At 27.5% G+C, this 72,089-nt stretch overlaps 2 protein-coding genes and 1 long non-coding RNA gene across 5 annotated transcripts in view; 1 reads left to right on the forward strand and 2 right to left on the reverse strand.

Moving 5' to 3' along the window:
* Window positions 1–513, reverse strand: part of LOC105845021 (RYamide receptor) — a 1,303-nt gene extending 790 nt beyond the window's left edge. Inside the window, exons 1-2 of the mRNA XM_065819064.1 lie at window positions 342–513; window positions 1–163 (exon numbers count right to left, since the gene is read on the reverse strand). The exon at window positions 1–163 is cut by the window's left edge and continues 790 nt beyond it. Of these exons, the coding sequence (XP_065675136.1) occupies window positions 1–163; window positions 342–390 (212 nt within the window). The 5' untranslated portion in view covers window positions 391–513. The remainder of the gene's footprint in view (window positions 164–341) is intronic.
* A 10,429-nt stretch (window positions 514–10,942) lies between these two features.
* Window positions 10,943–48,298, reverse strand: LOC100213007 (putative ammonium transporter 3). Of its 3 annotated transcripts, none has more exons than XM_065818913.1 (6): window positions 48,048–48,298; window positions 46,905–47,027; window positions 27,299–27,641; window positions 18,452–18,687; window positions 12,294–12,526; window positions 10,943–11,454 (listed from the first exon to the last, which is right to left on the reverse strand). In XM_065818913.1, exons 1-6 carry the CDS (start codon window positions 48,145–48,147, stop codon window positions 11,170–11,172), a joined length of 1,320 nt encoding a protein of 439 aa, XP_065674985.1. In that variant the 5' UTR covers window positions 48,148–48,298; the 3' UTR covers window positions 10,943–11,169. The 3 variants fall into 3 exon arrangements, with proteins under 3 accessions (XP_065674985.1, XP_065674983.1, XP_065674984.1); XM_065818911.1 differs by having other exon boundaries at window positions 46,782–47,027; XM_065818912.1 differs by having other exon boundaries at window positions 46,782–47,027; window positions 48,041–48,292.
* On the forward strand, window positions 39,532–41,117 carry LOC136091399 (uncharacterized). Its single transcript, XR_010643967.1, has 2 exons — window positions 39,532–39,658; window positions 41,009–41,117. It is a non-coding gene; the product is annotated as an uncharacterized LOC136091399 (long non-coding RNA).
* Window positions 48,299–72,089: the final 23,791 nt, after the last annotated feature.

Below are 72,089 nucleotides of genomic sequence, written 5' to 3' on the forward strand. Positions count from 1 at the left end.
TTTGAGTGAAGTTTTTTATTGAAGTAAACAGCAAAACAAAAAAAAACATTTTCAATAACTGCTACAACAGATGTTGAGCTTAGAAGAAAAAGTAACGTTACTTTGTATGACTGTTCAAATATACAATTAGTTTCAGTTTGATGCTCTGTTTGATTCATTTCAACTAAAAATCGAGTAATAAAATAGTCTAACTACTTTTTAACAAGTAATTAAACAACATATTTATATTTCGCAACAACATATTTATATTTCGCAATACATTACAATACGTTGTATTTCGCAATATAACTTAAATTCTTGACTATTTATTTTTTAATACGACAAAGTAAAATATTGCTAACCTTTGGTTATGCTGTTTCTTATTGTTCTATAAAAATTGTGAATAATCATTGGTTAAAATTCGAGAAACTGTTTTTAATAGCTTCATTGTTTGACTTGTTATTTTCGAGTTATTTATAATTCAGATTTGAATTAGTGGAAATATGTTAAGTTAAGTTTAACTGCATAATACTAAAGTAGTTTTATTGAAAAAAATATTAAACTTTTTTAGGATTAAACAGTAGTGTTATCTGAATTGTTCTGAATAGTATTTGTTACAACAAATAATATTTAATTATTTGTTGTAACAAATACTATTCTGAACTATTTACGATTTTCATAGACGTTTGTCAATCATTTTTGACATGTTTTGTACTGATAAGCATTCTTCAAATTTTAAGGCTTGAATTCTTTTAATTTGTTTTCTCATACGCAATTGTGACAGCAAATAAAAACATTTTGCAATTAGGTCTTCCAGACCTAATTGCATAGAGCATAAATTTCTGTGCTGAAATCTGTGAAAATCTGTTAATAGGGGCGGTGCTATTGGTAGAGTTTTGGCCATAATTGTTAGATTGGTGGAGTTTTGAACAAACCAAAAGTTTGAATAATGCTAATCATAATCTAACCAAATTGGTTTACTGAGCAAATGTTCAGTAAACCAATCTGATCAAATCTACATAACGTTCAAATATCAAATAATAATTAAGTTACGCAACTACTTTATAACTTTTTCAAACTTTTTTTTTCAAGAAGAATAACCTTAAATTGCTAGACAGTATATAATAAAAATATTACACTAAAGTATACATAAGAGAAAAGACATTTTATTTTTAGTATGCACACTTACACGGCTTTATGTTTTATACTGCACGCGGGCACATAATGTTATGCTCTGCCGCACGAATTTTTTGCTCCAAGTAGACCTAACGGTCATACCATAAAGCACCGGGCAAGAGCAATAAACTCTAAAAGTCAAGTTGCCTTCCTTACGGATGAACATATATGGTCAAAGTAGGTATCAATATAAAGACCTTTTAGTAGTTATATTAACAATTTTGCAGCGATAAGTCGCGTTTATAACGGCACAAATGATTTAAAAGTATGCTTTAAAAGTGAGAGCATTTAAAAGATTAGGATCAGATTTAAGGTCATATTTGGTCCGAATAGGCTCAAGACAATGGTTAGGTTAGTCTATCTTGATAATTAACTCTAACCCTTAACCTTGATACTGACCCTCAAATCAACCCACTCGCAACACTCGCAACGCCTAAATCAAAGTTTATAAGATTAAAAGATTAAAAATAAGATTATAAATTAATTTATCAAAATTATAAAGATTAAAAATAAGGATTAATGTTTTTCTTTTTTAAATCTTTTTCCAGATTGTACAAAGTCTTACCCTTGATTTGATTGAAAAATTCAACATCAAACAGTAAAGTCAGATTTGTATCGTTTGGTAGCAAACCAATGCGTAGTGGATATATCAAAAGTTAGCAAAATGGGAAACATCTAAAAACAGTCATATTATACATCTAGTCATAGGCTATCGAAATTGTGTTTTGACTACTCTGACTGGTGTACAGTGGCGCTAATTGGGTTTTTTGTTGTTTTGGTATGACATATTCAAACATTTTACAAACTCTAAACTAAAGTATGCTTATGCTAATGTCAAAACAAAACAAAAATACTCAAAAAAGTTCGCCCCCGAACACCAAATCTGGGAGTTCGTTAACAAAATACTTCTTTTAACTATCTTATACTTAATTTAAATTCATACAAAGGTTTTAAATTTTATCATTATTCATTTAGAGCTCAAAAGTTATGACTATATATAAAATTGAAAAGTTCCTTATTTTTGTTTTTTGAAAAGAAAATCTTTACATAATTATATAAAATTCAAAAGCATTTTGAAGAGAAAATCTTTACATAATTATATAAAATTCAAAAGCATTTTGAAGAGAAAATCTTTACATAATTATATAAAATTCAAAAGCATTTTGAAGAGAAAATCTTTACATAATTATATAAAATTCAAAAGCATTTTGAAGAGAAAATCTTTACATGACCATATAAAATTGAAAAACTCCTTATTTTGAACAGAAAATCTTTACATGATCATATAAAATTGAAAAGCATTTTGAAGGGAAAATCTTTACATAATCATATAAAATTAAAAAGCATTTTGAAGAGGAAATCTTTACATGATCATGATCTTTGATCTCTAAAAGATTACTTGATGATATTTAAAACCTGTTAATGAATTTAAATTTAGTGTAAGATAATAAAAAAATCTTTTAGTTTATTGCTCACACATTTGGGGTGAAGGGTGATATTTTTCGGGTATTTGTTGGTCCAGGCTTCGGCATAATTGCAATATTTTGCAAAACATATTGATTTGACGTAAGCATGTGTATACTAATACTTTTTTTGATTTTCTCTTTTTTTTTCGGTTTAACATAGTATAAGTATTACTTTTACAATGTACGTATGCATATAGATAATATAAAATATAATATAAAAGTTTATACTAGACTTATAACAAAATTAAGTAAAGCAGATAGGGGCTCAAAGAAGATAATATCAAAATCTTTTCATAGAACCCCTTTGTACAAGTTAATGTAATATATCGTAATGGTAAAAAGCTCGTATAAAAAAAAAAAATAATAATTTACGGGTAAAATAATAATGCTAAATATAAATTAATTAAAAAAAGAAAAAAGAAAAATTTTTCTTATAATTTTAAAAATTTCTTTTCTTTTTGAAACTTATTTCTTTTGACAGTCATTCCATAATTTAGGTCCTCGATAAGATATACAAAATTCTGAGAGCTTATTACATTTCCGAGGCAGTCTTTGTTTTTATTTCTATTTGATCTTAGATTATACTTTTCATTTAGATTTTAGATCTTCTATTTGATCTTTGATCTTCAATTTTTGTTTTGATTTATGTTTGATCCTTAGATTAAACTTTTCATTTAGTTTTTGTTTCTATTTGATTTTAGATTATACTTTTTATTTAGATTTATTTAAAACTTATGATTAAATTTTGCTGGCAGAAGGTTTTTGTAGTATCTATAAATATATTTGCGTAGTTAATGAAACAGTGGATTAGCCCAAAATATATTAATTTGAGACTTAATGTATTGACAAAATAACGGACAATTAACATTAAAAATTTTCCAAAACTATAATATAGTTTTAATAAATCAAATGATATTGTCTGTATTACTTATTCTCACATAAGTCATCAGCACAGCTCAGAAATTATGCTTAGACATTAGAAATATAATGTTTTACAGTGGATTTTGGTGCTATATAATTATTATTAACTTTTGAAACTTCAACTAAACCAGCTTTCTCAGTTTCGTGTAACTTTTAAAACAGGCCATTAGGATGATTTCACTTCACCATCATCTTCAAGTTGTAGAATAAACGTTTTCTCTATTACCAGTTATTTCGCACTGACTTTAATAAATGGAAAAAGTCATAAAGTTAAAAAATATTGTTTACCAGTCTCCGTATTTCTCTACCAATAAACTTTGATTAGAAAGACTGATTGATAAGGTTGTTATTACGATAAAAGCAATTAACTTTCCATTAGATTTTTGAATACAATCGAATAAATGATTTTCTTACTCAAACAAAAATATTAAAATTGATTTCAAATACTGGCAACATGTGACATGAATACTTTGGACCACAACAAATTGACAAACCTACATAAAACTTAAAACAGTTGTTGCTAATGAATCAGGATTATTTACAACTTTTTCAAATAAAGATCTTAAGCAATATGTAAAAGAAAGCTTTACACAGACTATATGTATAAAACACACATCTTTTTTAAATCGATTTTTTGGGTAGAAAAATCAAAGTAATTAGTAATAAACTAGTTTCATACAAGTTTAATTTTTTTCGTAGGAAACTCTTTTATTCTCTTCTGCAGCAAGCCGAAGGTGATGGAAGAGAAATTGAAGCACTTATGCTGACTTCGCAAACGTTTTTTTAAAAAATAAAAATGTGTGATATGTAGAATATGTAATTACAATTATTGTTTTGTAAAACTTTTTTTTTATCACTTTAAGTATAAAGAATTTATAGAATTAATTTAATGTGCGGAAAACAAACTTAAAAAATATGTTTTAAAAATTTAAAAAGTACCAACTAAAAAAGTAAAAATTCTAATTTTTTAAATGATTATTAAAATATAGGTAAATTTCGTAGGTAGAGATTAAATTTATAAGCCACTGCGGTATTGGCAATTTTTTTAGTTAATTCACGTTTTACACATTTTTAACAAATTTTTTTGTTTGACGTATTCTAAAGGGTGTGAAATGGTATGAACTTTTAGCCAACCCACGTGACCCACGGTGCAATGTAAGAATATATATAATAAGTAAATAATGTTGAAAGTAAGTTCTTAATTAGGATGAATCATTTTTAAACTTTTTAAATAAATCTTTTTTTTATTTTCAAGTTGTCATTGAATTTAGTATTTTAGTTAGTTATATTTTAAGCTTGTGTCGTAAAAGAATATTTTATGAATAAATTAAAAATTTTTAGCTTAGTAAAGAGTTAGTTTGTAATTTTACTTAGAATGAGGTAAATGCACGTTTCTTTTTTTCCAATACGGGTTTTTTTTCAATAAGGTTTCTTTTTTGAGTAATACTTCTTCAGTTAAGTGAAAGTGATTTAAAAAAGTTTTCAGCGTGGCACTATCGGCACGTGGCACTATCGGCACAGAGTCTTTAGTTGGTTGTAACTAATTACCAGAGAAATTTTTTTCATAAGTTTGAAATATTTCTTTTAACATTTATGTTATAAATGTATTTATATGAAATCAATATGTATGATTACGGGTAAAGTGACCAACTCCAGCCGCATATTTACAATTTTGTTTCTAAATATATAAAAACAAATAGGCATATATATTTAAATACATATATGCCTATTTGTTAACATGTTATAGATTTCAAGAAAGTTAAATATATATATATATATATATATATATATATATATATATATATATATATATATATATATATATATATATATATATATATACATTTGTTCTTTTGTTTTTGAATTTCTTCTTTTGTTATTGGTCATTGTAAATAGTCATTATATACTGGTATAGTAGATCTTGGATCTGTAAATACACTAAAAGGTGTCAGACTAATCTCAATTTATCCCAGTTGGTAAAATCAATTTTAATTTGTCAGCTGTCTGGTTTATATGCTTGACTGTTGTTGCATCATTGCTTTTATTTTATCAAAGAGGTCTGGATTAGTTACTAACCAATGTATTGACTACATATAGTTAAGCAAGTAAGCTTTAAACTGATTAATTAAAGGATTATACGGAAAGATTCAAAATGTTTTATAAGCCAGATTCAATATTAAGTCTTATTATAACTTTACTCTAGACCTTGCTTAAAAGTCCTGTAAAACTAGCCTTTTTTTGTTTTAACTCCAGGATGATTAGACATATCTTGGGCTGCTTCATTGAAACAACTTTAAATGGTTAAAATACTGTTGGATCACAAGGTTGAAGCCAATTTCTAATATGAACAAGTGATTTAACAGTTTCAATCTGGTGTCATATGACGATATCTATCAATTCTACAAAATTTTTTAGATGAATAAGGACTAGTAAAAATTTAGCTTTAACAAAAATTTTAGGTGAATTCGTACACTGGTTAGTCTTAAGTAACACTTCCCTGACCATTTCATATATATATACCACAAGTTGGTCAATATTGATACTTATAATGCTTACAATAGATAATAGCTCACAATATCTCAAATTTGACGTTAATATGCTCACTAGTATAAAACACTTGTGAGCATATTAACGTCAAACAAGTTGGTCAAAATTTGCTTGATTTATTTAAAATCGTTAAAATGACCCTACACTTTTAACTATGACCTATTAAATATGATAGTTTTTTGGAAAGAAGGTAGAATTACTACCAACCTTTACCTTGATTTCCAGATTAATAAAGTATCTTTTAAAAAACTCAAAGTCTTTTAATAAACTCTACTTAGCTAACCTGCCCTTAAGGTCAACAAGTCTCGGTATAACCTACAAGAATTTATTTTAAAATATAAAAGTTAATTTAAAGACAAATTTTTACCCAAAACGAATAAAAACTTTAACTGTTTTTAGTGAAGTAATCGAGTCTTTTTATAAAGACTTGATTATTTGAATACATTAAATGTCTACCAAATAAAAATCTTCCAAAATATTATATTTATTAAGATTTTTATCATAATATTAACATTTATGTAAAGTTTAAGTCGAACTTGAGTCAAGTTCGACTTAAACTTTACATTGTAACTAATAGTGGCAGAGTATTTTTGGAGGGTAAAAAACCCATACTCTGCCGCTATTGGTTACAATGTAAAGTTCAAGTCGAACTTGACTCAAGTTCGCTTCTTGCATTCCACACTAAATGATGGTATCACTCAAACAGTAATCTGATCATAGCTCTAAATTTTTTAATTTATATTAACACTAAAAGTAGATAAAAAATAACAACAGCAAGAATAATAATAATTTTTTATTAATACTATTCAGTTTCTTCATTAAGCACAAAAACGCCAAAACTTGCAGATAACCGAAATGATCAAGATTGCAATAAAATTCTGGTATTTTTAACTTAAAATATTATAGCTGAAACTATCTTCTATAAATTCAGATGAGAAGTGCTTTAATTTAAACAATGTTCTTTAAAGTTCAGCCACAGTAAAACCACAATTAAATTTTATTTTAAGCTATAATATCGGCTTCATACTCTCCGCAATTTTATCAGCTTCATACTCTCCGCAATTTTAAAAAGAAACTTTTCTTAACAACAAAAAAGTTTTAATTTTTTTTTAATTAGTCGCGTAGTACATAGCAATGATTTTTTTAAATAAAAGCCAAAAGGTATAGGACCAAGGGTTTTTAGACACATTGGAAAAAACTACTCGGTGTTTTTAACATCAATGATTATTTTAGGTCTCTTTCACTTGAGGGGGTAAAATTTTATTTTTGTTAATTATTACATTGCAGTTTTACTAAACTATTGCATTGCATTTTTTTTTCCAATTTTCTACTTTATTTCTGTTATTCATTTTTTAAATATTTTAGATTTTTGATAGAAATTTGTTTCTGATTTTCACAACAGTTTAGTCGGGTTAATCAAAAAAAGCTTATCTTTGCATAACACTTTTTTTAATATGATGTAACTCGATTAAAAACTTAACTTGCGTCACGCGTTTTTTTTTCTTATTTATTTTCATTCACCTTCCCAAGCCCCTTGAAGAAGGGCTAGAAAAACCGGACATTCGTTCAGGTTTTTGTTAAACTCGGATTCAGATTTTAACAAACCGGACCGGAATATCCAGTCTGCTCACCTCTTTCATGAAGGTACCAACAGACGTGATGACTACTTCAGTTGTGGTTAGAACTCTTTCTCAGTTTTATAACTCAGAAACACGAACCTTGACAATCAAAGTCGTTTCGCGGAAAAATAAGTTGAGCGCAGTACTTCCATGGATGTGGTGGGGATCAAACGTGGTAGCCACATTTTATTTATAGGGTGATGGAGATGTGGGCTATATATGGTTATGATACTTATAATAGATATGTGGTGTAACTATTATAGCTGTATGTGGCTGCCAAAAAGCGGTTAAATGCCATGAACACAAATGGCCAATAGTTACGTCATCCCATAAACAGAGTGTGGTTATCATTTAATGATTCATGTGGTCCACATCAAATTTTCTTGCCGGGAAGTTAAGCAAGTAGTTTATCAAATATGTAAACAAGTTTGTGATTGCTAAACTATGTTAAACTCCAAATGTATTAACCAAATTCTGAACAACTATTAGAGAACAGGAATAAGATGATCATATTAAAACACTGATATAAGTCCGCTAGTATCATAAGCGTGCTTTCCCAGTGGGCACGCGTTGTCCGGAGGAAGTGCGCTTTACGTCTCAAAGACGTCCAGGCGTCCGTAAGACGTCCTACGGACGTCCCCCGTGCGACGCATTTCTGCTGGGTTAGAAGCTCTAGAAAGAATACTTAAAGACTTGCAAGAATATTTTCTTATTTGTATATATAAGTTTTTATTCTTCACCTTGTATTTTTCAGAAACAATATTTTATTGTAAATTTACTAAAGGCACGTCGGCTTTAAATGTTATTAAATGTTATTGTAAATTATGTTATTGAGTTTTATTCTTCACGTATTTTTCAGAAAAAATATTTTATTGTAAATTTACTAAAGCCATGTGGGCTTTAAATGCTATTGTAAAGGGGCTCTATAAAAAGATTGTGGTGACACCAGTCATCCGTATCTTCTTTGAGCCCCTGTCTGTTTTATATATATTCTTTGTGTAACGTAAAAGTTTCATTGTAATTTTATTATTTTATTTTTATATAAACAGCGAAGAAAAAAAAAAAAAAAAAAAAAAAAAAACTTAGAATCTCAAGTTACAAGTTTTTTTAACAAGGTGTTGTAAGCGAAGAAAAAGCTCTAACAGATTCTGAAACTGGATTCTGAAACAGATTTTGAAATTGGATATTCTTTTACAACTTTTGCATTATTACACATTATAATTATTAAGTAAAAAAAAATCTTTAAGAAATCCTTCAACTGGAATCAACATATTCTATTTAAATTTTTTCAATGTTATACTGTTCGTGAAAAAACCAAAAGCAAAAGTGTTCCTAAATAATATGTAAATATAAAGAATATTTTTTTGATTTAACTTTTTTGCCATAATCCATAAAAGAAATCAAAAGTGTTGTAAACCAGTGCATCACCTGCTGTAAGCTTAAACCTTGATTTTACAAACCATTAGTACCCACAAATAAAGTATGGGGCAGTACCCACAAATCTAAACTAGAACTACTTTACTTACGTCAAAAACACGCTTCAAGACTAGTATACAACAAAAACAAATTTACTCATGCTCAACCCTTACTGGAAAAAATGAACGTACTAAATATATTTCAAATAAATATTTTTCAAAATATACTTTTCATGTTTAAATATTAACTAAGTCTAGTTCCAGAACATTTTACATTGATATATATTTTTATTTACTTCGTATATTTCGAACTTTATATTTATGATTTATATTTGTATATCTTTACCGCCAATCTGTGATTTGTAGTATATTTGTGAAACTTGTAAATACTATGTAGTTGTAGAATAAAATGTATAAAAAAAATAAAAAATAGAAATAAAAAAGAAGCCGAACTAATAGAAGCTAAATCGCAGTATGCGCACATTAAATTTCCATGCGGAATAGAATCTACTGTATCTATAAAAGATATAGCACCAATAGAAGATAGTAATACCTACCCATTCAGATAATGAAAATACTGATACAAATAATATCAATCACTCAGAGTATACTTCATGACTAGACAAATCTCTAGTTACAGGCAGAGATACCTTACTTGATCCGGAATCGGAAACTTTAACGCAATTGAATATGCAATCTAGCTATCTTCCTAAACGATCGCAATAAACTGGATAGCGCCCTATAGGTACGATTAAAGGAAAAATTTCATAGTTACTTATAATTATACTTTGTATATATATGTCCCTTAGGGAATTACGATTAGTTAATATTAAAATTTTGCTATTGTATAATTTACATATGATACAGAAAACCTTAGATATTAAGATTTATTATTTCAATAAGATTTATTCAATTACATAATTTGGAAAGTTGAGAGTGATGTATATTTGAATTTTACAAATTCAAAACCGAAAAAAATTGTTTTTGACATTTGCCGACTAAAAGTTTCAAATCGCTAACTAAAGGTTCCAATTTGTCAACTAAAGGTCCGAAATTGCCGACCGACTAATATTTTAACAAACTTTTTTTTTCGGGGGTTGATACACTCCCTTTACCAAATAACTTCTTTCGGTCCGGAATTTATACGCTTTATTCAAGTGAGTTAAAATTGCATCATTGCAAAGTAATTTTTTAAAATAAGTTCCGAATCCCGAGAGTTCCAAGTTTTTGTATTTAAGTAGAAAGTTTCATGTTTATACGTTAAATAAATTCTATGCTAGGCCGTCTCTAGGGGAAAAACGTAGCAATGAATAACCCCTTACGAAAAATTATTCAAAAATTATTTTGCCAATTTGGACGTGTCGTCGGCAAGAACCCTTAGTCGGCAGTCAGCAAATGTCATCCTTCAAGGACCTCATTTTGTTGCTAGTTGGTAAAAAAACAGATTCTTTGTCCCCCCTCCTTTAAGATTTCTTTAAGACGGCCCTGAAACTACTTCCACAGTTCAAGCACACATTTGTAAGTTTATATTTTTACATTATTGGGTTAACCTGCAATTATTTGAATAAACAACTTTTATTTTAAAAGTTTATCGTAAAAAGGTTGTTTTTACTTGCTAATAATGAACAAAGAAAATAAAGAAAACAATCAAGAAAACAAAAGAAAACAAACAAAAAAATAAACAAACAAAAAAAAGGAAATCAAGTTTTTTTAGAAAAAAAAAACACAAAATAAAGAAGTCAAATATATAAAAAAAGAAAAAAATTTATTTATTTAATATACAATTTTTATTTAATACAAAACTATTTGTTACCAAGGAAACTTCATTTGATGTTGTGTATGTGTGTGTTTTTAACATTATTACTGTTGTGGGAAGGTGTTGTACCTAAATGTGTGGTATGCTAAATTATATATAATTTAACTTAAAAATATTATTTAAAACTAATATTTTTATAATTATATAATTACAGAAATATGTTTACTATTTGAGATACAATATTATTATTTTACACTATTATTTTGGTTAAATGTTCCACATTTTTCAATTTATAAATAGGTGTCTTTAAGTTGAGAAAAACTTCCAGTTGAAATAATAGGTTCTTTCTTTTTTGATGAAAAGTTTTCTTGAAAGCTTTTTACTTTTTTAGATGAACTTACAGAATGTATTGTTGCTGTAGAAAATATATTTATTTGACCTGATGAGCCAACTTCAATTGCGTTTTTGGAAACATAATCAGGTTCATTGCAATCGTTAAGTTCTATCTTATCAACTCCGATTTTCTCTTCGTCAATAGACATTCTTACACCGATTGTTCTTTTAACTATCCAAAACTAAAAACAAAAACATAGAAATATTTTCTCTAATCAAGATATGCCAATAAGTTGTACCTCGCATTTTTTGTGTTTTTAAAGTTTGTTCTATAAAGTGTTCAAAACAGTGTAATCTTTGATTTGGCAAAAAGATTTTTAGTGATTCAAAAGCATATTGAAAATAAAAAGTATTCAAAAGGATCTTAAAGAAATAATAGTTTTGATGTATAATGCTCAAAGTTTGATCGAAATTTGGCTAAAACATTCTTTTTTCAAACTTTGTATATGTTCTCCTGTAAAAATATGTTTTAGTAAGATACCACCTATTGCGATATGACTACCAAATTACAAAACTTAATATTTTTTTAAAATGCATTAAATAAGTCATTAGCAACAAAAAAAAATTTTTTTTTTGGCTCTAATTTTTTTTTGGGGGGAGGGGGCTCCTTTACTTGTTTGCGCCCGAGGGCAAAAGGCACTTTGGCTCCCGTCTAGTAACGCTACTGTATCTTTAACACGCACAGTAGTGTTGTTCAGGACAAAGTGTCAAACCTTTGTAACTTTTTCCATTATACTATCAATGCTTCGTCTAAAAAGAATTTTTACAAATTTGCGGTTTGTGGTTCCGATGTCCATTAGCCTTTGAACATGTAACTCAATTTTTAAGCAATTTGCATTTACCGTTTTTTTAGAATCACAACAATCAAAAATCATTAAAAAAAAATTTTTTAACATGTTTCAAGAAACTTTAAGTAATATATAAAAATTATACATACAAATTTAAAAGAATCAAAAATTTAAAAAATATGAAAGAATTTTATTTAAAACGCTTCTGCTCTCAAAAATGTTGTTTAACTTACAGATATTGCATTTAATCCACCGGACCATATCGTTATCACAAGTATTGCAACAATGTTATATGCTAAAAGCCTACCACTCCCTTTTCTGAATACTCCGCCATTGATTGAATTGTCGCCTGGTCCCATGTCTGCAAAAAAACCGGTTGCAATCATGGCCCAGAACCCGGCAGCATAATGAACTCCAAATGCTCCAACGGGGTCATCAATTTTCATTAGTTCAACTAATTTAATTGCTATAATAATACAGCCTACTTTAAAAAGAGACTTCTTTACTTCGGGTATAAATTTAAATAATAATAATTTTTTTATGATTACACAGTTATGTACAATAATAAAAAAACTTTAAATATAATAATATAATAAAATGACAATGTTATATTTAAATTTATCGTGTCATGCATGTGTTTTACAAAAAACACGTCTTTCACTGCATTTTTTTTTTCTCCATTTGTTTTACTCAAAACATGTTTTTCACTACATATTTAACGCATATAATTTTTAGCAGTTGGCAGCGCCTGAAAAATAAATTTTTAATTTTTCCAAGCGTTACAATTAGTGATTGGAAACTTAGTTTTTAAAAAAACAAATAACCGGTTTCATAATCTAAAGAACAGGTTTTATTAATTTAAAATAACATTTTATATAATAACTTTTATATCTATTAATATTGGTCAAGAACTTTTGAAATTTATACCCTTAATTTGTTGATTTTATATCATATTTTTCCTTTTGCTTGGCAATTTGGTTTTACGAAGGCGAAAGATTTTTGCATTCCCCATACCTTATACTTTTGATTACTTGTAATATATTGTACTTGCCTGTAAGAAATTTTCTAAAACTCTTGTTACATATAGAAAGATAAAAACATTTTAAATGAAATAATGTGAAAAACCAAATTTAGAATTTATTCCGAATATACAATCACAAGCTCCAAAAAATAGTGAATAAAATGAATAGACTTTGCTACAAACTGTGGATATGCTACTACTATACGTATACTATACAACCACATACATCATGTAGCGTTAATATTGCTAGTTTAATAAATGAAGTATATTCATATCATACAGATAAATACCAAGAAACTTAGCGTTTATAATGTTAGTTTATTAACCCTAACTGATGGGGGGTGACTGAAGGGGACTGACATGTAATGTTTGTTGCCATTTTTATATTCAGAAATAATAGAAAAAGCTGAAAAAAATATATATAATAAGAAAACAAAAGAAATATATAAAATATAAACAAAAATATATATATAACAAGAAAATATGAGCATACGAATGTGTATTTTTGCTGAAGATGCTATAGAAAATATTCTTTATTTCGTTGAGAATTCTGATGATGAATTGTCTTGTTTGCGAAGGAATCTGAATAATATTAACTTTAGTTTTTTGTCATTTTGCAAGTTCTTATATTTGATTGTTATACTTTTATTTTATTTTTTGATGGAATTTTTCAGAATATGTTTTACAACAATCTTAGCAAATTATTTAAAAGTTTTTTGTATTCTTTAGTTTATTTAGCTTATGAGAACAATATTTGCATATAACATAAGCACACGTTTTATTTTTAGCAGTTAGAGCGGTCTAGAAGTTACCTGCTAATTTTCTGTCAAATTGTTCAAAACTTCTAAAGGCTTATCTAGCCATGTGACTTATCTAAATAAATGGCTAAATATGATTTAATTTAGGTTACTTGTTTCCAAGCTTCAAAAACTTTTGAAAATAAGCGGATTTGGTTTAAAATATATAATATCCAAAATCCAATAAAAATATTTTTTCTGAACTGAGCTGAAAAACTGTCAAAGCAGAATTTGTTGATCCTACTAGCTACTTGATATTACAATAAAAAATTTTGAAAATGACATCATGCTGAAAGTATGAGAAACAGTGTTGGTTAACATAAAGATATAAACACAAAGAAAGTAGAAGATCGTTTAAAATAACTTAAAAAAATCAAATTGTAAAGATTGAAAAGAAGCGAGTAAAATTCAAGAATTCAGCAGTTAATTTTAGGTAAAGGTACTATACGTTATAAAATAAAACTTCATACACATTTTTTTTTTTAGTTTTGTTTTATTTTCATTCTATTTTTTATTATTTTTTTACTTCCTTTTTTTAGAAACATATAATAAACTACTTCTGACAACAGGTGAAACAATGATGATGAAAACAGAAAAAAACTCACTCTAACTCTGAATGGAATTGAAATTATGGTTATCGTGATAAAAGATTAAATTTAAAAAAGCGAGGTAAAAATGTTTAAAAACCATAAAGTTCAATTATTAAGAATTCTGATCCATAAAATTAACCACTGCGCCAAGGCTGCACTTCAATGCCCTCGACAGTTTAATATTGACTATATGTAGCTATACCTAATTTTGTTTTTAAAGCTGGAGGTGTACCCTTGAAAATGCTCTACTGTCTAGATTACAGCTTCACCAAAAAAGATTTAAGTAAATTGAACATGAAGGAGGCTTTTAGAAAAATGAAAACATGAATTATCTGAAGGAAAAGTCTTATTATTGATTTTATTTGACAGTAAGCTTGTAGATCTGCCCTGTCAATCTTGTAATCCCGTGAAAGAATTGCCACTACCGTATCAGATAATACAAAAAAAAAAAGGAAAGAAGAAACGAGAGATAAGGAAAAGTACTTGTTAAATATTGCTCTAGAACTGAGAATATTAAACCAACTATTCGAGCGTGACGTTCAAGAAGATTTTTAAAACCAAAGGTTGTCTATACTAAATCTACTGTATACTCATCAGCATTTAATGTTTTCCATTCTGAGGCCTTTCATTGTTGTATGCATACTTTATATTTTGTCACCAATTTTTTGTTTTATAAGTTTTTTGTTTGGTGATACATTTGTTGTATATCTTTTATATTTGGTGATATATTTGTTGTATATCATGTTAGTAATTAAAAAATAATTTTTTTTAAATTATTGTAAGTACCAACTCGAATGGTAAGTATCAAAAATTATATCATATTTAATTATATTATTTATTTATATTAATTTAAACTATATATTTATATTAATAAACTTTCCAGCATTGACCAGCATTGAAAATATAAAATCTTAAAGAAGCTACACATCTCATTCGATCGGACTTCGTGTACGAGCAATTGCATTATGGCAAGATGGCCAAAGCCAAAGATCAACAGCTAAAACGCTATGTAACGAGTAATGCGGAAGTTATCGGACAAAATAAAAACGTCAATAACTTATTTATAAATAAAAAAACAAACTACTATTATATTTTTTTTAAATAAAGCATTTATCTTTTAATAAAAATATATTTTTTTTTATATGAAAAAACACCACCATCTACAATTGATCTCAATTTTGCTCTGACGCCTTTCATATGCGACTGTAAAAAGTTTAAATCAATTTCTTGTAGTTTTAGTTTAATGCGATCAATCAAAACTTGCTCTGTTGAAGCTTGCCAATCTCCCTCGTAAACCTTTTGTGCCAAATGTCCCCAAAAATTTTCAATTGGTTGTGCTTGAGGCACATTTGGGGGATTGGATTCTTTATCAACGTAATAGACATATTGGTCGATCCAATTTAGAGAATCTTTAGAAAAATGAGAACTTGCTAAATCTGGCCAAAATAAATAGTTAAAGTCTCCATGACACTTGTGAATAAATGGAAGAAGTCGTTTTTCTAAACATTCATTAATATAGATTGATGAATTGATCGCTACAGCCTTGGAAGTGCGAAACAATGGCTCGGACATACCACGGTCAGATATGGCTATCCACATTTTTTAATTTTTTTGGAAATTTCTCTTTTCCTATAAAACGGCTAATTAATTAAGTTAATTCGGCTTTCTTTTCTCTAGTCCAGGATGTCGGACGATTAGGGTGCTTTCTATCAGAAAACGATCGAACAGATTCAAGTCTTTTTAGGTTATCATATATTGTACTTCGAGCAAATCCTTCCTTTTCAAAATGACTTACGATTTTTTTTTTATATTAGGTTTATTTACAAAAAACATTTTTAGTCGCTTTCGAAAAGATTCTCGTTCAGCTGCATTTAACCTCATTTTAAATAATTGTGTTTCAAATAATAAAGTTTATATTTCATAGAACGTTTATGCCTACGCATAAAACCACAAAAACTAATTATTATGCTCAAATAATGAAATTAGGATTTGTCCGATAACTTTCGCATCACCCTTTATATTGCCTGCAACCGTTCAATCCATTGAGGAAAAGTTTACAAAAAGTTGGAAACCTTGAAAATCAACCTGTAGGAGAACGCAAACGAAAGACTACGGCGAGTCAAATCGATCTTTGATCAAAAGATTCGAAATCAATCCAAGATCTTTAACAACAGCATCAGCAAAAGAGTTGGAGGAGAGTTTTGGATTGTCTCTCACACCGCAAATAATTAGAAATTGCTTGCATGAAGCGAATTTACATGGACGAACACCACGCAACAGGCCGTATATAAGCCCAATCAATAGAAAGAAGCGGCTCGAATGGGCAAAAAAGTACGTGGATAAGCCAAAAGAGTTCTGGGACTCAGTCATTTGGTCTGTCGAGTCGAAATTCAATTTATTTGGCTTTGATGGAGCTGTAAAGATATGGAGAAAGCCAGGAGAAGAGCTTCAATTGAAGTGTTTGAATCCCACAGTTAAACACGGTGGCGGTAATATTATGGTCTGGGGACGTATGGCAGCGAGCGGAGTCGGGAAATTGGCGTTTATTAATCAGAGAATGGATCAATATTTATATAAATCAGTTCTGCAAGATAATTTAAGTTTATCTGCAGAAATTGTCGGGTTGAAAGATAATTTTATTATTCAACACGACAATGATCCTATGCATACGGCTCGTTCGGTCGTCAAATATTTAAAAGTTTCAGGGTTCAAAATGCTCGAATGGGTTGCTCAATCACCAGACTTAAACCCAATCGAGCATCTTTGGGATCACGTCGAGAAAAAATTAAAAGATCGGCGAATTTCGAAGAAAGCCGATCTGAAAAACTTAATTTCGAGTTTTTGGTCGAAAATCGGGTCAGATATTACCAGAAACTTGGTAATTCATTAAACGTTGTTTAGCCATCATTCAATCAAATGGTGAACCTACGCGTTATTAATTTTATATTAATTTTCTTTATTTTTAATCTAATTTAATTTTTTAAATTGATTAAAAATAAAGATATATATGCATGTTTAATTTTTTTGCCTTGGTTTTTTGATTTTTTATTTCTTTTGTAATTTTTCGTAACTTATATTATTATTTTGTAATTTTTTAGTTCCTTTTTCGATAAATTCATATATAAATTTTAATTATTTAATATAAAAATCATAAATTTTAACTTAATTTAGTTTAAATTCAGTTTTAAAAAGTTTTTACTATGGTGCATGATTAATTTTTTTGCTCACTGTATATATATACATATATATATATATATATACATATATATATATATATATATACATATATATATATATATATATATATATATATATATATATACATATATATATATATACATATATATATATATATATATATATATACATATATATATATATATATACATATATATATATACATATATATATACATATATATATATATACATATATATATATATACATATATATATATATATATATATATATATATATGTATATATATATATATATATATATATATATATATATATATATATATGTATATATATATATATATATATATATATATATATATATATATATATATATATATATATATATATATATATATATATATATATATATATATATATATATATATATATATATATATATGGGGGAAGAGGCTGAAGATATGGGGGAAGAGAGTGATATATATATGGGGGGAAGAGGGATATATATAAATGAGGGAAAGAGGGTGACACCTTTTTTCGTTCATTTAGTCGGCAAATCTGAAGCTTTTCGGCAATCAGTTGGTAAATATAGACCATTTAGACAAGTTAGTCGCTAAATTTAGACAGTCAGTCAACGAATGTCGATAAGGCAGTCAGAAAATATTGTAATGGCACCCCCCCCCCTACATAACACTTACTTGTGCCAGCCCTGTGTGTGTGCATAAGTATGTAGTTTTCTAACCAATATTTGAAAATTAAATATTATTAAAAGGTATTCTAACTCACTTCCGTTTGCAATAAGCCCACCACAAAAACCTATAAATAAACCTTCCCACGGTCTTATAACATCACTGCAAGCTGTGATAGAAACCACTCCAGCTAACAGACCTGATGAGAGTTCTGTAATGTCAATTATGTACTTCCTTTTTTTTCTTAATGATATTGAAAAAACAATTCCAGATATTCCACCAGCTATTGCGCCATTCATGGTTACTACAGCAACCCTGCTAGCCACCTTCCAACTACCTAAAAAACTTTAAAAAGTCAATACGAAATAATTACTTCAAGGTTAAACGTTTTGAAAATATTTAAAACCATGTCATGGTTGTTGTTGATATTTTTGTTGTTGTTGCTCTTGTTTTTGTTTATTTATATGTAGTTGTTGTTGTTACTTATGCTGTTGTTTTGACAGCTCAAAAAAGCCTAATTTTTAAAATAGAAACTAGCTTAAAAGAATTGGGTTTTCCCTGTAAATGACCATGAAGACTTCTTTGAGCACTTTAAAAATTAGGCAGAAAAGAATATTGGAATTTTTAAAATGAGTTCCTAAGTTAAAGCAAGTAAAAGTATTTAGAAATCAATAAATTTTATTTATGTTTTTATATATTTTTTTATTTATCTTTGTTTTATTGTTTTTATGGTATATTTTGTTTTAAAATTGGTATGGCACAACTTTTGTTTTGGATTTCAGCATTTTATATTATAAAAAGTATACATATTATTATTATAAATATAAAAATATATTATTATAAAAATGCCATTTTTGATTGATTTCTCTTTATTAAATATCTAAGTCTTAAAAACATACTTTTTGTTCTATACATTTGTTTCGTATATTCTGAAGTTTATTTGGCTTTTTGAACAAACAAAAAATGAATATTTTTTCAAAAATTATTTAAAGTTGTTTAGATATAAAGTTGCAACAACAAAAAAAAAGGTTCTTTTTGAAAAGAAATTTTTAATAATATAAGCTTAAATATTTAAAAAAATGGTTTTTGACATCATAAAATATTTATCTATTTTTTACTCCATATTTCTTTCTAGAGTGAATAATGGATAAGATACAGCTTAAAATTCAACATACAGCTATTTAAAAATTATTATTCTTAAAAAAACGTCGGAGTTATCCTGGGGATAAACAAGACTTTATAAAGTCTTATGAGAAAGTGAAAAATAAAATCCTAGTATTATCATGATCCAGTAAAATAACCCTTCATTCCTATTTTTTTTTTTGTTTTGTTTTGTTTTTAAATAAAGTGAACAGCTTTTTATCAAAATTTTGTAAACCTCTGACCTTGCCATTAAGGTTTTTTGATGTTTCAAATAAAACTAAACTCAAATTAGATCTATATTTTCTTTTGCAAAGGTTTTTTAATGATTCTTTGGCAAATTGATAAAATGCAAATGCGTCATCTTATTCAGTTAAAAATTTCAAAAAGTGCAGGAATTACGCACAAAATAGGAGATATGCTGAATGAAAATTATTGAAAACAATTTTTTCTTATTCATTTTTATATTAGTTACTGTAACATCGAAAGCTTCAATCTGTTGTAAATAAATAAATCTATAAAAATAAATCTAAAAAATTAAAACAGCCAAGCCGTCTCGTAATAAATGCTTATTAGTTAATTAGTGCCAATCTTCTGCTTATAGGTTTTGAAGAGCTAAATGGTGATGATTTTATTTTATCATTAGTATTTAGTTCTTCAAAACCTATAAGCAGAGGATTGGCACTAATAAACAGGCATTTATTTTGAAACGGCTTGTTTGTTTTTATTTTTTAGATTTATTTTTACACATCTTTTTGCTCGTGATAAAAAACTATATGCTCCAAAATAATATAATAGACCTTTTCCATATTATATCTTATAAATATCTTATATATTATGATTAGTTTAAAAATAAAAATTAATGTATTCTTGTTTAATTAAAATGTAAATCAATAAAAAAATTTAAATGCATTTTATTATTTTTTTCAAACTCTGTCTTGTTTTTAATCTCCTCTCTTCTCTCTGTAATATGTAAATGATATCAACAAAGTTCCATAAAAAAATCTTTCCTATCTTCTCCGGTCACAAAAAAATTGCAAAAAAATCTAATGACACCGATATGAAAACACCATAAAAAATAGTGAAATATTGTCTTATTTCAACTTTTTTTATATAGTTTTTAAGTTATTGTGCCTATTTGCTATAAATTGTTTTGATTTGAACTTTTATTTAAAACAGAGATTGTGTATTACTATTGCAACGAATAATCGGTATCCATAGTAATCAGTGACGGATCCAGGGGGATGGTTGGGGTATCCATCCCTTCCCTCTTCTTAACCACCAGAATTTCTAAAAAATTTAAGTATCAAGGTTCGAAGTTGAGCACCAGTTACGCAATATATACAACCAGGGCCGTCTCGAGGGGGTAAAGGGGTGTTTAGGTATCAACATCCCTTCCCCCCAAAAAATGCCACAATTTTTTAGTGAGGAGGGACCTCACTAAAAAATTTTGGAATCTTCACTGATTGTAATAGAGTAGTTATGATCTGTAGTAACAATTTATGTTTACTACAGATCATAACTACTTTTACAATAAATAAATGGCTTTTAGAGTCTTTTAATTACTAAATGCATTAATGAGTAGAAAACACAATTGTCTAGATATCATCAATGAATAGAAAAAAAAATTCTCTTGTTACCATCAATGATTAGAAAACAAAACTGTCTTGTTAGGATAAGAAGCCATTCCTACAGATCATAACCTGTTAAGCCAAGGTAAAAAAATTTGCTTTTAACGATCGCTTGTATTTTTTTATATGAGTATAATTTGTCAAGTTTTAATTTTGTAACAGTTAAAAAATTTTTTTGCTTGAGAAACACTTATGTAGTACCTACTTTGAATCTAAAACCATTTTTTTTTGTTTTGTTGTTGTTACAAAGTTTTATAATCATGGAAAACAATAATTTTTATGAAAAAGTTTTTTTAAATATATTTACATCGGTTACAAAGTGAACTGACTTGTTTATGTGTGCTACCTGTCTAGTTTAAAGGTACTCGATGAGAAGACTGATTTCCATTCTTCTATGAGAATCCTATGACTACATATAAGTAATCTCATTTTAACTTTTTTTTCTCTTTTTAAAAAAATATTTAAAACAGTTCGATAAATTAATACATATTCAAACATATCACAAGATGCAAAAATATACAAGATATAAAATATTTCATTTGTAATAATATAGAGATATATTTATTGGAGCTTTATGCATTTATGATATGCTATTGTCGTATCATCTTATTGTATATATATAAATATATATATATATATATATATATATATATATATATATATATATATATATATATATATATATATATATATATATATATATATATATATATATATATATCATTTTATATAGAAGTTGTATAGGACTGTTTATTTTAGACTTCATTTTTACGATATTTTTTTTTTTTTTTTTTACACCTATACCATCAGTTTGTTATTTTGGTTACTTGTTACATTGTTACATGTTTGTTACAACTTGTTACATTGTAGTTGTAAAATGTTGTTCTAAAACTAAAAAAATTAAAATTAAAAAAAGGAGTTTTTAAAACGTATCGTTATTTTGGGTATGTTAATACAAACTTAGTAGAATAATTGCATTTCATACGTTTGGGTCTGCAGTGCAATGACAAACGATCTTAGTGGGAGGGTAACACAAAATAACATTAGATGAATGTCTTTCCGATACTCTTCTCTAATTTAAAAATTGATAAGTATATTATCAGTTGTTTGGAGAAATAAACCATCACTAGAAAAATTATAGTTCTAAATGCTACAATGAATGAGCAGAAAGAAAGAAAAAAATTGTTGAAAAATGTTGTTATATTTGGGTTGCCAGAGCCTCAAAAATCGAGTTTAGAAGAAAAATTTACCAAAGCAATAATAGTAAGTATAAGGCTAAAGTAAAGCAAATTTTGGGAAATACTGGCTCTACAATTAAGCCACTTTTCATTGCAAGACTGAAATCAGTTAACTCATTAAAACTAGGTCCATTACTAATTAGTTTACAAGATGCATCAGAACGCAATCTTTTATTGGCTTGTGCTAAATAGTTGAAAAAATACAAAAATGTTTACATTTCACCTAACATAACGGCAGAGGAGAAAATAAGTGAGTTCAATTTAAGAAAAAATCAGGACTAACTCAACAATGACTTGGGCTTTATTTCTCCTTTATGATATGGAGTCAATAAAATAGATAACGTTAAACTTAAATAAACTTTTTTAAAGCTAAATATAGTTGGAATCATGAAAACCTGGTTCATTTACCAGGTTTTCATGATTCCCGGGAGTAGAAGGATTAAAATGAAGAGGAAGTCAAAAATACTTTAGATTAGATTTTTACTATTAACAATGGAAATATATTTAGTTTAGAAACAAGGATTATTCTTCGTAGTTTAGAAAAAGGTCATTTCATGATTTTCAAATATGCTACAAAAGACTCCATTAAAGTGAAACTACAAGTGGATCTTTAATTACATTAATGGAAATTATGATTCAATATCAAAAATTGTTAATGAAAGATGACTGAAAAAACTGCTTTGAATTTTCAGTTCAAAAGAACACAATACCCTTTTGTTAAGTTTATCTGAAGCATGTAATAATTTTACTCTTTATAATATTTATACTATATTATAATATTGAATATTCTTAAAATGTATTTATAAGATATTTATAATATTAAATTCGAGAAAGAAAAAAACTCCTTGGATAATCAGTGGTTTAAAAAATTAAATTAAAAAAAATTAATACAAAAACTGCACTTTAAGTTGAAAATTGAAAAAGTTAAAACTATTGTGAAAAAGAATGCTGCAAACAAGTCAACTATGAAGTTTTAAAAGCACAAAAATAATATGAAAGAAATTCACAAGCCAAAAAAGCTTCTTAACAATAAGCTTTATCAATAATCAAAGTAAAAAATGTATAAAAGTTATTAAAAATATTATTGGTTGCACTTTTAATGATCCAACTTCAATTGCTAATATAGTGAACAACAAATTTCACGATGTTTTCATTAAAGAAGTCAAAAAAATTATTAGTCAGGTAAGGTCATTCTGCTATTGGTAACATGTAACCCAGTATAACCTGTTTCATTTTATGCTGCCTTGTAGTATTTTTAGGCAAAGGTTAGGAGATACAAACTCAGACTTAAAACACCCCCTGCCTTGGGGCCCTTAGTTGAGTAAGGGGTAGAGATGTTGTCTTGATAAAAATACTCATCTTGGTCAGATATTAAATGCATCCGGCTACAGTCTTGTAGAAGGCCACCTAGGGAAAGACTTAAGAGGATAATAGGTTCTATCTGTTGACCAGCTTTCCACCCCTTCTTCATCTATTAGGCTAGGGTAAATGTATTTAAAAAAAAATTGTTTTCAGTTTAGGATGTTTAATGCTGGATCTACTTGACTCATTGTATGGGTTTTGCTTGTCTCTATTTTTATGACTAAGCAACTCATTCTATTATCTCCTAATAATTGTGCAGCTTTAAAATTCAGTTTTATGGTTCTAAGGCCTGGTATTCAGGTTTCCCAGATTCTATACTAGCTCTCAAAAAAGCTTATTATATCAACAGCTGCAAGTTATCAGTGTCATGTTGAGTATGGGTAGTGTTCTGTTTGTTTTTTTGGTGTGCGTTTTTTAAGCCTCATTTAAAGCCCTTTATTACAAATGACTTAAGTATCAAAAGCTATAAAACACAAAAAAATCATTGTCATCACCCAATTCTCTAAAATCATTCACTAATATTCGTTGTTTTTGAAGTAACTTTTCTTCTATTGAGTCTTACCTCTTCCAAAGTTTAGCAGACCTATTTGCTCCTTGCGATGCTAACTTTAGTTCAGCTGTTTCATCTTGTGATCTTAGTATTGATGGTTAACATCCTTTAATTCGTAAAGACCTCCAATAGTCACATGCTTGGCCTGGGCATTAACATTTGTAAGAGTTCACCATTTGCTCATCATACTAAATAGTTTGACTCTAGTTTCAGTTACTCTGCAGTTGTTAAGACCCAAAACTTTTGACTTTCTCCATATCTAACACAAATAGTCAACTTTCTGACTCATTTTTCAGACAATCCGCATTATTTTCTTCTCTACTTAATTTGTTTCTTGTTTCTTCTAACTATTATCATTATCAACCATTATCATATATATATATATATATATATATATATATATATATATATATATATATATATATATATATATATATATATATATATATATATATATATATATATATTATATATATATATATATATATATATATATATATATATATATATATATATATATATATATATATATATATATATATATATATATATATATATATATATATATATATATATATATATATATTTATATATATATTTATATATATATATATATATATATATATATATATATATATATATATATATATATATATATATATATATATATATATATATACATATATAGCATTTGTCACATTACCGTAATGTTGCTTTTATTTATCTTTTTTTATATATTTTATTGAGCGCTGCTCTAAAGACCTAGCATCTCTTGTGCCATTTACTAAAATTCATTCTCATGTTACTTTTCATTTAATTAAGACTCATCCCTTAACTCTGACTGTTCCAAAGTGCTCCAAATATTCTTATTAATTTTTTTATTCAAACATCAGTTTTTTAAAATTTGCTCCCTTCATCTTGTTTTATGTGATATATACAATTTGAAATTGCTTCACTTCACCTTTTCTTTTTCAGTAACTTCTAACTATAATAGTAATAGTAGCCTTGTCAAATAATAAAAGTGAAGATTTTTTAAAAAAGGAAAAAAGAAAAAAAGAAAATGATGAACCGCTACTTGATTTTCAATCTGAGTTAAATTACAGGCCCGTTTCCCTTACCTCGATTGCGAGTAAAATTTTAGAATATTTTGTAAAAAATTATTGTATAGTAATAATTTTGTAACGTCCAATTAACATGGATTTATAAAATCAATTTTTCTCATTTGACACTGTACCTTGCAAATGTATATTTTTAAAATTTGAGGCGCATGGAGTTTGTGGAAAACTTTTTGGATTGATAAAAGGATTTATAAGTAATAGATGTAGAAGAGTCAAACAAGGTGATGTTGTTATGGAAAAACGTTTCGGTTGGTGTACCTCGAAGATCCGTGCTTGGAGCTTTATTATTTTTTAAAGATTTTTCTTCAAAATATAACAAAATTTTTTTGCCAACGATACAAAAATCTTATTAACAGTGGAAAATATAAAAAATTAAAATTTTTTTTGTTGATTTGGATGAAGCTATTGTTTGGTCAAAAAATGGTTACTTTCATTTAATATTGACTTATGTCTTGTGGTGCACCATTGAACAAAAGTTTAGAATCATTCTTACTCATCGACATAAGAGAAATTGAAAGCATTATTGCAGAGACGGATTTGGAAGTAAACTTTATGAATAATCTAAAGTGGAAACAACTGATTATAACATCCTCATCAAAAGCATATTCAATCTTAAGTTATATTAGAAAAACCTTCGCGTATCAAAAAGAAATTGTACTTAAATTACTATACAAAGAATTTGTGCGACCATTGCATATTGAATTTGCTGCTCCGGTTTGGTTTGCAAATATAAAAGGATATTTTAATAATATGGAAAAAGTGCAACAACGAGCAACTAATCTAATCAGTTCCCAATTTTCTAAAAAACCTTTCATACAAAAATTGTCTTTACAAAATTTTAATTTAATAACTCTGGTAAAGATAAGCCTATTACGAGGAGAAATGATATAGATGTTCAAAATATTCAAAAGAAAAAAAAAGTTAAGTTCATCAATCCAACATTATTTAAAAGTCTAAATACGAGAGGTCGCGGGTTTGAATACGACAGGGAAATGCTGCTATAGTAATATTTTTTCCTAGTTAATAAAGTAAGACTCAATTTATAAAAGTTCGATGATTTAATTAAGGTACAATTTGAATTTTGAAATAAACAAATATTCTGTTGAGCTTTCAAACATTCTGTCGAGCTTTTAAAAGTTCTGTTGAGCTTTCAAACATTCTGTTGAGCTTCAAACATTCTGTTGAGCTTTCAAACATTCTGTTGAGCTTTCAAACATTCTGTTGAGCTTTCAAACATTCTGTTGAGCTTTCAAACATTCTGTTGAGCTTTCAAACATTCTGTTGAACATTCTGTCGAACATTCTGTTGAACATTCTGTTGAACATTCTGTTGAACATTCTGTTGAACATTCTGTTGAACATTCTGTTGAACATTCTGTTGAACATTCTGTTGAACATTCTGTTGAACATTCTGTTGAACATTCTGTTGAACATTCTGTTAAACATTATGTTGATCATTCCATTGAGTTTCACTCAATTCTATGTCTTTGTTTATTATTTATTTATAAAGAAAATTCTTTTTGTTGTATAAGACGCATTTGCATTTAGAACACACACACACACACACACACACACACACACACACACACACACACACACACACACACACACACACACACACACACAAACACACACACACACGCACACACACGCACACAAATAACACCTTAAAACTTATCAATTAGTGTAAACAAACTCTGATAATGATGACTTTTTTTTTAAGCTAAGTTTTAAGTTTTTTTTAATTTAAATTAAACATGTGCTATATGTGATATGTTAAAAATTATGATGTTATACTTTTTTCAAAAAAGTTGACTAGCATGATTTTTTATTTTAAAATCATTTTTTTTAAAAGTCTACTCAAAAAATAAAAATGTGTTGGCCAATTGTTTATAATTAAAACGACCTACCATTACTTATTATAAATGTTGATCCACAGTTAAACCCAATCCAACCCCACCATAGAAAAAATGTTCCTAATATAACATTACTTCCACTGGATATTGTATACACTTTTTTTGGTTCATCAAATTTTCCATATCTTGGACCAATAATAAAAGCAGTTGAAAGTGCTGCAGCGCCTCCCGCCATGTGAACCACACCTGATCCTGCAAAATCGTGCGCACCTTTTTTAAATAACCATCCGTTATTATCCCAAAGCCAATGTGCTGGAAACACGTAAATAATACCTGTATTTAGTATTACAACAATCATGTATGCGAAAAGATGGATACGTTCAGCAACAGCACCTGTCCAAATTTATAAAGAAAAATGATAAAAAATTAATATTTTAAGTTTTTTACATTTCATGTTTCATACAATATTAGTTTCATATTTTCATACTTTATACATAAATATTATATAGAAAATATTATAAAGAAAAAGCAACTAAACGTTTGAGAATTTGACTGTGAAATAAAAGAAGACGTTTTTATTATTGGTTTTTATGTTTTCCTGTTTTTAATTGTAAGCAATTTTTATTAAAGTTTCTTGTTTTTTACTTGCTGTGTTTATTTTTGTTTACTATAAATCTTACAAAATACTTTAAAAGTTTTGTAAAATATTTTATAGTTTACATAACAATGTTGTAAAAAATCGAAAAGCGCTTAGTATCATGACTTCAAGTAGCCCTTCGGGACCAATAGCACTATGATTGATGGTCACTTGATAATAAACTCTCAAAATCCGAATAAACATCCGTCCGCGGGATTAAATCTAGTTTTAAATTTTGCATAAACCTGCTTTAAAACTTCAAATATGCACAAAAAAAGTTGTAAACCCTTGTTTGAATGCATAAATTTTTCAACCAATCCCTAAATACTTTCAACTAGAGCCCTACTTTCGCAGGTGCAACAAGTGCAACCGCACTGGGCCCCCAATATTTAAGGGGCCCCAAATATTAAACACGCTTTTCTAATATGAAACTTATTTATAAGAAACTAGCACTAGAAGCCAAATCTTAAGAATTTATAGTACTAAATTATTTTTCGATTAGAAACTTATTTTATAAAGAGTTCGAGGAATATTTCCTAATTTTGCACGCGCAATCAAATGAAACTCTATTCAAATGAAAATCGAATTCCGCTCAAAATTTCTCTTTGAAAAAGTTTTAATCGAAAAATCAATCAAATGGAAGCAAAAAAATTTTAATTTATTGATAACAATTTAATTTGAAAAATAATATATTTCAAGTATACCTATTAGTTCTGTTATTTTATTGTTTCAAATTGCTAGTTTTTATTTATTTTTTAAACAGTTTTGTTAACATTTTAAAACTCCTTTGTCGTTTAATTTAAAGTTACATACAACATTTAATTAACTAATATGTTGAAAAGATGTTATGAAAGCGGCGCAAAAAATAGAGCGAAACAGATACGGAAAGTATCAGAATTAAATAGCTTTGATAGATCATTAGATAAATTTTTTAAACGAGGCGAAAGTTCGTCAGTTTTGAACACTACTTTAATTGAAATATGCAATGGTTAATCTTTATTTGAAAACAATAATGTTCAAGAAATTATGAATGAACTTCAAAACATAGATAACCAGAACAAGAATGTAGATGGAGAATCAGGATCCAATAACGTCAATATTGAGGATATTATATTTACTAAGACTTCAGAAATTAGTAATAATTTACAAACGGAGAGCGGCACTTAACCAAAATGCAATTATGATATATTAGATTCTGAAACAAAGCCTGTTAAAATCGACATCAAACAACGGATGTTTTTGGTAAAGCAGTCACCAAAAAGTGTTAAAAAAATCCATTATAAAAGAAATTCTCAACGAAGATGTTTCAGTGACACTTTTTTTTACTGACAAATAAAAAATGGTGAAAAAGAATTCAGAAATTGGCTTTTGTATTCTAACTCGATAGGAAAAGGTTTCTGCTTCTATTGTCGTTTATTTTCACCGATAAAGATATGCTTAACTTCAAGTGGACTTTCTGATTATGCTCATACAGGAATGCAGTTGTCTGAACATAAATCTTTAAAAAAACATCTTGAATCAGCGTATAAATAGCGAACTCTAGAATTTAACATTAAACACAGAACAGTAATAGATCATCTCAATGAAGATATTATAGAGAATTTGGAATTCATTTACGAAAGGAATTTTGAAGAATTATATCCAAATGTATGTACCGCGTTTATCGAATAATGTTAACAATACCCATTACCGTTACTTATTGTAAACGATAATTTTCAAAACTAATTCAAATTCAATTGTAAATTATCTGCGTTCTACAATGTCACAGGAAAGACTTTCAGGGTTTACAATACTGTCGATAGAAAATGCAACAGCAAAAGAGCTACGAAAATTGATTTATATTTTCTTTGTATAACTTTTTTTTAGAAATTAAACCCAATAAAAATGAATTCAATAAAGTTAAAAAAAAAATTTTCGAGGGCCCCAAAAAGTTACAGCACAGGGCCCCACAAAGTTACAGCACAGGGCCCCAAAAAGTTACAGCACGGCTCTGCTTTCAATCGATGTATAAATATCTCTAAATAGAAGAGAAAATATAATAAGTTTTGTAAAAAATTGAAAATAAATAAGCATATATCAAAGTAATTTGATATTTTAAATATATCTACGCAACCTATTTTTATACTTAAAGTAGTTATTTTGCTTACAGGGCCTTTTTAAATGGATATTTGGATGTTAATAAGATTTCCTTGTCTGTCCAGGATAAATTTTTCCACTTATTGTACTTGAGGATTTAGCTGAATTATCAAGTAAGGTGGATGAAAACATAAATGCTGGGAGTGGTTTTTTGAAATTGTGAATAACTTAACCTGCTCAGTTTTATAAGTATATCCATTTTCAAGAAAATTGATTTATGTGTCAAAAAAAAGTACAGCTGGAAATAAGAAATGCGGCTGAATCAATCAAATGTGAAAGGACACAAAACCAATCAATTCAAAATAAAAACATTCCTCAACGGCTTTTTCCACTCAATTTTAGTCAATTATGTAATGAAATGTCAGCTGCTAAATGCAAAGCTAACCATTCAAGTATAACAAAGTAAAGTAATTCACCACCGTCATATTTGTCGTATATTTAACGAAACTCTTCACATAAACTTATAAACTTATCGGTTAAATTATTTCTATTGTTAAAAAGAACTTCTTGATTGATCAAAATATGGGTAAATTTGTTATACACTATAAAGCCTTGTTTGCGTATGTGGCTGATTGTGACGGTGGTGATATAATAATAGTTTTTTTAGAGCTATTGAAATTTTATTTCCTAATATAATTTTTTTTTGTCAATTTTCTACAATACTTTGACTAACACTATGTGACATTTTTATATTTAAAATCCTAGTTGACTTTAATGCATAAATAAATTTAAAAACATTCAATTTAATGTTTGTATGGGATCAAGTATGCTAAATTTTTAGAACAGGTTTTTGGTATTTTCTTATGTAAATTAGAAAGATTAGTATTTCATAGCGTCTTAATATTGATTCTTTTGTTTATTGTTTGTTTATATTGATTTACTAATGCATAATATTGTAAATTTATGGTGCTGGTGGTACATAAGTTATTTAAACTTTTCTCAACGCTTTTGTCGAGATAAGAAAAAAAAAACCTTTGACAGATTAAAGTTGTTTCACCGTGATGTTCTTGTTATTGAGAATAGAAATAAAATTGCTAAAAATAGTCATTTTTATTTCCATATAAAAAAACACAGAACATCACATAGAACACATTAAATTGCCGGAGTTAGAAAGAATTGATTCGGTTGAATAAAATTCACAAGTTAAAAACATTATTTATGATGAAACACATATTCTGTCTTTAAAAACATAACAGTGAAAGTACCAAATGTTCAAAAACAGAAATCAATCTTTAAAAAACGGACTAAAATCTTTAAAAAACAGACAATTAAAAACAAGTTTTGTGGCTTTCAACCAGCTTTGGTATTGTTTTATTTAGCTATGCAAAATACCAAGGCTGTTAAATAATATATATTATAATTATTAATTGCTGTTAATATAAGATTTATATTAGAAGCGCTGATGTATACAGTGTGGAAAATGGGTACACGAAGTGTGTTTTTATCTAACGTCAATCAATACAGAAGAAATTTTGTACCCTAACTGTGATTAAGCCAAACATCACATATATGTTTTCATTTTTTCATATCAAATATTATATTCAAATTTGGATAACAATATGTGCTAATATGACATTTACAAGATTGTTTCCAAACTTTTTTCAGATTTTAAAAATAAGTTTTCACCACCGTTACAATTTCATGAAAGTGACTAAAATTTTAAATTTTTAAAAAATAGATTCATAAATTTTAATTTACCATTAAAAATTTAATAATTAAAAATATCTTAAGCTTATTGGTTAGCTTAGCATGATGGTCAATTAATTATTGTTTGTTGGTGTTGTACAAGAGTGACCGTGGACCTGATGGTCAATTAATTATTGTTTGTTGGTGTTGTGCAAGAGTGACCGTGGACCTGATGGTCAATTAATTATTGTTTGTTGGAGTTGTGCAAGAGTGACCGTGGACCTGATGGTCAATTAATTATTGTTTGTTGGTGTTGTGCAAGAGTGACCGTGGACCTGATGGTCAATTAATTATTGTTTGTTGGTGTTGTGCAAGAGTGACCGTGGACCTGATGGTCAATTAATTATTGTTTGTTGGTGTTGTGCAAGAGTGACCGTGGACCTGATGGTCAATTAATTATTGTTTGTTGGTGTTGTGCAAGAGTGACCGTGGTCAGAAATCGTATATCATGAAACATTTTTATAAAGTATTTACAAAATACATTTCTTAAAATTAAGCGCTGCTGATTTAATTTTTTAGTTTTATATGGGCATAATAAAATATTGAAAATATAACGCAAATAATTTTAACGGAAAACAACTGATATTGAGAAATTTGCTTTTGTCTTTTAAATTTACTTATAATAAACAGTAATCAGTTTGCTCCATAAAACTGGTTATTAAATTTTTTATTAATAAATCGAAACGGCTGTTGATTCTAAACAAACTGTATTTCCAAATTTAAATAAAATTCAGTTATTTTAATCACTATAATTAAGTAGTGGATATGTCAATTAATACTAATAAAAATACGCTTTCAATTAATCTTATATATATATATATATATATATATATATATATATATATATATATATATATATATATATATATATATATATACATATATATATATATATATATATATATATATATATATATATATATATATATATATATATATGTATATATATATATATATATATATATATATATATACATATATATATATATATATATATATATATATATATATATATATATATATATATATATATATATATATATATATATATATATATATATATATATATATATATATATATATATATATATATATATATGTATGTAATTATCAGCATATGTATATATGTAATTAACAGCATTTTTATCAGGCTTAACTGAAGAATTATTGATTTTAATACTAATAAAAAAAACTCGTCATTTTGATCGATATTATATTAGTTTATAATGTAAACGTACAATTAGGCTTTCCGCTTTTAAAATAAACAAAATTTGAAAATAGATAAAAAATTTTAAAAAGATAAGTTTTAAATCATTTCAATAATTTTATTAAAAAGCCGTGAGTTTTTTTTATTTAACACAAAGTTTAATTTATATTTAATTTATATGATTCAAATATTGTGTAGAGTTCTTTCAGTATGAAATTAACAAGTAATAGTGTCACAGAAACAAGACACTCTTCACAAAAAGCTAGATAACTTTATTAATTTTGAGAACTTTTAAGATTTATTTTCTGGAATATATTTGTTTATTAGAGTTTGTTTATTATATTTGTTTTATTTTATACTGCAATGTAAAAAAAAAATTTTAGTTTTAAGTTTCTAATGAATAGAAGATTTTTATTTTGTAAAAAGTGTCCGTTTTTCGGAAAAATGTCTTCAAAACGGACAATTCCAAATTATATTTTAAAATGTTAAAATATGTACATAATTATAGCACAAACAGAAAAAAATAGATTAAAAAAAAAAACATGAGCAAGCTCGACCTTGAAATAAATAAAGACAAAATGAAATAAAATTTATATAGTAGTTTCTGCAACTTTTCATGCAAAAGAATTTATTGTCTTTCATATATCCTTTTAAGAGACAAGTCTAACAGAGCCACAAACTGCAAATTGATTTTTCTCATGTTTTCCATCTACCGGTTTTCATTTTCAAAAACCTATGCGCACTTTTTGCACTTGTTCTTGGCTTCCTTGGCAGGCTTTTTTCTTCTGCTTGTGCTTTTTCAACATACGTTCGTTTTAATAGTTTTGCATCTTTTTCCTTTCTTAACTGATTTAATCATGCTTCTTTTTTAAAATTCAGTTTAGTTGAAAATATAATAAACAGATTAACCTATGAAATTTTAATTGATATTAGGGAGGAAGGGGGGAACTAATAGTGTCCAAGTTGAGGTAAAGTCTTAAAAAAATCTTGTTTCTGTTATATCTTTTTAGCAGAGTAAAAAATTGAAAATCTAAGACTATTTTTAGAATTAACAGAATGTGTCCAATAAAACAGCCTTTGTTTTTAATAAAACTTTTTCAAATTTTTATTTCACGTTTTTAATAAAACTTCCTTTGTTTTGAAATTGCTTTTTTTAATCTTTCGTGCTAAGAACCTAACTTCTTAAAAAAAGTGTAATTTACTTTACTTGTAGTTTACTCTACTTAATAAAACACATAAGCAATATTCAAAATTATTTTTATAGCAAACTAAAAAGTTATAGTTAAAATATTTCAAATCATATAAACCAGGAATTAGCTACAAAATATTGTTCTCCAAACACACTAAACAACCTTTAATCCAATGCCTTTTCTCAGAAAAATTTTTCGGATTGCTGGAATGGTGATCTATCAAAGCAATTCTAAGCTTAATATGATTTCTTCAAAGTAAAAATTTAAAAAACTTGGATGTACTAAATCACCCTCGTTTTATTTTTTGGGTATTTATAAAGAGAAAAATATTCACACTCTTCAGGTATGACTAAGTTTTGAGACTCAACCATAAGAACAACAGGCTTTATTTAATAAAAAAATGTCTGTTTGAAATCAAAATGCAATTAACAGGTTACTAGATTAAAAAAGTATAGATTATTCCAGAATCTTCGAATTAATTAATTATTATTTAAATTTATTGAAAACTCAATGTAATAATATTTTTAAGGTAAAAAAATAAGGAAGTTTTTTCCAGTGATTTTCACTTAATAATTCTTCTTCAAATATTTGTTTAAAAATGCCTCTTTGCTCTTTTGCATTCCAGAACTCTACTGCAAGTTGTAATTTTTTTTTAATATCTGGAGAAATTTTACTTGCGGAAAGTGCTACTTTTGCCTTCTTTTTGCTTTTATTAATTTATTAAAACTTAATGTCAGACCAATGCATAGCTCTTGGATATTAAAAATAAAAGAGTATCGAAAAAAGCGTAATTCAGTTGTGAAAAAATAATGTCTGCTGTCTGATTTATACTTAAGAAAACAAATGAACAAGTTTAGTTTGTTTTGTTTGATGCAGTTTGAAATTTCCTGGATTTTAAATAGAAAACTCCTACAGTTCTTACAGTGTTTTGAAATAATCCAAAGTCTTTTTTGCGCGCTCCTTCAAACTATATCTAACTTTTTCATCAATGTGTCACTATTCTCACATAGCTCCATACCGTAAAATAAAGCAAGCACTGTCAGCTATTTATATATATATAGGAAGTAGACTGACGAAAGATTTTGTGAAACGGCTCTAAAATTTGTGATCTTTTAATCCACATTTGAATAACTGAGTTATGCAAAGATTGAATGTTTAGCATGTGAACCCAGGTGTTTAAATTTATTAAGAAGATTTTTTTTATATCAGAAATGGTTATCGTATTGCACGGCGTTAATTTTTGGCCAAAAATCTTTCAGCGCGAATTGTTCGCGCGACTATTAAAACAAAATGTCGTGTAGACTGGAATAGTTTTACGTTTGGTTTTGTCTACACTAAAATATGCATATAAGTAACCAAGGATCATGGCTTAATTGGTCAAAAGTTGAATGTTTTAATGTGTTAATATGTTGAAATAGGAGTTATATTTTTTGTTCATGGAAGAATATATGTAATTTTACACATTCTTCGTATTATTTTAATCATAATAAATAAGTCTACAAAAAGATGCTCGATAAACCACTATGTTACCTCTTCTATACACACAGCTTTACTTTTGAAATTGATACTTGCATTAGAATCTTTTTAGCGAGAGATTTTGAAAGTTAATAAATATATCTTGAGATAACTCATTTTTTCTTGTAAAAATTGACATTTTTGATTTTCAAAAAGTCTTAAAACCTAAAATAATGAATTGACTTTAAAATCTCAAACCAAATATGGACCTAACACACTAAGGACCATTTCCGGAATTTTTTTTTAAATGAAGTAAAAGATAAATATGAGTTTATCTCTGATGTTTCTATGTGACTTTTTAACTAATTTTCAGAAAATTGGCAGCCATTTTTAAAAAGTATTTTTTTTATTACTTGATTAAAAAAAAAAAAACTATTTTTAAGACTTTATCTTGAATGTTAAAATGTAAATGTTATGCATTTTTTTATTTATTTGTCACTTAACATTTAAAAATTTTTTTTTAAATTTTTTAGTTGATAAAATATATTTCATAACAATAAAATTTCATAAAATTAGTTGATAAAATATATTTCATAACAATAATATTTATTAGTAGGTATAAATAGTATAAAACAGTAGGATAAAATGCTTACAAATATCTTAACTTGAAACGTGTGACTGGCTACACATCAGTGCACAGTGGGCCAGTAGGTGGACAAAATGGGAAAAATTTTAGTTGTCTAATCTTGAAAACCTATTTAATTTTAGTATCTACATATATTAGGAGAAATCTATTGATAATTTATTTATATTAAATCCCTTAGTTACCAGGACTCTAAGCATTTGAATATTGAGATAAAATAAAAAAATAAAAAATTATAAATAAGTAATTAACGGTGACATCAACGTTGTGTTATATTTCAATTGCATCTACGTTTTTGAAACAAAAAATTAGTACATGTTATTCTAGAGTATTTAGAGATAAGAAAAACCAATGTGTGAAATAAATTTGTCATAGCATGTTATCTCAGTTATACTTTGAAAATCACAGATTAAAAAAAAAAAATTTCTTAAGAAACTTATTTTTTGCCGCACAATAACTAATAATTACCACAATTTGCCATGTGTTGTCTTATATTTATTTGAGCTATATGATGCTTCAATCGAGTTTTAATTGATTGCTCGTCCCCTTAAATCCCCGTTCAGATTTTATGTATGTTTTAACTTGGTTGCTATGGTACTAAATTTTGCATAGCAACAACTCATTTTTACATTAACGTTGTTTAACAGTATTTTACTTGCGCTAAATACACAATATTGGGGGTATGTATTAAAATGAGATTCAGAATTCTTATGAGGTTAACTTTTTTTGGTTACTATGGATACCTTACTTTGCATAACATAGCAAAAACATATTTTCGGTAGTTGTTAGTAATTTAATTACTAACACTGACAGTAATTTAATTACTTTTAATTTTAATTACTAACGCTTATAGTAACTTAATTACTAACAAGTATTAGTAGTCCAGGCGGCATATATATTATAACATTTTACTTTTAAATACAAAATACTTGTTACAATAATTATTTAGATATGGTTTTGTTAAACTTAGACATTCATAATTTTCTCCAAAAAATCTTAGTATTTCAAAACAAAATATTACTGAAGATATATTAAAATTTATTCAGCCAAAATTTGCTGATTTTAAAGACGTTGATTTTAGACATGCTGTTCAACGATTTGTTTACTTGTATAAAAAAAAGTGGAAATCTGCAAACTATACTGTGAAAAATTTTGAAAAGAAGTTTGTGAACTGGCTTAATGAATATTTAATTGTCAGAAAAAAAGACAATGAACCAACTGCAAGTAGACGTGGTCGAAAACCAGTTGCATTTGATAATAGTTCTAATAAAACTAAAAAACGGCGTGTATCATGTTTAATTGAATCTCATTCATCCAATGAATTATTTTTTGCTGCTAATAAAAAATTTAGAGATGAATCTGTTGTTATTGCTGCCAAGAATGTTTTAAATATATCAAATACAGATAAAGCAACTAAATATTCAGCAGACGAAGCACTGGCTTTAATAATTGATGCAAGTCTGACAAAAGCTTCCTATCAATTGATTAGAAGCGGAGCCTTGGAGAAAGAATATAACATCTACCCCGCTTACAATGATGTCAGAGATGCAAAATTGAAATGTTATCCTGCAAAAATAACAGTGGAGGACTATTCAGCTTCAGTTCCTTTAAAAGATTTAATGACTCATACTTTGCAAAGAATCTGTGCAGTTCAGGAACCTGTGCTAAGGCACTTGATATTGAACGACAAAGCAATAAAAACAATGACACTAACGTGTAAGGCTGGTTTTGATGGTGCTACTGGCCAAAGCATTTATAAACAAGTTTTATCAGAACCCGACATTAACAGAGATTTAAAGCGTGAAGAATCATTATTTGTTACTTGTCTTGTCCCATTGGATTTGACTGGATTTAACAACAGCAACGAAAAGGTGCCTATTTGGAGAAATCAAAAGTTGTCCTCCACAGCCTATTGTAGACCCATAAGATTTGCATACAAAATGGAATCCAAGGAATCTGTGATTGAAGAAGATCAGTACATTAAAAGTGAGATAGAAAGCTTGGGTTTGATTTTATTAGAGGTTTGCGGATCTTCTATTGAAGTGAATTGTATTATTGAACTTACAATGATTGATGGGAAGGTTCAAACAATATTATCTGAAAAAAATAACTCATACCAATGCTGTTCAGTGTGTGGTGTCTCTCCAAAAAATATGAATAGTCTTGATATCCTTAATATAGATTATACTAACAGAGAGTTCAAATATGGTCTTTCCAGTCTTCATGCATGGATTCGATTTTTTGAGATGTTATTGCACATTGCATATAAAAAAGAAACAAGAAAGTGGCAAGCAAGATCTAAAGAACACAAAGAAAAGGCATCTGTAGCTAAACAAAAGATTCAGACTGATTTTATGAACAAAATGGGACTTGTTGTTGATTTCCCTAAAAGTGGTGGTTCTGGAACAAGTAATGATGGCAATACCTCAAGGCGTGCTTTTGCAGCATATGAACAAACAGCTGAAATTCTGGGTATTGACCAAAACCTTATATTCAGATTTTACATTATCTTGGTAACGCTCTCTTCAGGATATGAAATAGACTGCTTAAAGTTCAAGGATTATTGTTTTGACACTTTTAGACCATATGTGTCAATTTATCCATGGTATTACATGGCTCAATCAGTTCACAAAGTATTGATACATGGACATGACATAACTAAAAGCCTTACATTACCCATCGGACTTATGTCAGAGGAAGTTCAAGAAGCTAGAAATAAAGACTTTAAATCTTATCGCAAAAATTTCAGCCGAAAAACATCCAGAAAAGCAACAAATACTGATCTTATCAATAGACTCCTAGTTTCCAGTGATCCTGTTATTTCATCATTGCGTAAATCAACATCACACCAAACAAATCATAAAGCATTTCCTTCAGATGTTTTACAATTACTTAAACAATCTTCAAACGATATTATTGTTTTATATTTTTTTGATGTAATTTAAAATTGATAACGTTTTCTTGCACTATTTTTTGCTTTTATTATTCCTAAAACATTATTTACCTAAATACTCAATTTTTATTCAATATAGGTGAGTCAAAAATCCGATAAGATATTCAAATATCAATTTACCACTTTGTAACTAAGGAAAGTATCCGGTAACTAAGCAATATAAGTATCCATAACAACTAAATTTAAAAAATTATCACTTTTGTAAGAAGTGTGATCTCATATTGGTACTCATGCCAAATTTAGTGAATATAGCACTTATAAAATATCTGCAGATAACAAAAGTAGGTTGTTGCTAAGCAAAATAAAGGTATCCATAGCAACGAAATAAAAAAGTATTACCTTCATAAAAAGCGCAGACATCATATTAGTACTCATACTAATTTTAGTGAATATAGCTCTAATATTAAATTAGTTATGAATTTTGTCCAGTAAAAGTGCATTCTGTCCCACTGTGCAGTGTTGTCCGTGTTTAACCAAGAAATGCAATCAGATCATTTTATGAAGTAAGTTTATTTTATTCTACATTGTTGCGTTATTAGGATATTTAAACGCACTAAATATTATTTTTTCTTTTATTTGGCTGAGGTAGGCTTTGTGAGAAAAAAAAATTCTTGAAAGTTTTTGAAGTTCCAAGAATTATCTTTTTATTATTAGATCTTCGTAATTGTTTATAATTATTATTATTTTTACTTTTATATTTTTGTTTTGTTTTCTGTTTTATTTCGTATTCATGAATTTCAAAGTTATGTTCATTAAATTTTAAAATTGTCTGGATTTTATTCTGCATTTTTTTTTGTAACATTTTTTGTATTGTAACTTCATGAAATATTTTTATGAAGGATAAATTTTTTACTTGGTAACATATTATTAGCTTATTATTAAGTTATTATTAAATGATAAACATATTTATTATTAAAGTTTATTATTGATTACAACAGTTTTATTATTAAAAAACCTCCGGGAATGTAAAGATTGGTATTACTGGGAATAAGAAGTATAAACAGCTTCAAAAAAGTATTTTAGGATTTATGATTAGTATATTCAAACAACTATTTGAATATGTTACATTATATTTTTTCTATTTTTACAGATTTAAATGTTTTATATTAATTATTTTTCATACAAATGTTGGTGTATATCTTTAAAAACTGTGTTTCTCTTATTTATATTCATTAATATCCATTTATATGTTGCATGTTCAAACAAAAACATTTTGTAGTTTGTTTTTCAAAGTTGATAAACATCTTCAAGTATTGTAAATTTCAAAATAGGTATCACAGATGTAATGACTTGCAAGGCTGCTCAGTTTTATGGCTTTTTATTAAAAAAATTTGTGCTGGCAAACATTAAAAAGAATGTACTAGCTACAAATTTTATGGTTTCAATTAATTTCTGAAAATCTTTTTGCATTTTGATTATATCGCGAGTTCAGAAATTATATTTGTTCAAACTAATTAATTTTTCTATTATTTATTTATTTTATTTATATCATTTCAAGATATTTTTTATCTTCATTTAAAGATAAGATACTCAAAATATGAAAATATTTTATTTCTATTAGTTTTTATAAATATTACCTGTTATAAAAATATCAATAAGATGACACCTTTCTTAATGTTATGCTTTTTATTTCTTAATAAACTAAGGTGTAAAAGTATATAGAAGTTCTATTGGTTTAAGATTAAGTTAAGGTTAGCTATTTAATCCACAACATATCTAAAGCTAGGCTGTTCAACAAGCTATGCAAATTACACGATGTGAAGATTTATGAAATAGAATTGACAAATTGAATGAAAATAGAACATGTATGATAAATTATAGGACAGTAGTAATTTTTTATTTTTGTTTTTTAGGTATTGGCAGGCTGTACTTGACGACTTACTTTCCTGTAACGAAATCAAAAGAATCTTCAACTACAAACCAATTTAAAATAATTTTCATAGCAGCATTTTCTAAGAAAAATTTTCCCTTTATTTTATTTACTAATTAGATTCCTTATAATTCATAATTTCTTTAAATAATTTTTGGAGATTGTTTAATTTTGGCGATTTACAAAATTTTAAGTTTAAAAAATTGTTTTACATATAGATTTTTAGTTTTTTTATAATTAATTTTTATTCAGAAATACAATTATAATTGTAGCGTCCAACTTTTGTAATTATTTTTCTGCAAATATCAATTTGGTATTATGTTATCAATGTGAAAGTATAATCTCAAGACATAATTAAAACAATGGTAGGATGAGGTATATAAACATACACTTTGTTTTCTTATAAAGACACTTTGTTTTCTTATAAATAAAATTGAAAGATATGAAAGCAGAAGTTGATCTTCAAATTTTTTCAGAAATGTAGGGGAACCTGTTGTACCTTTGACCACGTTGTACCTTTGGTCACTCTACTCTGTTGGCTTACTATTATTATTTAAAAAAAAACGGGAAGTGTCATTTGAAATAGTAGTCCATGACGACTCTTCTTATCGTAAAACATTATACTTGGGATAGATGGTATTGATCCACAAGCAATTATAAGTTTTGACTCTTAAAAAGTAAATATTTGTGTTAATCTTATTCTGATTTTAAAACTGTGATAAATTGTTGTTTGATTCATCTACGACATTATAAACATTACCCAACATCTTTTTTTTGTTATGGAAAATTTTGGATGATTATGTCTGACCGTAAATGGGGATTAAGACAATAACTGTTAAAGAAACCCATCTCGTGTACCTTTAACCAGTCAAGGACGTTGTACCTTTGACCAATAAAAACTGCTTCCTCGGTAATTTGCGGACTTTAAGAGGGCAAGATTATAAAATTTATAATCTACCTTATTAGGCGTCGTCTGTGCTTTATTGCTTTTTAATGCAAAATTGTTTCTAGTATTATGATGATGAAATAATTGAATTTTAATGCAATTCACTATTTATTCTTGAACCACTACTACACTTAGAATAATCAATTTTGTTAATTTAGTTAGTTGGACAGCTGAAGCAGTATTATTGTCAAGTTCATTTTATTACCTAGTTTCTGCTCAGCTATAGGGAATTAAATGTATCGAAATAGTTAATTAATTTTGTTAATATATTTTAGTTTTAAAATGCCAAGGAGCAAGATTGGTGTTTTTCGCAAAAAGATTTCCGAAATGGATATGCTAAATGCAGTGAATTTTGTGCTTCAACAAAAAATGAGTTTAAGTGAAGCTGCAAGACATTGCAACATTAAAAAGTCAACTTTAATATATCAGTTGAAGCAGTTTAAAAAATCTGGTAGTTGCGAATATTTATATTCACATACCAAACCAAAAAAAGTATTCTCAACTGAAGAAGAATTAATTTTGGTAAACTACTTGGCAGATGCTGCAAATATGCATTATGGACTTACATTAAAGCAGATAAGATCCTTTGCATATGAGTATGCTTTAGCAAATCATAAAAAAATTGAAACTTCATGGATGAAAAATAAATGTGCAGGTGAACAATGGCTGCGAGATTTTCGCAAAAGATATAATAACAAGCTATCTCTACGTAAACCACAACCTACAAGTCTTGGTAGATCTTCTGCATTCAATAGAGAAACTGTAAGAATTGTATATAAAAATTACAAAAATGTTTTAGAACGTTATCATTTTGGCCCATCAAATATTTGGAACTGTGATGAAACAGGAATTACCACAGTCCACGTACCACCAAAAATTCTAGCTCCAAAAGGTAAAAACAAATAGGGAGCATAACTAGTGCTGAACGAGGCAACAATGTAACAATGATTGCAGCCATTAATGCTACTGGAAATAGCATCCCACCATTACTTGTATTTCCACGTGCTAAATTCAAAGACTACATGTTAAATAATTGTCCTCCTGGAAGTGTAGGAGCAGCTAATAAGTCTGGATGGTCAAATGAAGTCATTTTTGTGCAATTTCTTGAACATTTTATTAGTAATGTGCGACCGTCAATTAAAAAACCTGTTCTTTTATTAATGGATAATCATGAGAGTCATGTAAACATTTCTGTTATTGAGTTAGCAAAAAAATCAGGCATAGTTTTAATGACATTTCATCCTCACACAACCCATAAAATGCAACCTCTTGATCGTGGTGTTTTTGGACCATTTAAAACTTTTTATAACAATGCCATGAATAACTGGATGATATCACCAGGCAATGCTGGTAAACCAGTCACAATTTATGATATATCTTACCTTGTTGGTCAAGCTTATCCTCATGCTTTTGTACCAAATAATATTATAAACAGTTTTAAATGTACTGGATTTTATCCATTTAATGAAAATATTTTTACTGATATTGACTTTTTAGCTGCAAATGTTACTGATAGGCCAATAGTGAATACTGAAGCTTGCCTTTCTAATGAGATTATTGATGTTAAAACTGCTCCATCCAGTGTACCATCAACGTCATCTATTGTTTTAGGGGAAATCCCTACTGTGAGTTTACCATCAAGATCAATTGTTTCACCTGAGATAATGCGACCTCATCCTAAAGCCAAATTAAGAAAAACAAATACTTCAAAAAGACGTAATAGAAAATCATGTATTTTAACTGATACCCCTGAAATTAAAGTTATTCTAGATTCAAAATCTAATAACCAACAATTTAAAAAGACCTCTTCAAGCAAAAGAAAAAAAATGGCAAAGCAGATTATTTTTAGTCAGTCTGACATATGTTTAAATGATGAAAGCTCTAATGAAATTGATTTTGGAGTAAATGTACTTGATAATGAAAGTGAAATTGTTTCTGGAGATTTTTTAATTGTCAAGTTGGCTGGAAAGAAATGCTCTAGATTTTATGTAGCAGAAGTTTTAGAAGTTGTTGGTATAGTTTACAAAATTAAGTATCTTAAGAAATCAGGAGACTTTTGTAACAAGTTTATAAGAGAAGATGACAATCTTTATGATTTGGAACTTAAGGATATTATTATGAAACTTCCACCACCAAGTATTGGTCATGGTTCATCTAAGCGTCAGTATCTTATGTTTGATGTTGATCTGACTATTTGCAATAGTTAATATATTTTACTTTTTTATCATTGTATTTTTTGTTTCATCATTAAGATATTTTTTATAAAAAGCATTATGATCATATGTAAATGAATATAGACCGCCAGCTAACATAAGTTATAAAAATATATTTTTGTTCTTTTCTTATCTAAAATAATAAAAATAACTGTATATATTAGAAAATATGTTTTGTACAATTAAATCGCGTTTAAAGTTTTGGACCTTAATCCTAATTATTTCATGTAAGTAGCATCTAACTAAAGAAAATATGTGACTTTATCTAAATAGTTATAATAACTGATTTTATTGAAAAAAATTAGTAATACTGAGTATCGTAACTTTAATACACAAGTCTTTGCAAGATTGTAAGGATTGATTTTTCTAGTTTTTTTTTAGACAATTAGTCTTGATTACAAAATAATTAGTTTTTTTTATTGATATAAGATGGACCAAAAGTTTCTATATAATATATATCAAGCTAAAATATTAAAAAGGGTTCAAACATTGCATGATTTTTTAATAATAACATTTTGGTCAAAGGAACAACGCGCATCGGTCAAAGGTACAACGTACGTGTTGTACCTTTGACCAATAGACTTCTTTTTTTAAAACGCGGGAAAAAGATACTTCTTGGTCAAATGAAAAAAAAGTTCTAAGTATAATTTTTGGGCAAAATATAAGAGAATATTATAAAGTTTGAATGGTTTGGATTTACTCAATAGGCTACGCAAAAAACGCCTTAAAGCAAAAAGTGGTCAAAGGTACAACAGGTTCCCCTATAGCATATAGCAAAATAAATAAAAAATAATTGCAGTTAATTTCGAAATTTGTCTAACAGTTGCTGAAGTCTCAAGTATTTTCTTAATGTTATTTATGTTAATCTGTGCTAGTAGTTTTTTTGAAATCTCAAACTTTTTTTTTTGATTTGGCTCATTTAAAATGGAAAACCTTTCAAGCAGGTTTTTAATGTCCTGATACAAACGTAAAAATCCAATGAACTTTTTGAAAGAAAATATGGTCGGGTTTTGTTCTGATAGAGCAAGTGAAAAAAGTCAAGTGTAGCTTTAAGTTTAACGCAAAGCTTTCTTTTCATTATAATCCGGCATTGCTTAAACCATCGTCTTCAGCTTGTTTTGGATGACGCAGTAACCAAAATAAAAGATTTGTTTCAAATTGTTCATGGATAAATTCATTTAATTTTTCTTCGATCTAATAAAAATCAATTTGTAAGATGGGGAGCTTGAGATCTATTTTGGATGTTTGACGGGCTAACTTTTTGTTTATTTAAATTCCTTTACATGACGTTATGTTATGACATAACGTCATGTAAAGTGACGTATGTTAAGTTTCTACAATTAGTTGGAAAAAAATAAACTTCTCTACCAATGAATATTGCAAAATATTATCTATAAAAAGCTTCGGCTAAAGACATAAACTCGTGACTGAGGAATGTTATGATTTTTTTACTCTTGTTTCGGTTCTATAAACTAAAGAGAATTCTAAACAAAAAATATTTGCAAACTTTAAAAATTATTTTATAAATTAAGTTATTTTAAAAATAAATATCAATTTAAAATATTTCTGTGCAAAGTATTAGGGTATATTATTTTTTTATAACTAAAAATCTTCTCTTTTTTTTTAATTTCCAAAAACTTCCCAATTTTTGTGGACAAAAGCAAGTGTTTTCGATAATTTGTAGTTAGTATAGACCGTGTCGAATCATAGATACTTCAAGGACTTTTACATTTTTAAAAACATTATTGAAAAGCTTAACTTTATCACGATTTATGAAAAATTCATTTTGAGATAATAACAATTGTTTTTTTCTGTAGGATTTTTAACTTCAAAAGATTAAAAAAAAAAAAAAATTTTCTACTATTCTTTCTAGGTGATTGTGGGTAATACAACTTAAAAAATTATTTTCTATATTAGCTTTTGAATCTTTGGTTATATTTTTATTTACAAGCCCATTTTCTATACCTATTAAACATGTTCTCAAGCAAAGATTGATGTTTTTGTCTAAAATAACGGTACTAATACTAGACAAATACTATTTGTCTAAAAAACGGTAAAAATACTATTGCTTCAACATTCTCAATTATTCAAACTCTTTAAAAATACTATTGCTTCAACATTCTCAATTATTCAAACTCTTTGGTGATTAAAAAAGATCCAATAAAATAGATCATTAAATTTTTTTAGAATTCAAAAATATCTCAAGAGCTATTGAAAAATTAAAACTTTGTTAATACTTACTGCTTTTAGTCATCAATAGGGTTTTTTAGCTGATTGGTTTTTTAACTTTTCTTAGTGAAAAAATGATCCAGCCAATGTTAAGTCTTTATGCTTCTTTAACTACTTTGAGTGTAAATTTTATTGTAAACTTTATTTATTTATTTTTTTTATAAGATAATATATATCTTAATTGAGTTGTAATGAAAAACACTGAGCTGATATTGTTTTGATAGAATTTAAGTTGATAAAAAAAATGATTGGCTGCTTTTGAGTTATCAAAAAAAGCATGCAAAAGTTAAAGTGCAAAAAATAATTTTCAAAAATATAGGAAATATAAAAATATAATACTTTTTACCTAAATTAAACAATTTTTAAACCTGAAATTATCGTTGTAGATGCTGAAGCAAATGATAACTGAAAAAAATACTTGATATAGACTTTAGCGTCTGTGGAAACATCAACATCCGTCATAAACTGACCGTTACCAGAAAACGAGTTACCTGTAGACGCATCTGAACCAAAACTTATACCATATCCAATAAACCAGTATGCTACACTGCCAAAGCATACGTCTAGAACACTTTTTACCATTATATTTGTTTTACTTTTCATTGACACCAAACCTAAAATGAGTTAAAAGAAATAAAAACTCATTTAAACGAAATCTTAAAAAACTAAATTTTTCAACTGATAATATATTAATATTCTTTTGATGATTTTTAGTTATTCTCTTTTACCCTTCACAATGATAAACATATTCTCCACATTAATTTACATAACCTCCACATAAATTTACATTCCCTCCACATTAATTTACATAACCTCCACATAAATTTACATTCCCTCCAAATAAATTTACATACTCTCTACATAAATTTACACAACCTCCACATAAATTTACATAGTTTATATTTTCTAGAGATAGCTATATCGATGTTATTTTTTTTTTGGTTGAGCATTTTATATTATTATATCAAAAACGGATTCAGCTTTATTAGGTATTTTAGATAGCAAACCTCCAGACATGAATCTGATTCCAAACATTTTGTATGTTTATACTTTTGTCAAATAAGGATGCTTTTCAAAAAATACGATGATTGGAGCCTAACTTAAAAGTCTAAACTTTTTGTCATCCTGTCCCAAACGTAAGAGAAACAAGTTGATAAATTTTTTTTCACTATTTTTAACTAAATTTATAATTATCAATAACTTTTAAACTTTATAGAATCTCTTTTTGAAAAACTCGAAGCTTCATAGCATACTCCGCGTTCGAACCATATAAAGCGTTTATAAATTATGACCATATAATTATTGTAACCCCCTCTGACCAAGGGAATTCAAGCTTTATATGGTCATAATTTGAGTCCGTGTAAAATAAACAAGATAAAAGATATTTTCAAACTTGATAAGAATTAGAAGGGCCGTAGAACTTCATCTTGAATAATACTTCAAGTAATTTCGCAAAAGTTGTATTTCAGTTTAGATAAATCCTAATTAATTTTGTAAAACTATTTACAAATCTTGTTAACCTATAGGTCCATGATATCAATAGTCTATTTAAGCTCATTTAAACAAAATAATAACCATAAAATTAAAACAAACATATTTGTAAAAATCTTACAAAATAAAAGCTTACATGTTACCTGATTCCAATAAAGCAAACCCAGTTTGCATTGTAAAGACTATAAACGCGCTTAATATAATCCATACGGCGTCTACCGCCTCCATTTTATTTGCAGCCATAGTGTTTGATTCTCTCAAGACAACCACAAAACATTTGATGAATTAAATAAATTTCAATATAAATTTGATATTGTTTTAATTGTTAAAGCCTTTAGAAAAACTTATTTACCTTTGTTTCTTAAAATGAATAATTGCAAATAAAATGTTAAGTTTTATAGGAAAAATGTTTCAATAAAAAAAAATATTTTAAAAATTACATAACAATGATATCAGCATAAATTTAATTGCTATCTAAATTTAGTTGATATTGATTTGAAACTATTAAATTTTTTTTTTATAGATATTAAACCTGCTTTTAAAAAGCCAATATATTACGGAAAACTAGAAATGTGTTTTCATTTCTGTAATAAACGCAAAAAAAGTAGTGTCGAAAGTAAGGTAGTGGGGTTATTCAACCAAAATCTTTCATTAGCTTAAAGCAAAAAAAAAAGAAACTAAAACAAATCAATCGAAATAAATCAAATTACATTAACTATGAAAAGAAAAACAAATCGAAATAAAAAACGACAACGTTATTTTAAATATTTTTTTTTTTAAATAATTAGAACACCATTTTTAAAACAGAAATTGCAAACAAACTTATGCGTTTTTTTAAGACCTCAATTTTTGGCATATTTGCTTTAACCAAAGAAAAATTAGCAAATTAAAGCAAATTAACAAATCCTCAAACCCAAGAAAAACCAAGTAAGATAAACTGTTTTTTTGTCAATTACGTTCGTGTCAAAATCAGACAAAAATCATCTTAAAAGGAACATTTGCTGAAAATAAACAATTAACCTAACAAAAGAAAACATGAAAAATAAAAATAAACAAAAAAGTGAAAAAATAAGCATGGATTAATAATTTTTCAAAAATCAGAAGCCACAAGCAAAACCATGGTAACCAGAACAATATGAAGTTTAATTCTAATCTCGATCGATGTTAAAGTTCATATTAACCATTTTAATTCACAGAGTACAGCAAAAGAAAGAGCATTTAAATAGGAAGATTGAAGCCACCTTTCTTACCAATGTCGCCTAATGGTCTAGAGCCGGCGTTGAACCTCGGGCCTCTCGTTTCTGAGCCAGAACTCTAACCACTGCCCACGGCATGAGATTCAGATTTAACAAAAAACTTTTACAAGTTTGTTTTACTTATCTTTTGAAGTTTTAGAGAATGAAGGAGCTTAGAAATTCTTAGAAACAGTTTAATAAATAATTTACTGTAAAATCTTCATCAAAACTTAGACCACAAGAATATTTAGTTTTAACAAAACGTTAGTTTTACAACAGAACTTTCAACAAGCAAAAGCAATGATTTGTACACGAGTCTCACTTTCATGCATCAATTCAGATTTTACTCTTTACATCATTTTACATTTTTTAATGGACATAAAGTATTAATAGCAGTAAGTCTGAATTCTTTTATTGCAGAGGGAAGCTTAAAAAAAGAAGTGCATCAACCTTTAATTACAATGGCAGCAATATTGTATGTGCTGTTGAAGAAAACAACAAAATTAAATCGGATTTGTGCTGCACTAAATATGCAATCAAACTAGTAATTTAGTAATATCAATAAAGCAACGAGAACTTAAATAAACTTTAAGGTTTCAAAAATTTAGCATCATCACGCATACAAGTATTCTCTCATGTAACTAAACAACAAGATACTTTTTAATAATTTTTTAAAACACTATGCTTGTTTCTTATACCATATAAATTTTGAATGCATGTAAATAAACTCATTTTAACACGTTAAAAATGATATTAAATTGTTTCCAAAAACAAATGGCAAATTTTAATGTTCATACTTCTATAATGGTTAATGAAAAATATTATGGTACCGTGCTCTATTTCTGCAGATAACTAAAATAACATTTCAGTTAAGATGTTATAAACTGTATTTTTTAACCTAGAGCTACTTTCCCAGAAACATCCCAGACAAAAAAAATTATTAATATTTGTCAAAACCTTAATCGGAGAACTGAAATAAAAGTTTCCTTCCTGTGCTGAGTTGCCTCATAATTTCTTTTCAAATTTCTTGGACCCACATTACAAAAGTGGATCCAGAACCCACATTACAAAAGCCTGCATTTGATAAAATATAAAAATTTGATGAAACAAATATGCATTAATAATTCACAAAATAAAAAAAATTTATGAACAAGCTTATAAGGGTAATAGCAACACAGACAAAAAAAAATTCAATTTAGTCACCATAATCCGCTAAGTAGAAGTCTTTAAAAGAAATTATACCATTCAGTTCGTTTACCCAATTTAAATTGACGTAATAGTTTTATTTTTTCATTAGATTGATTAATTGCTTCCTTAGGTTGATTATTACTTAGGTACCAACACAGCAGAGAAAAATACCAATGATTTAAAGTGGTGGAAAGTAAAAAAGTTACCCTACCTAACTCCATCTAAGTACGCAATAAATACTGATGTATAAGAGCAACTTCCTCAACTTCGGAATGAGTTTTCTCTGCTTCAAGTAATGTTGTCACTAAAAGAAGAACTATGCAGACAGACGACAATGATAAGAAATTAGTTTTTATCAAAAGAAGACATAGAAAAGATTAAAACTAAACGTTTGCGTTTTAAAAGGTATGTTATATACGTATAAAATAATGATCTCCAAAATCAGTAGCCGTAGTAGCCAGCAACGAATCTAGAGGGATAGGGGTATGGGTATGCATCCTCCACCATCAGGATTTGAAAGTCCTAAAATATCTTAGAAATTGAGGACTTCTTTTTTTTTTTAGGAGACGTAAAAGACGTAAAAGCAAATCCCCTATCACCATCAGTACCACAAAAAATTCCTGGATCCATCACTGGTGGCTGGTGGTAGCGCAATTGCCCCAGAAACAAAAGATACGTGTTTCAAACCCCACTTCTGGGCATGTTTAGCGACATCGGTTAGGAAAGAGGCGTGAACTTCCAATTATCCAGTTAAATGCTCATCCAGGGTGCTCTGTGATAAGTCCGTATGGACTTCTTGGAACACCTAAATAGAAATTAAAAAAAAAAAATTTTAGCTTCATTATTTATTAAAACCAAACTGAAATTGAATCATTTTTTATAAAACTAAATCATATATATGTATTTTTACATTTAATACCATGTTAAAAAAAGCAAGTTCAAAAAAGGGAACTTTTAATTATTTTAATTTATTTCAATTTCAACTAGATAACAAACTATATAGGACCCTGAAATCATTGAGACAAATGAAACTTTTTTTCAACATTGAGTGCAATTTTTTTTTTCATATTATTAATTTTTAAATAAACAGTTTTTTGTTTAATTTAAAGAAATTTTTAATTTATTAGTTTAAGTTTAACTAGAAAAGAATAGCTTTTTTTTTTAAGTTTTAAATCCATGATTTACCTAAAGGATTACTTTAATCAAATTACTTTACTAGTGGATAAACATATTATATTTTGTGTTAGTTCCTTACTTCTTATGACTTTGGTAGTGCAATTTATACTCTTGGTCTATTCATTTAACTAAAAAATCGAAATTTTACAAACTCATTATGATTACATTAAAGTTTAACCAATTGTTATTACTTTTAAGCTAATATCCTGTTCACACTAACGGTAAAACACGTTTTATTTAAAACTCGTTTTATGTTTTTGTTAATGTTATAAACTGTATTAAACAACAATAAAACAGCATGTTTTACATTAGCACAAGCTTTTTATATTGACAAAACAACCTCGCTGTATTGTTTTGTAGTTGGTTTATACAACTTTTTACATTTAATAGTTATTTTAAACAAAACGTGTTTTATCGTCGGTATGAACAAAACGTGTTTTATTGTTGGTATAGGTCTTAGTTGCTTAATGCTTGAAGAAAATGAATACTCTGTCTATAACAGACACATTAACGTATTAACGGACACGGCTTCGGTATATTATTAAAAAGGCTCTTTTGTCGTTTTGCGACCTTCTATATGGAGTTAAGAAAAAAAACAAAAATAAAATGCTTGTCTGTATAAGATATCAATTAAGAAGGCCTAGTTATCAGGCCTGAAAATATTGGGAAAAAAATCATACAATTTTAAATGCTTTTAAGTATATATTAAAATTTATATAAAAAAGGAGGACTCCAGCAGATTGACACAAATCTAATGTATATATTTAATTCAATAAAATTTATTTAGTTTTGTTCAAAACTTTGGATTTAGCTTCAGAAGCCATAATAATTTTACTAATGTACAGTATTAGTTTTTTTTGGTTTATTTGCGGCCACATGCATTTTTGTATTAATTAACAAAATTTTCTGTTATCACCTTTGACTTGATTATTTCTACATTTGGATGACGGCTTTTTTAACCAAGATATTTACTATATAATAAACTTTAAATTATTTATGGGAATTGTAGGTCATAGAGCATGCTTGTATCGGGGATTAAAATCTAACCTCTTTGGTCTAACAACACGTTAGACCAACTTTAGATTAAATAACCAACGTTAGATTGCAACAGGTTAGACCAACTTTAAGTGCTTTAAGTCCGATCCATGAGACTTAAAGCACTCCAATAACCAGTAAAAGAAAAAAAATTCAAAAACATAATTTAACAAAGATACGCAAAGTTTTTATTGCAGATAAAATTAAAGTTTTTATCGCAGATAATCCGACTAACATCATATAAGTAGTTTAATAGCGCATTTAGTTTTTCAATATATTATATCTTATTTGAGTTGTTCGAATTAATTTTGGTTACGACGTACGTATTTGCTTAGAGGGAAGTTTCAAAATTTTACATTGGATAGGAGGATAATTGTACTTCCTTTTCTTAAGAGATTAATACTGGTATATTTACTATCAATGTGGTTTTTATTTTGCTAACATTTGAAAAAAACGTTAAAAGCCATTTCATTAATGACTTACTTGTATACCAAAAAAGTGTTTTTTGTTTGAGCATAAGAAAGATTTGCTTAATAGAAAATTTATTTTGTTTTCAGTCATTAGACTTGATTTTTAGAAACAATAAATTCATAATTATTCAAAATAATTTAAAAAAATTATTTGAAAAATTTTAATGCAAAAATAAAATTAAAGAACCTCAATTTATTAAAGGAAGACCTCAATTTATTAAAGGAAGATCTAAATTTGTTGTTGCATGGTTCTGTAGCATTTTTCTTATTTTTAAAATATAAAATTTTTAAATTTTAAAATTTTTAAAATTTAAAATTTTATGAAACTTTTTCTTTTTCTCGATTATTATTCTATTCTTAGCTTGATTCTTTTGCGGTTAAAAAAACATTAAAAAAAAGTACAGTTACATCATAAAAGAAATTTAAATTTTGTTTCTGGCGAAATAATATAAATCTGGTGTACAATAGTCAACTTGATGCACAATTATATCACTACTAAAAAAGAACTTTTCATAAGTGGACCATCTAATCACTAAAGTGTTTAATTGTTAGATTCCTATCTAATTATTAAACGATTTTTTTGTTTTCAAGAACAACTTTAAAAAGGTTTGATATGTTTTAGTTATGGGCATTTATAAACAGACAAATTTTTTTACTGTTTTCTCAAATTGTACGGAAATATAATAATTTAACATGGTTTAGGGTATTTTATTTATTAATTTTAAACATACTTATTTTCAGTATTAAATTATGCAAAATAACAAAAAATATTTCGACGTACTTCTTCGTTTCGTTTAATTATTCTATATTTCTATTATCGAACTTAAGTTTTTTTTGCAATTTTATTGCTTGTCTTTAATAGTTTTAGTTTACATTAGGTTCGTGTAAATTTTTTTTTATTTTTAAATTTTGTAAAATGTTTGATTAAAAAAAAGTTCTTGGTATTTTTTGTTGTGGTTGCTGTTAAAAAACAAGTTTAGCGATATTCAGCTATGTTCAGTGTGTTTATTCAAAATATTTGATGAGGTTTTCAGATAATTTTATCGGAGTGACTAATCTTTTGAACAAAATATTGAATAAAAAAAAACAAGAAGCCGCATGTCTACTTAAAAACAACCGTGTTGGTACTTTAAAAGCCGTGCTGATCCTTTGTCTTGCCTTACCTTAAGCTACCTTATACTTTAAGCTAAGACAAATGTACCTTTTCATTCTACCTGGAGTTTACTCATTAAAAAAAGTTTAAAATTCTTCTCCATTTAATGAGCTCAAGGAAAAATAGGTAAATGAAACAGTTTTTAAATTTATTTAAATTGCGTATTATATGAGAGTTGCCTTTAAAGTCTATCAGTCATCCGACTCCTTTATTTATTAAACTTTGCAGACAACTTTAATATTCTTTTAGATAGATTAGAAAAATAGGAATGCAACTTATAGCGGTTAAACGAGTTAATACATTTTTAGCTTTGTTATTTAATTTATTACAATACGCAGCAACATTTGGTTGCAAATTTTTTTGTCTGTTCTGAAACAACTTTTATCGCAAAAATTTTATGTTAGTACTCTAAATAAATCAAGAAACTTTAATGAATGTTAATGAAAGAAATTTAAGTTAATGAAAGAAATTTAAGTTTAATAAGTAAAGTTTGCATTTGAATATTGATTTACTTTGTTTTGTGAAAAACAATTCATCCAAACTTCAGAACAGTTTTTTTCAGAGAGCATTTTAAATGGCGGTCAGGCTACAAACTACCAAACTGAAATATTGTTGTCATATTTTGACTGGTTCTAATGATGCTCTTTCTATTCTAAACAAGGTCCAAAAAGCATTGTAAAAGCTGTTGGACTCGTTCTATCCGCTAAGCTATTTCCCATCGTCGTAAAGTTGTATCTCGTTCTCTTTTCTACAAATACTATCTTTGGAGCTATTATCTCTAGTTCAAAATATATCATTGGAGATATCATCTCTAGTTCCATCAACTAAAACTTGTTCTCACTCGACCCGTCATTCAGCAAAATCTCATTCGTTTACTATACTGTCCCTGCATGCTCTAAAAACTTTTTTTTTTTTTTTTTTTTTTTTTTTTTTTTTGTTCTTTAATTCTTACAAATTCGTAAAATATAATAGAATCTTTACAGAGTAAATAAAATAAAAAAAATAAAAAAAATTACAAAGTTACGTTATACAAAAAAATATATAAAGTAAAACTGTAAAGTATTAGAAAGTACTTCAAAGAACGCGGAAAACTTGCAGAAGACCGACGGTCTTATCATCAAGAAACCGCTATGCGTTACTAATATTTTTGGATGCTTCTTTTTAAAATAAGTTTATTTTTTATTTTTTTTTTTTAATAAAAAAAAAAAAAAAAAAAAAATGTTATCGGTTTTCGGCAGAATGAGAATAAAAATCCAAAATGCAAAAAAACAAAGAATGCAGACAAAAAGAAGTTTTTAATTTTTTAATTTTATTTCAATACACATTAATACAAGTAGGTACACGATTTGCTAAATAGGTAAATTGCTAAATAGGTAATATATAGTCGTTCGAGTGTTGATAAATAAGCCTATTATTTGCTTTTGTGTTTTTGTTATTGCTGTTGTTTTTGAGTTATTTAGAGTTTTTTGGGTTATTTAGAGTTTTGTGTTATTATAGTTTACATTAGTTTCGGAACAAAGTTAGATTTATACATAGTTTTAAATGTTTTTGGGTTAATAAAAGTTCATAAAGTTGTTAGTGTTTAAAATGAGATCTTTTAATAACGTTTTCAGAGTATTTAAGTTATTCGATTTTTCCAGTTGAGTATTTTTTGATATTAATTTATTATATAGATAAGGACCACGGTACGAAATGGAAAAGTGCGAGAGATTTGTTTTTTTAAAAGGTACGTTGAAGTTTCCCGTTCCTCTGGTATGGTATCTATTTTTGCTTTTTTGGAAAAAATTCTTTGAAAAGTAAGAAGGAACAAGTCCAAGTTTATATTTGAGCATAAATAACAAATTTTGGAATATATTGATTTGATATACATTTAATGCTTTCAAATCTTTTAAAAGTGGCTCAGCATGCGAGAGTCTATCCTTATTAAAAACTATTCTTGCAGCATGTTTTTGCTTTCGATATAGTGTGGTTAGTTTGGATCTATGATCTTATTCGTCTCTTTTTTTTCCTGCACTTCAACCCTTTCGAACTCACTACCATCTTAATGTTTTACTGATTCATACAACCTACAACTTTTCAAGTCTTCAGTCAACCGTTTCCTTGCTTTATAACCTTATTAATTTTTTTCTAGTAGTTCCCAACTTAACTGTCGTTGGCAACAAGGCTGCATTGTTGGGAGTGAATCAGAACAAAAAATTTAAAAAAAAACTAACAATGTAGGGTAATATTCAAGATACTTGAAGAATAAAAATTAATTGCATGAGCCAAAAAGCTAAAAAAGTGTACATTAAAAACTACATAGAGTTATTCTTTACGTAAATAAATATTTAAATTATTTTAATTGGATAACGGGTGATGCGGAAGTTATCGGACAAAATAAAAACGTCAATAACTTATTTATAAATAAAAAAACAAACTACTATTATATTTGTATTAAATAAAGCATTTATCTTTTAATAAAAATATATTATTTTTTATATGAAAAAACACCACCATCTACAATTGATCTCAGTTTTGCTCTGACGCCTTTCATATGCGACTGTAAAAAGTTTAAATCAATTTCTTGTAGTTTTAGTTTAATGCGATCAATCAAAACTTGCTCTGTTGAAGGTTGCCAATATCCCTCGTAAAACTTTTGTGCCAAATGTCCCCAAAAATTTTCAATTGGTCGTGCTTGAGGCACATTTGGGGGATTGGATTCTTTATCAACGTAATAGACATATTGGTCGATCCAATTTAGAGAATCTTTAGAAAAATGAGAACTTGCTAAATCTGGCCAAAATAAATAGTTAAAGTCTCCATGATACTTGTGAATAAATGGAAGAAGTCGTTTTTCTAAACATTCATTAATATAGGTTGATGAATTGTTCGCAACAGCCTTGGAAGTGCAAATCAATGGCTCGGACATACCACGGTCAGATATGGCTATCCACATTAATAATTTTTTTGGAAATTTCTCTTTTCCTATAAAACGAACATTTTCTGGGCGTGTCTTTTTGTTGTTTGTGTAGTATCCAGAATTTTTTGAAACAAGTTGGTTAACTAGTTTCCTGCTTTTTTTCTTTGCCTTTATTTGTTGTTCTATAGTGTATTTTGGAGTCTTTTCACGTGTTCTATATTAACTATTTATTTTTTTTAACTGAAGACCAATTGTTGATTGATTTACACCGAATTTAATAGCTATTTTTCTCTGACTGACCCCTTTTCGATTGTTGACAAGTCTCGTTAATTCAGCTTTCTTTTCTCTAGTCCAGGATGTCGGACGACCAGGGTGCTTTCTATCAGAAAACGATTGAACTGTTTCAAGTCTTTTTAGGTTATCATATATTGTACTTCGAGCAAATCCTTCCTTTTCAAAATGATTTACGATTTATTTATTTTTTATATAAGGTTATTTACAAAAAACATTTTTATTCGCTTTTGAAAAGATTCTCGTTCAGCTGCATTTAACCTCATTTTAAAAAATTGTGTTTCAAATAATAAAGTTTATATTTTATAGAACAAATGCTCTGCCGCGCTGCTTGGTGACGAGAACTTCTTGGGACAACTAAAATAAAATTAAAAAATAAAATATTTTACTCAAACTTTATTTTATGGGTTTTTATCTAACTTTTCCCTCTGGAAAACATGTTTGAAGTATCTGATGAGCAGGGTGAACGATTTAATTTTGAAATCAGTGAGATGCAGTGGTCTAAAAGAAAATCAAAAAAGTCCGAAATTTTTTTATTCGAAAATATTTCAGACATTTTTTTCTAAAAACCGATTGCTTTTTTCTTATCTTTTTTTTTAATTCTACATTATTTAAACTATTTAAATAATATACTTTACTGGTTTCATATATAGATTTCATATTTTGCTGCTTTTAAACATATACCAAAAAGTACGCATACTTTCCTGTTAAATTACTAAAAACAATTCAAATACTAATTTTTAATTGATTTTTATAAAATATGACTTCATGAAAATGCATATTTTGGTAAATTGATAAACTATGCAAAATGCATAGTCCGATACTAAAACTGTATATTTATAGTATGTTTATGGATGCCCTAAACAAACCACCTAATAATTTCTAAATAATAAGCCATAAATTAAAATAAAAGTACTTATATTCATTTTAAATTAGTATTGACACTATATTTGTTATGCTTTTACATTTACATTGTGTTGCTTTAACATCTTTGAAAATTTTAAATGATTTCAACAAAATCCGGCTGAAGAATAAATCTAAAGCAAGCTTTTACAACTAAATTGACGCTTTTAAATGCTTCAATAATGTGAAGAATGTTGGGAACCAAGTTTGTATCAGAAAGTTGCTGGAGCACATCTTAATTTTCTAAGAAACTTCCTGCATTAATTTCCCTCGAACTGGCCCCCATAATACGCGCTCAGTTAAATTTGGAGGGCAGCTGGTTACTTAACTGTTTTTATCCATACAGTTTCAAGTATCTTGAAAAGGTGACAACTTCTATTAGAAGATGCAACTCCATCAATGGGATTTTTTTTAAAATGAGTTGTAAGCCTAATGATGGTTTTCTTTCGAATGACATAGTCGTACAACTTTTCACAACCAACAACCCCCCCCCCACCCCCGTATGCTGAAAAGACTCGATTGAGTCTTTTCAGCAAACTGGGGGGTTGATTTGATTGAGCGCCATCAATACCGAGCTTAATAAAATATCTACCAGAAATATTGCGAGATATTTGAATAACATAATAATAATAATATAATAAACATTTTGCTGTACACATACAATGTAATGTAGTAAGTCTAACACCTGTAGATGTTAAAACTTTGACAGCCTTTGCAAAAATAAATTTTTCAATGTTAATATTTTATATTTTTATTTTGTTTGTTTTTTTTTGTTTTTGAAACAATCAAACTTGTTGTTTAAGATATTTACATTGTCAGAATTGATTATCTTTTCTGTTGAATTATTCCATTTGTTAACTATTCTATATTTTGAAGAAGTTAAATCTTATGGTAGAATTTGTGAGTTGTTTTTGTATTTCTGTGTATGACCTCTTGTTATTGCATAATTAACTATTCTAGGAGGATGATTCCATTGAACTTTATCCATATTTTTTTATTTATTTTAGAATATTGAATCGTATCACCTCTTGCTCTTCTTGCTTTTAAAGTAGTCAAATTAAATCTTTTCAGTCTATCTTCATAACAAACACTCTTTAAACTAATTGTTCGTGTATCCCTACATTGTTCTTTTTCAAGTTTGTGAATGTTCTTTTGGTAATAAGAGTTCCGAACAGGCGCTGTACAGTGGGGCAGATTAGCTTCAAAACTTGCCATTTGACAAAAATGAGACTTGGCGTGATGAAATATTTTTTGGTAGTATTATATAGTTGAGATTCTGGTCGATCCGCATCTATTTTTTTTAAAAGTGTATGTTTAAAAGTGTATGTTTAAAAGTGTATGTTTAAAAGTGTATGTTTAAAAGAGTATGTTTAAAAGTGTATGTTTAAAAGTGTATGTTTAAAAGTGTATGTTTAAAAGTGTATGTTTAAAAGTGTATGTTTAAAAGTGTATGTTTAAAAATCCAAAAAAAGGTTTATTGGATTCTAAAATTTTAAGTTTGTAGCTATCTTTTAGTAATGATAACGTAATTCATAAGTGCTTGCAATAAAAGTTATTAGACTGTTGAAAAAGAGCATTTTATTAATTTCATTTTAATTTCTTTTTTTTTTTTAATTCAGTTTTTGTTTAGGTCTTCATCTATATTCACCTTCGAGTTATTTTTATGGAACCACCAATAATAACAGATTGTAAACCTTTTTTTTTTTTTCACCAACTTGCACCCTATGTTAATATTTGTAAAAATCGGTTTATTATATCAGTAGAAACCAAGTATTAAAATCAGGTCATAAATACATAAAGTTAAACCTGTTAATTTCATTTGAATACTTCAAGCATATTATTTAATCTATGTAAACGAGCTTCTCAAAATAAATCTAGTAGTTTTCATTCTATATAAAATTAATTAAAAGAAACTTTTATCAATTTATATAAGCATTAAAAATCAAATAAGTTTGTGTTACTTATGGGACAGAAATAAACGTTACTTACGGGACGTAGCTTACTAATGACCAAAACAAACAGATTTTTTAATATGAAAATTTAAAGAACTATCAAATAATTTTCTATACATCAGCAATACATTACACAGACATTTATATCTATAGACATATATTTCAAAATGTTACATCTGTATATTACATATATTGTTATCTATAAACATATTAGGGGAGACCGGGGCTAGTTGGCTCGGTTTTTACTCTATGAGCTCTGTAGCCCTAACAGTACATTTTTTTAAAAATATTAAAGTGTAGTCTTAAAGAGTATGGATTAGGGTATCTTATAAAATTTGCATTCATTAAAAAAAAAAAAATTCTTGGGGCCTTTCCGGACACTCAAAAAAAAAAAAAAATTTGCGCCAACTTTCCCCACCACGGGGTAAGTTGGCGCAAACTATAAAAATGATTATTAATACAATATTAAGTGCAAAATTAATAGAAATTTTTTTAAAATTAATTTTTGCAACAATTTTATCCCAAAGTTTAATATTACTTTTAGGTGGTACCAAATATTAGTCCGTATAAAAGCCAAACAGTAACCCACCTTTTATCTGTGGAAAAAAAAACTAAACAAAATTTTTTTTTTAATTTTTGTAAGAATAAATATTTTCAATATTGTTAAAAATAAAAAAATAAAAAAAATAATTTTATAAAAATAAATATTTTTTTCCATAGTAAATGCTATGAGCCAACTTACCCCGTAAAAAATTTGTCAACTTACCCCGAAAGCTTTTTTTTTAATAAACAGTCTATAGATCCTGAAAAACAGCAGCTTTGAAAAAAAGTCTGACTGGATATAATAAACCAATTGTGACTGGAACTTTTACAATAATTTTTTTTCATACGACTAAATATTTTCTTTGTAGAGTAAAAAGGAAGCGATGTTCTAAAAGTTACGTTTTTGTCCAAAAAACGCATAAATCTCAATATCTCCCATGCGCATGCGCGAATCCTGACAATACTACAGTGAATGATGAAATGGTCAATGAGGAAGTTTCTGAGTCATTTTTGTCACTTTCTGATGAAAGGCTCTAAAGATAAACGCAGTTCGTCAACTTACCCCTGCGGCCAACTAGCCCCGGTCTCCCCTACATATGTCTAGACATGTAATATATATATTTATGAAAAATCTTTGTGTGTTTAATATTCATCATAAGGATCAAAAAAGATAATTTGTCATCTATTATTATTTTTGTGACATATACTTCTTGACTCCAATTTTGGGATTAACTGTGGTATTCCAAAAAAATGATTAAAAATAAGTAAAATTAAAGTCTAAAGCCTCTTTTATTGTCTATTTTATGTGCATCCTAATTTTATGCATTTTACAAAAATTCAAAAAACTAATTAACAAAATATATAACAACCTGCATTTCCATTAATTTTTTTTTTGCGACTTTGATTTTTGGAGTTATTGTTTCTGACTCAGAGGAATATCGTTTTTTTTGTAGGCAATCATCAAAAAAGGAAAAGTAATGAAAAGTGGAAAATTCTATTACATAATTTGATTTCTGAAATGTCTCTTATAGATTTAGTACACTGCTTCTTTAATAAATATGGTCATATAATAATAAAGAAATTTGAAAATATGGGTTAGTATTTGAAACTACGTGTTAAAAATCTTCAGCATTGTTAATAATAGCCTTTCTGGTTAAAACCTGATTAGAAGCAATTCTTTTAACAACTGCTCCTAAGCCATCTATAGGCCCCTTTCCATGACTAGTTGCACTATAATTCCATTTGATGGCAATCCCATATATTTTTTGAAGCTTTTGAGTACCTGCAATAATAATTCTGCTCTTAAATTGGCTTGATGGACCATCTGTTCAAACTCTTAACTCAAAAACATCCTTCGGTAGGCTTTGAATTAATTTCTCAAAATATTCTAATTATGTTTCTTTATCATGAGTAGTGTAAATACTAATAATTGCATGATAGTTTTTCGTATTTAGAAACCAAGTCAGAGACGTAAAGATAATTACCTGCTCCTTAGTTACCTGCTGTTGATTCCAGTGTGCATTTTGAATCTCATCTTGAGAAAAACATTTGCAATTTTTTGCTTAATCCATTTGCATCACTGCTATTCCACTTACCTCTTTTGTGCTGTTTTTGTCAGATTCTAAACTTTTGTGCTGTTGTCTTTTAATAAAACTGTAAGTTAAAAAGCTAGGCATCAACAAGCACAGATGATTGTTCAAGTACACTACTGAAGTGCTTTGAAATAATTGCTTCATCATTCCATTATCATTTCGCCACTGTTTTAACTCAACAATTTTTTTCCGAAGTATCACTATCACACTGCAATTCATACATTTTTTTTTCAAACCACATTCTTCATGTTGACACTCACTAAACCAACATGGTGTGTTTTCTGGGCATTGAAGGCAAGAGTATGCAAATTTGTTGGAACAAACAGTTATATTTGCACTGCAAACAGAAAGCTTTTTCAGCGAAAGAATTACATCTTGATGCTAGATGCACGTGCATAAATTAGCTGGTGTTTGTCGACTAAAGAGAACATGTAATGGCCTTAAACTTGCAAATTTACTTCTACTAATTTTGATATTTTCATTTTCTGCTATAAACAAGGCATGAGTCTTCTTTAGGCTCATGTACATGTGTTTTTTTTTTTGAATATGCTCTTTATTGCCATTATTTCTGATAATAACTTTATCTTTTATTCTATGAGACATGCGGCTAATATCATTATTTTCATAAAGTTCAAAGACTTTTTGCTTGATTTCTTCATTTAAGAAAGTTGCTCCTCTTTACTCAATAGAACTTTCTACAATTTTGCAATTTAGTTCAACAGCTAATTTTAGAATAACTGGTTTTTGCTTTGAGGGGCTATTAGGTAACATTGTTTTTACTTTATTTGCAGCTCTTGACAGAGAAGAACGTGTACTAAATAGTTTCATTAATTTTATTTGAAGTTTTTTTTCTCCACTTAGCTTTTTTTTCCCTTTCTTTAGTCTTTCTTTCTGTATCAGCTATATGTTTTTTATCTTTTGGCAACTTTCTGTTTTCTTCCCTTTTTTTTTCTCCGTGTTTCTTAACATATTTTTTATTTTTTCCCTTGCTAAAATAGGATTCAATCGTCTCCATTTACTCTGTCTTTCTGCATTAGTTTTAGTCATTAATTTTTATTTTGGTCTAAAATTAAAATAAAGGTTGTCAATAAGTTGTATAAATTTTCGAAAAACCTTCCTTAAGATTTTCTATCCATTAAAAGATAGTTTTATAAATAGTTCGTAGTATTTTGAATTTTTTAAATATCAAAGTGTTTTGGATAAGTTTCTTACTTTAAAGACTATACAATGGGCCGTTACTTAGGGGACATTGAGCTGCAACTTACAGGACCAAAATAAACATTGTGTGTAGGCTCTAAGGAAATGCTTCAACTATCAAGTTTTTAGTCTTAAATATAGAAAAAGCAGTTTATTGTGATTGTTATAATCCTTTCCTTTATCGGATACCTTTTTCAAGCATAAACTTAATAAAAATGACATATTTGTTATTTACGGGACAGTCACATTGTTGGAAATTAAAAAAAATATTATATATTGTCAAAAAAATGAAGTTTATTTAAGTTATTTTTTAAACTTTAAACATGAAGTAATAAATTTGTGGAATTTTTAAAAAAACAGTTCCTCTTAATTCTATACGCTTTAATCAATAAGCAACTAATTTCCAATTTATTTATAAAAATTAACTATAAGTCGCAATTATAAATACAAAACAAACACAGATAATGTTAACAAATAAAAATAAAGAATCTTTAAACATAAAGTAACTCAAAGATAACTTGAGTTTTGATAGTAATTGAAATTCATTTTCCTGAAAATAACTCACTTGAGCATGGAATCGCCCAAATAAGGTTTTCGAGTTTTTGAGTAATTTTTTTTCGAGTTAGTTTTTACATTAAAATTAAATTACTGTAATTAATTTTATTAAATCGAGTAAAACACTTTTTATTTTTATTAATTGATACAAACTTTTGATTATTCGGCTTTTTCACTCAACGGTTTTAATAAAATATTTACTCGAAATTACCCGAAAATACCTTGTTTCATGTCTAATATTAGTAAATAAATGTTTAAAAATTTAAAAATTATTTTTCTTAAGTCTAACATTAGCCCTTAAAATAGTTATTTAACTTAAAAATTAAAAACTAAAAAAAAAAATACTTTTGGCAAGCTTTGAAACTATTCTGCCCTACTGTGCGCCAATCATATCGAACTTGCTGCACATTAAGTATTTGTAGCTCAAGTTTCTTTTGCAAATATGCATAGTCTTGCATTTTTCATTATTGAAATTGATTAGCCATTTTTCGCTTCACTCAACGAGCTTACATAAGCCTTGCTAAAACGTTTGACTGTCTTCGACTGCTTCAATGACTGAAATAATTTTTGTGTCGTCTGCATTTAATGTGCCATGATTAATTACCTCACATGTTAAATCATTTATATAGATGAAAAATAAAAGGGCTCCAATTACTGATCCTTGCGATACTCCACTTATTACTTTTTTCCATTTAGAGCTGATTGCGCCGAGTACTACTCTTTGTGTTCGTTCGCTCAGAAAACTTTTCGACCAGCGTATTAAATGTTCTTGAATTCCATACGATTGTAGTTTTATTAATAGTCTTTTATGCGCCACTGAATCAAAAGCTTCAGCAAAGTCTAGAAAAGCTATATCTATTGCTAAATTGTCCTCAAGAGCTTAAGTTATTTTGTCTGATGTTTTGAGTAAATTTGTGCAACAATTTTTGGATGACACGAAACCATGCTGAGAGTCTGAGAGTAAACTATTCTTAGTCAAGTGATTCATTAGTGTGTCTCTTTTTATGTTTCGATTACTTTGCATACTATCGATGTAAGAGATACTGGCCTATAATTTTTTACTTTTAGTTTATCTCCTTTTTAAACAGAGGGGTAATATTTGTACATAACCATAAACCTGGAACAATGCCACTCGAGAATGAAAGATTAAAAATAATGAATAGCGGTTTTGAAATACTTTTGTAACATTCTTTTAGGACTCTAGGATGTATTATGTCTACTCCAGTTGATTTATAAACATTCAGAGTTGCAAGCTTCTTACTAACTGTTTCAATATCAAATGTCGGATTTGGTCATAAAATATCGCATTGTAATGGAAACTCTAGCAGTTTTTCATCTTTAATAGTAAAAACTGTGCTGAAAAAAATTGTTTAGTTTGTTAGCAATCTCAGATAAATTGGTAGCAATTATTCCATTTTCATTCTCAAGAGTTCGAATACCTAGTTCGAATTCTTTAGAGTTCGAATATAGTCTTCAATTTAAGTTTTATTATTTAAATATGGGTAAATTATTATGTAATTCTTCTTAGCATTTTTCGCTATTTTGTGCTCATATTTAACAATTGCATCTTTAATAGCCTTTTTCGATTTGTTTTTGATGTATTATATAATAATTTCGCCTCAAGTTCTTGATCTCTGAATTTTGCATTTCGACACTTTATCAATAAAACTTTTTTTTCTTTAATCAATGTAGATAAGTTTTTATCAAACCAAAGTGCTTTTTTACATTTTATTTGATTTAGTTGACGGTATATTTAAATTGCAAGTGTTTTTATTAGGGATGGCACTTTTACTTAATTTGATGTAAAAACGCGAATTACTTTTTAGCGTAAATTACTTTACGTAACTCATATATATATAAGTTACTTACATTTAAAAGTAATTTGTTTTTTTTTTTACATAAATTACATAATGTGTAAAACTTAATTACTTAAGTTAAGGTTTTTAAATGAGTAACTGTTATTTGAAAAAGTAATTTACTTTTACAAGTAAAAGTTATTTGCATTTTTACTTTTACTTGTAAATGTAACTTGCTTTTAATGGTAAGTCGTGTAAAGTAAACTACTTTGAAAAATAATTTTGGTTATAATTATGTAAAAAATTTACATCGAAATGTAATTTACTTTTTAAATGTAAAAAAAGTTATTTATGAAGTAAACTTACGTAAATATAATATTTAAAAAACATTACACTTACTTTACAAAAGTAAAATAAAACTACATCATAACAAATTACTTTTACGCGTAAAAGTAACTAATTAGCAAAAACAGCTTACATAAAAGTAATTTGAAAAAAATTGTTATTTACTTTTACAAATGAAGGTAAATTTTTTCTTTCAAATTTTATACTTTACTTTGTAAGTGAGTAAAATGTAAGTTATATTAATTACTTTCTCAAAGAACAATCATTTCATGTTGATTTAACATAAGTTTTGAGTATTCAAATCCATTGCCTGTTTGAGGGCACATCTGGGTAATACTTCAGGTAATACTCTGATGTATGTGGCAGTGTTTGTGGTGGGGCATCGGGAAAGGATCTCTATTTAATATAACATTTTTGGTATCTGCAAGGACATCGATTGCTAAAACAGTTTTCAAAAAATTATAAGTCATTTAAACTACCTGATATAATTTATATGATTAAAGGAGTGTTTATCAGATATAATCTTTTGTTGCGTTTTATCATATATAATCTATTTAAAAAATTAAGGTAAGGAAAGCTGTTCAACCTTCTACTATAGGTTGTGGGCACCCTAATAAGCTCCTTTTTGTTGGGTTGGTGTCCAACTCGCACAAGGATGATTAGAAAAATAAAATCTTATTCAATTAAAATAGCGCTTTAGAATGAACTTGTATTTTTTTTCAACTGTTCCAGACTATCTTCCAGACTAGCTAGAACTCTAATACTTCTAGTATTTGAGTAAATTTAATAAAAGTCTTTAACATCTTTAAATTGAGTCAACCAGAGAACTCCACTTTTTGGAATCTTTTTTATATTTTTTTATTTTACATGGTCTTTCAGACTTTACATTAATTTTACTTTATCTTGACAGCATTTGTGTAGTCCCAATGAACATGCAACTTAAATTTGTTTCCTGGGCAAGGGGGGTCATACCCTTACTTTATTTCTCTAATATTTTGTTTTTCTTTAAAGTTGAGGTTTATAAATTTTTAGAAAGAAAGATTTTTTGCAAAAAAGCTTTGAAATGGCATTTTTTTTATTTATTTATTTGTTGTGAATTTTTTTTTTTTATGCATAGCTTTAGTAAACAGTAAGTTTTAAAATTTTATGAGCTTACGGGATTAATTTATATATTTAAAATATTTAACACTAAAGCTTTTCGAAAAAAAAAATAAAGTAAAGATCAGCCTTTATAATACACTTATAATCTGGCTTTAAAATAACGTGGTAAATTTTTAACATTTAATACTTTTATTTTGTACAAAAAGTGTCACATAATTTAGGGAACCTACGAGAACCGTCTCTGCAATAGACTCCGTCTAAATAGACTCCGTCTCTGCATAGACTCCGTCTGCAATAGACGTCTAAATAGACGTCTAAAGTTTTTTAGACGTCTAAATAGACGTCTAAAGACGTCTGCAATAGACGTCTGCAATAGACTCCGTCTCTGCAATAGACAATATATTAACGAATACATTTCTCGAAACTTCCTTAAAAACAGGAATTATCAAAACCGATTTATCAGACCATTTTCCTATTTATTTTTCATTTTCTCAAGATTTAAGAACCTATAACAATCCTAAAACTAAAGTATATAAAAGAAAAATCAATCAGTTCTCTATTAAAAATTTTAAAGACTCGCTATCGGTAGTAAATTGGGATGAAGTGTATCAAGAATGTAACCTTGGACACACAAATTCCGCATACAATTTATTTGTAAATATTTTTCTAGATCACTACAATAAACATTTTCCTGTTGAAGAGAAAGAAATAAAGCTAAAGTATCTAAACTGCCCATGGATAACTAAGGGGATTAGAAAATCATCAAAAACAAAGCAAAAACTCTATATCAAGTATTTAAAAATAGAAACGAAACTAACTTAACTACATACAAGGAATAAAAAAATCTATTTGAAAAAATTAGAAAAAATTCAAAAAAAGTATATTATTCAAAACAACTACAAAAAAGCAAAACTGATATTAAAAAAACCTGGAACATATTGAAAGAAATAATAAGTAAAAACTATACTAAATCAAATAATTTACCCGATAAAATTATCGTTAACGAAACTGAATATATCGACAAAACTTCTATCGCTGAAAACTTCAATAGCTTTTTTGCAAACATAGGCCCTAATATGGCTTCAAAAATTCAATGCCCTGATATCTCCTTCGAAACCTATATCACAAACCAACATTTCTGTTTAAATATTTTCTCTGAACTAAACCATGAAGAACTAGAAATTGCAAAAAACTCTCTTAAGACGAATAAGGCCCCTGGGATAGACGACATTTGTAGCTATATAGTTGTAAATGTGTTTCCGGAGATAAAACAACCAATCTATGAAATTTTTAAATCTTCAATTATTACAGGATCCGTACCGAATAAATTAAAAATAGCTAAGGTAATACCAGTATTAAAAACCGGTGATGCATTTACACTAAATAACTACAGACCTATCTCAGTGCTACCTGTATTTTCAAAACTTTTAGAGAGAGTAATATACAATAAACTGTATAATTATCTAACAAATAACAAAATCCTAAATGAAAAACAGTTTGGCTTCCAAAAGCAACATTCAACCCAACACGCAATTCTTGATCTTATAAATAATATAAATGACTCCTTTGAAAAAAAAAAATACGTCCTTGGAGTCTTTGTTGATTTACCTAAGGCATTTGACACGGTAGATCACGCTATCTTAATTAGGAAAATGGAAAAATATGGGATAAAAAGTGTTGCACTAAACTGGTTCAAAAATTTTTTACTAGACAGAAAACAATGCGTTATTGCTCATGGAAAAAAATTTTCAAAATTACTCAAAATAAAATGCGGTGTCCCCCAAGGTTCCATTTTTGCACCTCTTTTGTTTTTAATATACATAAACGATCTTCCTAAAGCCTCAAGTAAATTAGATTTCATAATGTTCGCGGACGACACCAATTTATTTTATGCATCCTCATCAATTACAGAACTTTATAAAACTACAAATACTGAACTTGAAAAAATAAACAGTTGGTTAAAATCTAACAAATTATCGTTAAACACAGAAAAAACCAAATACATTCTTTTTCATTCTAACCTTAAAAAAATACCACCCGATTTACCTTCGCTAAATATAGATACTAAAGAAATAGAGAGAACCCAAGCAACTAAATTTCTTGGGATACTTATTGATGAGAACATCTCATGGAAATCACATATAGATATATTAAATACCAAAATATCAAAAAACATTGGTATCCTCTACAAAGCTAGTTCTATTCTGTCTCCTGATAATTTAAAGTTTCTATACTTCTCGTTTATACAAAGCTACTATATATACGCTAATGTTGCATGGGCGAGCACTCATAGATCCAAACTAACTACACTATATCGAAAGCAAAAACATGCTGCAAGAATAGTTTTTAATAAGGATAGACTCTCGCATGCTGAGCCACTTTTAAAAAATTTGAAAGCATTAAATGTATATCAAATCAATATATTCCAAAATTTGTTATTTATGCTCAAATATAAACTTGGACTTGTTCCTTCTTACTTTTCAAAGAATTTTTTCCAAAAAAGCAAAAATAGATACCATACCAGAGGAACGGGAAACTTCAACGTACCTTTTAAAAAAACAAATCTCTCGCACTTTTCCATTTCGTACCGTGGTCCTTATCTATATAATAAATTAATATCAAAAAATACTCAACTGGAAAAATCGAATAACTTAAATACTCTGAAAACGTTATTAAAAGATCTCATTTTAAACACTAACAACTTTATGAACTTTTATTAACCCAAAAACATTTAAAACTATGTATAAATCTAACTTTGTTCAGAAACTAATGTAAACTCTAATAACTCAAAAAACTCTAAATAACCCAAAAAACTCTAAATAACTCAAAAACAACAGCAATAACAAAAACACAAAAGCAAATAATAGGCTTATTTATCAACACTCGAACGACTATATATTACCTATTTAGTAATTTACCTATTTAGCAAATCGTGTACCTACTTATATTAATGTGTATTGAAATAAAATCAAAAAAATAAAAACTTCTTTTTGTCTGCATTCTTTGTTTTTTTGCATTTTGGATTTTTATTCTCATTCTGCCGAAAACCGATAACATTTTTTTTTTTTTTTTTTTTTTATTAAAAAAAAAATAAAAATAAAAATAAACTTATTTTAAAAAAAAGCATCCAAAAATATTAGTAACGCATAGCGGTTTCTTGATGACAAGACCATCGGTCTTCTGCAAGTTTTCCGCGTTCTTTGAAGTACTTTCTAATACCTTACAGTTTTACTTTATATATTTTTTTGTATAACGTAACTTTGTAATTTTTTTTTTTTTTAGTTTTATTTACTCTGTAAAGATTCTATTATATTTTACGAATTTGTAAGGATTAAAGAACAAAAAAAATTTGAATAAAAAAAAAAAAAAAAAAAAAAAGAACCTATATTGAGTGCTTGAACTTGTTAATGTAATATGTGTACAACCCATTTGAACTATATACATTGCCCCTAACTTCTTCTTTTGGGTTTCTTTAACATTTAAAATAATGACTTGTAGCTAATGTTATTTGCTTGAAATCAACTTTTATTTCTCGTAAACAAAAATACATGTTATTTTGTTTGTTATTTTATTCAATACAAATTGCACTGTTAACCTAACATTTTTTTTGTTTTTTTATATAGTAATAATATAAGAATTGGTGACATTTACGGACTTATACAACAAAATAAACTAGTTTTTATGATACACCATTCTTTTCATTGAAATTAACTGTTCTAGTTTCTGCAGATATTAAACTAGAGGATTCTGAGTGAAAAACTTTATAAAATACAATGTAAAAAGTTGATAGCTGCAAAAAATAATAATACTCATTTTGAGAGAAGTAATGAAAACTGGCTAGCTCAAGATTTTCAATACACCTACAGTTCATTAAATGCTACATCATCAGTTAATGAAGTTGGGAAACCATGTCGCTCTTTCGAAAAATGCTACATCATCAGTTAATGAAGTTGGGAAACCATGTCGCTCTTTCGAAAAATGCTACATCATCAGTTAATGAAGTTGGGAAACCATGTCGCTCTTTCGAAAAAGCTTGTAACAAAACAAAAAGAATAAGCTTAACAATGTTTTTAATATTTTACTTCAACATGCAACATAAATTACTTCAACATGCAACATGCAATATGCAACATGCAACAAAATTGAAACTAAGAAGTGAGTTTAAGTACAAAACTGGCACAAAAAGTTATATTATTTAAAATAAATACCCATTAAAACTGTTTAGATATATTCATTCGATGAAGCTTTAGCATTCATAATTAATGGTGATATATCAAAATCAACATACCAGCTTCTAAGAAATGGTGCTGAAAAAACGGCTGCCACATATATCCTTTATATAATAGTATATTATCTTCAAAAGCTAAATCCTATTCCAAGAACATTCAAATGGATGGCTATTCAGTACAAATACCGCTGAAAGATTTTCTAAAACACACTCTTAAAAAGCTATGTGGTATACAAAAATAATGCTAAGAAATTAACTAAACTGACGTTTAGATGCAAGGCTGGTTTTAATGGTGCTACAGGATATAGTGTTTACAAACAGGTAAGTTAAAATGAAAATAGTGACGAATGAAGAGTGCCTGTTGATTATTTGCATAGTACCTTTAGAACTCAGAAGACTTTATAATAATAAAAATGTTGTAATATTATTCATCCAGAATGTGCGGCTAATAGATTAAAAATAAAAAAATACATTTTTATATACAAAGATGATAAATAATCTACAGACTTGTTCAAAACGTCGTGGA

This window comes from Hydra vulgaris, chromosome 15 (assembly GCF_038396675.1).
Source record: "Hydra vulgaris chromosome 15, alternate assembly HydraT2T_AEP".
NCBI lineage: Eukaryota > Metazoa > Cnidaria > Hydrozoa > Anthoathecata > Hydridae > Hydra > Hydra vulgaris.

Excerpts from the sequence above, each read along its gene's own strand:
- LOC100213007 (XM_065818911.1), bottom strand. The coding sequence starts at position 48,147 with ATGGCTGCAAATAAAATGGAGGCGGTAGACGCCGTATGGATTATATTA. Across the intron at positions 18,688-27,298 it reads TTTATAATAAGTAATGGTAG|TTGGAAGGTGGCTAGCAGGG; the intron begins GTCGTTTTAATT and ends TTTTTTAGGTAG. Across the intron at positions 12,527-18,451 it reads TGGGCTTATTGCAAACGGAA|CAATTAAATTAGTTGAACTA; the intron begins GTGAGTTAGAAT and ends GTATTATTATAG.